The 72,089-nt window shown below is 38.9% G+C and overlaps 1 protein-coding gene across 8 annotated transcripts; it reads left to right on the forward strand.

Annotated features, from left to right (window-relative positions):
• The first annotated feature begins 14,872 nt into the window (after nt 1–14,872).
• LOC147623347 (MADS-box transcription factor 23-like) lies at nt 14,873–59,350 on the forward strand. 8 transcript variants are annotated; one of them, XM_086821489.1, is made up of 8 exons: nt 14,873–15,225; nt 33,220–33,301; nt 56,941–57,002; nt 57,190–57,289; nt 57,554–57,574; nt 57,670–57,711; nt 57,865–58,059; nt 58,187–59,348. In XM_086821489.1, the coding sequence occupies exons 1-7, from the start codon at nt 14,873–14,875 to the stop codon at nt 58,048–58,050; spliced, it is 846 nt and encodes a 281-aa protein (XP_086677615.1). In that variant the 3' UTR covers nt 58,051–58,059; nt 58,187–59,348. The 8 variants fall into 8 exon arrangements, with proteins under 8 accessions (XP_086677615.1, XP_086677614.1, XP_086677618.1 ...); XM_086821488.1 differs by having other exon boundaries at nt 57,533–57,574; nt 58,187–59,347; XM_086821492.1 differs by lacking the exon at nt 58,187–59,348 and having other exon boundaries at nt 57,533–57,574; nt 57,899–58,033.
• Nucleotides 59,351–72,089: the final 12,739 nt, after the last annotated feature.

A 72,089-nucleotide genomic window follows, 5' to 3' on the forward strand; every position in this document is an offset into this window, starting at 1 on the left:
AAGATGGTAAGGTGGACAGCATCGACATTGTGGATGTCTCTAGTAGTAGTTTAACAAGGTTGTGAACCGGTCCTCTAGGAAGGATGATTGCTAAGAATAATTATCACTCCATCCCCTAGGAGAAATCCAAGCTAAGTAACTCCTTGATTTATAAAGAAGGATAAGGTGATCAAGGATTTTCTAGAAGAACTTAATTGGTTTGGCTTACAAGGCTGGCTGACAAAATTGTCCATAAAACCAAGAATAAGGTGATGAGTCTAAAATTGGATCCTAGCTTGAGCCCTTGGTTTACTTGAAATTATATGGGAATTTTGTCAAGAAATTGTGAATTTAAATATTTATGAATTGGTTAAGGATACTCGCTAAGTGACTCCTTAAGTTAAAAGAAGGAAAAGGTGATCAAGGATTTTCTAGAAGAACCTAATCGGTTTAGCTTACAAGGCTAACTGAAAAAATTGTCCATAAAACTAAGAATAAGGTGATGAGTCTAAAATTGGATCTTACCTCTTGAGCCCTTGGTACTTGAAATTCTATGGGAATCGCAAACACATTATGATCTGGTTAAGGATACTAATGCATCAATGGAATGTCTTCCATTTTTTGAAAAGGGAATGAATGATACAATTGCTTGGGAACGTCTATGGACCATCTATGTGATGCATTGTAGGGAATCACAACATATATTGGACTAATGCACTTGTGTGGCAAAATCCATGTGGGAATCACGACATATAATTGACCAGTGCACTCGTGTGGAAAAATCCACATAAATTAACGTCATATGGGTTCATCGTGTCGATGGGGAATATGTGGGAGGACCAACTTTTGAGGTTGTGACCCTCCTCTTGGTAAGGGCATAAGAGTGTGCTCCTAGCACAACTCAGTGAGTGGAATCATAGTGGCCTCATGGGTGTACTATGCTCCCTATGTTAGGCATGGTTGGTGGAAGCAACCCTGAGGTGGAAGGGCTCACGTGGAATCTAATAATCTAAGGAATGTTATGTAGGATATTGATGTTGTGAACTGCACCTAACAATGATCGATAGATTGAGCCACTCTTTGAATGATTCGATGGTGTGAACTACACCTAAAAATAGTCGCTCTATAACTCTATGAAACTAGTATTTATTTTTTCGTTGATCTACTTGTTTTTAGTCTGAAATTACACACATCAATCCTTAAAAGGCCAACAACATCAACTATGAATTTAGAGTCTAAAAAGTAATTGATTTGGACGTTGGACCCATTAAGGAAAATCAGAGCTCATTTTGGGGCCTTTTGGCTAGAATGAAAAATCCCTCTCCTCTAATGAGAAAGGCCAATGTAACGTTAGAAAACTTTTAAATCAAATTATAATTTACAAAAAATGAAAGACAAACTATTCTTTATTCTCAATGTGAATGTCATGCATTCAATATAGGTGTATTTTTTATTTTTGATCAGATTTAGGGTTATTAAAGTAGTTAACGCACTTGGGAGGAAAGAAAAAGCTTCCTTGGTTGAGCTCTTCTATTTTCCATTGTTATTCTTTTGCCACTCTCTTTGAAAAGTATTTCTCCATTGTTTATACTCTCTATCATTTATTTCTCTTTGAAAAGTATTTCTCCATTGTTTATACTCTCTATCATTTATTTCTCCTTTGTTCATAAAACATTTTGACATAAAAATATCGGTGTGCATGCACAAAATATAGTTTGGAACAAAACATGGAGGAACAAACAATATGTAAAGAGGGAACTTCTAAAAAAAGGGAACAAACAATATGTAAAGAGGGAACTTCTAAAAAAACACAAAGTTGATTCTTCCATTTTTTCAGTAGTAGTGTAAAGTACAATTTCTTCAATGAGAGTAAATGGGAGAAACTTGTCGTGTCAAAAGGAAATTGGGTGCTTATGCAACCAAATGGGATAAGGAGAGCAAGATCTAATAACGTGTTCTTAGCAACATGGAAAGGCAGAGTGAAGGACTTCAGGTTTGTTGATGGAAAGAATAATGTAAAGGAAATATTGATCCAACATGTTTATATGCACAAAGAGAGACTTTCCAGACTATCTTCTACAGCATAGACCAAACTGTAAGTGCCCAAAAATGATAGATAACCATGTTATCTTTACTTTTTTAATTTTGAAAATTATCTAACTACAAATTTGTTTTTGTTTCTATTAACATAGATGTTTATCCATCATCTTATGAAGAATGAAAGCCTGTACAATAGATATTGGGGTTATTTGATGCTTTGCATGGGACAATAGGAGAAGTGCATTGCAGAGGTTGATTTGCAACACAAATCTGATAATTTCTTTTATGACCATTTTTATAAGTTGATGGATAACCAACACACATATGGTATTTTGGAAAGACAACAATTACCATCATGGAATATTATAGACCGACCAATTCAAATACTTCTATTAGTGAATCCTATAGAGCCAAACTCTTTATGGAAGTACAATGTTCATTATGGCCAAGTATTGCGACAAGAATTATTAAAGTGAACATACATACCTATTACAGTTTTTGTAGACTTTTTCAGTAAGTACCCAATAAAGGTTAGCAAGACAATGCTCACATAGAGAGTTAATGTTGTAGAAAAAGGTCTTAATTTTCTTGATTATGGTTAGGATAAGAAAATTTCCCAATATGGTGTACTATGAAGTTGTGCAAAAACAGTTCTAGTGAAGTACATGATTGGGTCTCAAAATTTTATAATGTCCTTCTATTATCAAAGCAGTGGGTTCACTGGTGAAAAAATTGCCCCAATGGATCAGGATTTTAATACATCTGGTGAAGGGAATCAATTTACTGACATAGAGGTATATGAAGGGAGAATATTATTGGCTATGTCTCTTAGGTAATGATGTACACTTGCTCAATTGTGCCATGATATTCTTACCCAAAATGAAGCCAATTTGCCAAAGAGATTTACATTCATTATTAAAAACAGAAAGGTAATTTCAATGTAATGTTTTATTGTTGAATCAATATTTTTAATTCATATCAATAACATCACATGAAAACAAGTATTACAAAGAAGAGAAAGACTATACACTGCAGAGATATACCAAATTCTTAATATCTTCCATGATTAACTAAATACAGGGAAGGTGTTATTCGGTATTTTTATGTACAAAAGTAATAAGGCTGGCATTTTATCATCATCAAAATATACCATTTCATTCCACTACTAAGTAGGTTTGACTTCAACATACTCTTCAATTTTGTCCATGGGCTTTTCTTCTGTGGTTTTAGCTTCACCAAAAGTATCTATGGTTGGAACTTTAATTTTTATATCCTCCTTTGTACCGGTGGATTTGGAGGCCTCCCCTGTATCTTTTACTTTAGATGGCAATTCTTATGTGGGTTTGACTTTAGAAAATGGGGATTCTTCTATAGATTTACTTTAACATGCTCTTCTATTTTGTCCATGGGCTTATTTTCTGTGGTTTTGGCTTCACCAGAAGTATATATAGTTGGAACTTCAATTTTGATATCCTTCTTTATAGTGGCAGATTTGGAGGCCTTCCTTGTATCTTTTTTTGGTTGAGGCATTTCTTGTATAGCAAGGGGGTCTCTTCTGGCATGGTCAAGTAATATACTTGTCATAGTAGCTCTAAATATGTCCACATATATATCATTGTAACTCTTTGAGCTCATGTGTAGTCTAAAAATAAATAATGATTACATTTTGTTATATCTTTCACTTTTGTATCACATTATTGATTTTTGAGGATTTTGTGTTTACCAGTTCTGGTCTATCTATTTTGAAATACACATCAAACATGTACTTTGGATGAATTAGAGTCTTGCAAAAGCAAAATTAATTTGAGAGTGCCTCCAAAAATAGCCTATAACATGGAACTACAAAATGAGATAATAAGAAAATTACAAAGCACCTCGGCTATATTCTTGAAAATGTGCATTGGGTCAAGAAGATGGTTCACTAAAAGGTCATTCCAGTATGGAAGTTGATGAAAAATGGATAGACGCTTTGTTCGTGGAGGTGTAAAGGTTAGATCCAGCTCCCGTAAGGTCCTCCAATCACTGCTCTTCCATATGCGAGGAGACCTCCCTAGAAATCCCTCACGCAAAGGATGGTCCACTGGGAGATACTTCTTGTGGCCCCTCGTATACTATCTTCTTCATAGAGTTTGAGTATCCAGCCTCAAGTTGCGGCCCACATAATGGACATCCATTATACCCTGACACTGAAAGCCCTGTAGAACATCAAAAAAGATTGTAGCAAGTAAGTTTGGATGACAATCATGACTTAACATAGTATGTTAACAAGCTATAGTATTACCTGAGTACTCTCCATAGCCATATTCTTTTCTCAACTTTTTATTTTATTTTATAGGTCTTCTAATCCTCTCTTTCAACTTCACCAAAAAGAGGTAAATTATTTTCTCTCTTTCCTCTCTTTTAGATTTTGTATGTATGCATTAGGTTCTTAGGGCGTTTGTATGTATGCATTACTAAACCTTTCCTCACCCTTTTGTTGGTTTTGTAGGTCTTCTAATCTTCTCTTTCAAAATCATCAAAAAGAGGTAATTGCTTTCCTCTCTTTCCTATCTTTTTATCCTCTCTTTCCTCTATTTTTATCTACCAAAAAGATGTGTTTTATTTTGTAGGTCCTCTATGCATAGAGCTTAATCTATGAATAGAGCTTTAATCATAGAGCTTAATCTATGCATTAAGCTCTATTCGTAGAGCTTAATGCATAGATTAAGCTCTATGCATGCATTCATAATGCATAGAGATATATGCATAGATTAAGCTCTATGCATGCATTCAGCTCTATTCATAGAGCTTAATGCATGCATAGAGCTTAATGCTCATTCATGCTTTATGTATAATGCTCATTCATGCTTTATGCATAATGCTCATTCATGCTTTATGCATAAGCCTCATGCATAGCTTTATGCATGAGGCCTCATGCTGCATAGCTTTATGAATAGGCTTTATGCATAAGATCTCAATGCATGCTTTATGCATAAGGCCTCATGCATAGTTTTATGCTTAAGGCCTCATGCTTAAGGCCTTATGCATAGCAAGGCCTCATGCATAGCTTTATGCATAGGCTTTATGCATAAGGCCTCATGCATAAATGAATGAATGTTAAGGAATAATTCATGTGTATGCTCTTAATAAAGTGTCCATGTGGGCTTTGTTATGTGTGTGTAGAAATATGTCTCGCACTCTAGATGAGACACCGGCTTACTCTCCATCCTTCTGTCTATATGCCATGTCGCTTGACCAGTTTATGGGTTTTTTAGCACAAGCCACGCCTGAGCAAAGAGCGATGGCACAACAATATTTTGGGAGAGGGGCAGGCACTTCGGCCGCACCATCAGTGGGCACCACCACCACTAACCCTAGTTCACCTGTAGAAACCCCACAAAGAGTCACCACCAGAACCCCTCCCCCAGGTCGCTCGTCCACTCGCAAAGGAAAATGCTCGAGTAGTGGAGGTGGAGGTGGTTGTTGTCCAAGTGAGGGCATAGATGGGTCTATGCCCCCACGTGAGCATTCTTCCCCATCTAGTGCCAGAAGCACTCCACTCGTCGCGATCATCTCGCGATGTTTTGACACATAGCCCACACCCGTCGCGATGGGAAAAAATATTACACAATTGTCAATGGCAATGTAGTTTTGAATAATGTCAGGTAGTAAGAGATGAAGAGCCGTATCCGTAAGCTTTGCCACATTGTCTTTGCAAATGACTTTATGACTTTATGGCCAAAGTTGGATAAAGATAAGAAAGATAGAGTCATAAATCAAATCAAGGATGAGTACAAGCTGGCTATCAGTAGTGATGTCATGAAACATTGGTGGTGGCGAGATGTGACTAGGAGAGTGAAGGCAGGGGGTGAGAAGCCTTGGTACATGAGCACCCAAGATTGGAATGAGGAGAAGAAAAAGCATGCAAGAAATCCCCAATTCTTACAAGCAACAAGAGGATGCGGCCAAAGCCCGAATGGAGAGCATTGTAAGCTCTCACCTTGGAAGCAGCGGTGGGGACGCATTCCATGTCTACTTTGTAAGTATCAATGCTTATCTTGTTGTTTTGGTACTTTTAGAATCAAGTGGTTGGTCGGCTGGGAGAAAAGAGGACATTGCTCGCTACAGCCATAACATGTACTTTCTTTTGGAGAAGCTTGAGCGAGAAGGCACCAACCTCAATCGGGGGCTCATTGCACATATGGTAAGTGCGGCAAGCCTTAACCTTATGATTTGTATACTTGCTTTGCCATCATGTCATGTTAGATCGTTATTTTGTATACCAAAAAAAGCATCTTGTATGGTTTTCACAGGGACCAATGCCTGACCCTGAGTGAGGGCTCCACATAGAGTGGCCTTGCCCAGGTCTTTCCTCTTGTACATACATATTTTGGTCAGCTCACATCTTTGTTTAAGCTTGTATAGCTTGTATACAACTACTTTATGCAATTTTAGTCATCGAGTATAGCTTGTGAAGCTTGTATGCAATTTTATGCAACTACTTTATGCAATTTTGGCTTATCATGAGAGCATAATATGTAAATTTCACATCTTGCAATATAATTTGGCCATTGTTTGCACTTGTGTGAATTGTGTACCTACTTTTTGTAATGTCGAAAACGTTATGGCACTCTAACTTTTTCAACACATTCGATTCGTTATTCACATCAAAGTAGTAACCTTTGGTACTCTATAAGTTTGGCATAATGGTGTATCCAGCTACAAGACTGCAGCTGAATACACCATTATGCCAAAAAAATAATAATACCTACACGCGTCAAAATAACCGTCAAAAAAAGCATCAAAAGTTTCCTGCATCTGACGAAAAAAGAATCAAAACTTTCCTGCATCCGTTGAAATAGGAGTTAAAATGTCAGACGAAATTAGAGTCAAAATGTGAGTCTAAATCAGAGTCAAATTGCTAGTCGAAAAATCAAAGTCGAAATGTCAGTTGAAATGAGAGTCAAAATATCAATCAAAAATTACGTCAAAAAGCATGGAAAACATAATTATTTTGACCCTTATTTCGACACATATATCGGCACTTATTTTGATGTTTCCATTTTGGCACTTTTTTGACGTTTAGGGGATTTTAAGCTTAGTTCTAAAGCATCAAAAAAAGCGTGGATAATGGTCCCACCTCTTGTAGTGATGTAACACAGTGTCTTGAAAGAATTCTATGAGGAAATCCTTTGTTGCTTTCTGAAAGGGTGTAGATTGCACTTCTTGGCGGTCACCTCAATCCAAGTGACCACCATTAATCACAAACCTCTCTTAGAAGTTTCTGAAATGGTTCCTTAGGGATTGTAAACCCTATGGTCTTTTGAGCTTGTCTAATCTTCCTTAGAACACTAAAGTTTTGAGTCAATCTTTTTTCCTTTTCTTGGTTCAATATGTGCATTGAATTTCCCTTCCGTAGATGTGAAGCTGATCACTAGAAGGTACCAATTATTTTATCTGTTTGATTGGAAGGTTAGGATTCACGTTTTCTTTGTTTGGTTCCAATATATTCCTAAAGAATAAAATCTATTCTCAATAATTGAAAAAACAATATCTTACTAATCTATTACTCATTTAAAATTACATTTAATAACAACTGAACATTATTAGTAATAATTCTTACCTTCCCTATCGCACTCTATGCTTGCATCCTCCTCCACTGTTTGCTTTTAATTTTGCATGATTGTTGCGAACTTTCTTCTTTCTTTGTCTTTCAACTAATAGAGTCTCTTTGCTTCTTGCTTTTTTAAGTTTCTCTTTTGTCTTTTGCAATTCTTCATTCTCACTTGCAAGTAGTTCCTTCAACTTTGAACACTTCGCAATCTTTTCTGATTTGTTTGTTGCTTCTTTTTTATATAAGTTTTTGTGCACATATGAAATTATAGAGTGACCTAATATCTATCCAAGCAGACCTTTGTAACCATCCCCTACAAATCTTAACAGTATTGAAAAAAGAGGGAGTGGATTTTGTGATTGGACATTTGGGATAAATTGAGCTAGCACACCATAGATTAATATGGTGCAATCCTAATGACCTTATGTTCTCTCTATCTCTCTCTATAGCACCAATGTGTGGACCTTTTCTCCTTTTTTGAACTAGATCATAATCTGCTTCAAGATCTATATGAAGATGATAAAGCCTCTTCTGGTTTGAAAGTTTACCTCCTTCCATTTTTTCGGTTATCTGTTGATACAAACGAGACCTTTTGTAAGATTCCTCCCCAGTCCCTCAGGATGTCCAGTTTCTCCCCCGGTAATCAATTCCCTTTTCTAAATAATAAATGATCTTGTTTCTATCTATTTTGGCCCAGAGGAGAGAGCAAATGTCTAGAGAGAGGTAATTCAAAATTGAGATATTTTTAGATATAAAAATCCTCCTAGTGTCTAAAATGATTTCCCTTGAAACAAAAACTCAAAAAAAAATTTCCAATGTTCAATTGGAATTAATTAAAGATAGGTATAAAGGACCTTAGCCTAAGAGTCCAGATTTTCAGAAATTTTTGAATTATGCTCTAATTAAGGTTCCTATGGACTAATAAGATTAATCCAAATGTAGGGAGGAGATAAATTGAAAAATAAAAGTAAATCTCCCAAAAATGAGTAAATGCTCACATAAGATGAAAGGACAAGATTTATTAGTTAAAAAAGAAGAGATATTTAGAGGAAATGATGCATTTTTGACACCTTAGTGTGGGGATCTCCCCTCATGAAGGAGGCGCCTATTTCACATATATGGAGGAGTTTTAAACTAAAAAATAATGAGATATTTTCATCTCTCCTCTCTCCTGTTTCAACTAGATCCAAAAAGTAAGCTAAACTGACCCAAAATGGTGAAAAATTGACAAAACTGATATGGAAAATTCTAGCATCAGTTTGCTTGGTTAGAGGCTCACTTTTTTTTATAGATAGAAGCCTCCACCTTTGTAAAAGGTTAATAGTGTTTATGCACTGTTACTTTACTCCTACCCAGAGCCAATTACATTGAATTCACTTGATAATTCAATTGTTTTTGACTAAATCCTCTCCAAAGAAATTGGTGGCCACTCTTGATCTAAACAAGAGTAGAACCCTCAATCCCTAAAGCCAAAGGAAAGCTTACAAAACTCCACGTAAGCAAAAATTTCTACTTTTTAATTTCAAATCTATGGTTTTCTGATTTTCTTGTTTTTTTTATAATTGATTAAAGTGAATCCTGATGTTATGCCTTGTTTTTTTTATATTTGATTAAAGTGAATCGTGATGTTATGCCTTGTTTTTTTTATAGTTGATTAAAGTGAATCTTGATGTTATGCCTTGATGAAAAGACTATCCTCTTCTCTTCCTTAAGAATTCAGCCTTTCATTATCCTAAAATGAGTAACAAATAAATTGATTAAACTTTTCTTATTGTTTACTCACTCAAAAGTAAAATTGAGTAGATTAGAGTACTTTACTTCAAATTGGGGTTAATTTTAAATTGAAAGTAGAATGTTAAAAATTCAAAAATGGTCAGCTATACAAAGAAGGTTATGGTAAAATTTTCTTGAATTTTATGGAAAATAAACTTTATTTTTATGTTATTCTAAAAGAGTAATTCCCATCGTTTGTGCATTCTAAAAGAAATATTTTTATTTACTCCATGTACATATTCACCTATGAATATGCATGGATATCATTGATATTATTTATTAAAATTAAATTCTATGCATAGAAAGATGCATATTGAAAATCTTTTTTTTATAAAAGTGTTTTTTTCATTGAAATTAAATTCTATGCATAGAAAGATGCATATTGAATTTTTTTTTATTATAAAAGTGTTATTTTCATTGAATTTAATTTATATGCATAAAAAGATGCATAATGAAAATTGTTTTATTATAAAAGTGTTGTTTTCATTGAAATTAAATTCTATGTATAGAAAGATGCATATTGGAAAAAAAAATTATTATAAAAGTGTTATTCTCATTGAATTTAATTTATATGCATGGAAAGATGCATATTAAAAATTTTGTTATTATAAAAGTGTTATTTTAATTGAATTTAATTTATATGCATGGAAAGATGCATAATAATTTTTTTTTGTAAACGTGTTATTTTCATTGAAATTAAACTCTATGCATAGAAAGATGCATATTAGAAATTATTTTATTATAAAAATATTATTTTCATTAAATTTTAATTTATATGCATGGAAAGATGCATAATGTAAATTTTTTAATTATAAAAGTGTTATTTTTGTTGAATTTAATTTCTATGCATAGAAAGATGCATAATGGAAATTTTTATTATAAAATTATTATTTTCATTGAAATTAAATTCTATGCATAGAAAGATGCATTTTGTAAATTTTCTTATTATAAAAGTGTTATTTTCATTGAATTTAATTTATATGCATGGAAAGATGCATATTAGAAATTTTTTAATTATAAAAGTGTTATTTTCATTAAATTTAATTTCTATGCATGGAAAGATGCATAATGAAATTTTTATTATAAAAGTAGTATTTTCATTAAAATTGATTTGATGCATAGAAAGATGTATTAAAGGATTTATTTTTCTTTCAAAAGTGTTATTCTCATTAAAATTGATTTTATGTATAGAAAGATGCATAAAGGATTTATTTTTCTTCAAAAGTTTTATTTTCATTAAAATTGATTTTATGCATAGAAAGATGCATAAAAGATTTATTTTTATTTCAAAAGTGTTATTTTCATTAAAATTGATTTTATGCCTAGAAAGATACATAAAAGATTTTTTTTTAAATTTCAAAAGTGTTATTCTCATTAAAATTGATTTTATGCATAGAAAGATACATAAAGGATTTATTTTTCTTTCAAAAGTGTTATTCTCATTAAAATCGATTTTATGCATAGAAAGATGCATAAAGGATTTATTTTTATTTCAAAAGTGTTATTCTCATTAAAATCGATTTTATGCCTAGAAAGATGCATAAAGGATTTAATTTTATTTCAAAAGTGTTATTTTCCTTAAAATTGAATCTATGCATAAATAGATGCATAAAAGGACTTTTATAAAAGTGTTATTCCCACTAAAGTTGATTTTTATGTATAAATAGGTGCGTAAAGAATCTTTATTTTAAAAATTACAATTCTCTTAAATTCGATGTTTAAATTGTATGAATAGATGTGAATGAAGGGATGGATAGATGTGATGTAAATCAAATAGATGTGAATGGATGGAGGTGATGTGAATAGAGGTGATGAGATGTGAGGTGAATAGATGTGATGAGATGTGATGTGAATGGATGGATGTGATGTGAATAGAGGTGAATAGATGTGATGTGAATGAATGGATGAGATATATGAGAATGGGAATACACATGAAATAAATGAGAATTGATGTGGAACAATGTGGAAAGACGAGAGTTCATTATAGAAACTGTATTTATAACCTGTTTTGAAATGGTTGTTTTATGTCAAGAATGCTGGGGAAGCATTTTGACCGTCTTGTGAATGAGGTTGTGGAGACCTAGCCTAATAAAGTTGCAACAGCTGACAGAGAGTCAATGGAGGACGTCTTGCGTATAGCAAGGTCGGCCGAGGTCTTGACCAGCCTCGGTTCAATTAAAATGGTAAGCTTCCGGTACGGTGGATGAGGGACCAAGGAAGCGACCTATGAGTGAAGCGCTAGGTCACCTGCGAGACGAGAAGGATGCTAGAGGGTGCTGACCATACGATGCTCGGGCTCTGGGTTACCGATGATACCCACAAATACGTCGAGGAAGATATTGGAACAAGAAGTAAGAGTTGTTTTCTGAATTCGAGCATGGATCTGGTTGATTAACCTTGCTGGTCCTCAACGGATGAGTCCATGGCTCTTTTATATGGATCCGTTGGTTGACCTTGTTGATCTTCAATGGAGATTCCATTTTGAGATGTGAATATATTGACAGTTACTATGAGCTAGAAACTATCGAAAAGGCTCCCTAAGTGGACAGGTGGTAAGCGTTTTGGTTGCCAATGATGCCATAGGTACACCGATGTGGTGAAGGAATGATTGAAATTAAGGATTCAACCGGAGAATTTGAGGATTATGATCAGTGACTCTATGATTTTATTAAATTAAAGACATATGATTCAGTGAAAAAGGTAATTTCATATTGGGTGTGTAAGTGGTGTGACTAATTTTAAGTTTGCATGAATACTCGGCTAGGGGGCCTGGGAACTCTTTTTCCTTATACCCGGGATAAAACCTAACCAAATTCTTAATTGGATCCCATCACTATAGTGGTTGGGCGGTTGGCTTACTCACAGGACTGACTGGACTGATGGATCGCTAATTTGAGACTTAATTGTGTTATGGTATGATAGATGAAGTAAATCGCGGACAAAAATTATTCTATGCAAAAGAATCAACGGCTGCGCCTCTCAATGAGGAAAAAAGAATTGGTCTCTATGATCCAAGTGCAATCTTTTCCTTGATCTAACTATGGGACTTACGGGTCCGATAAGATTAGCTCAGTTAATTAAGGCTTTTGACTACGTTAGAGAAAAATTATCCTGGAGGAACCGCCTTCCGGGCAAGGAAAGTTTTTTTGGGTTTGGAAGAACCGATAGATTAGTCTCTTGTTCGGATATCCATGAGCAAGGCCTCAAGTGAGGGACCCTACCCCATGCAAGAAGTGCTACTTCTGCTACTAGCACCCCTGAATTCGTTGCGCGGCGGGGACAGGGATCTCACACCTTTACCATACCAAATAAGGACTAATGGTTGATAACTTGTTTTTTACACTCCAAAATTTTAAAATCTAATAAATTTAATGTTTGATATGAAATAGAAAATACCTTCAGTATGGTGTGTATAGTAGTTAGTGTTTGATAATATGATGTGTAATGTTGTTAGGATGATATATTTCGTCTTAAATGTACGAGGATCTCAATTGATTCACCTTTTTAGTAGTAAGTGGGGATATCATAATGTTTCTTTTGGATCATGTTTTATTTTCTTACACATTCTTGACATCAAATAGATAGGATAATGAAGAATTTCTTAGAGGGCCCCAAAAAAAGTTTTGATTTTTCGTAATGCATAGTAATTGGTCCAAGACCTAAAGGAATTAGCCTGATGCATAATGGGAACTAAAGAAATCGGTCCAAAGCATACTCTATTGGTGTATGGAATCGAAGAGAATTTTTGGTGAACTTGACGAGGTTACGAATTGGAAATAATTAAATGTTTAGCCGGTTTGTGTGTTTTCAATATATACATGTGACTATATAAATTGTGTTAGCTAGGGGGCATTGGAGCGATTTTGCTTGTACCCAAGCACAAAACCGCCTAAAACTAAAACAAAAAAGACATTCAAAATTTCTCTGATTGAGTGGTCGAGAAACAAAAAAAGACACGATAAATTTCTCTGAATAAGTGATTGGGCAGATTAGCTAATCGGACTGGACAGGGCAGGCTCAGATGTTGGATTTGGTAAACCCGAGAGAGAATATCTTAACAAGAATTAGATCATGAAAATCATCCTAGAGGACATCCCTACATTCCTTAATGTTGGGTCTTTCTTAGAAAAATCCTAGAAGGAAACTTCTTCTAGATAGCCCACCCTTAAGATAGTGTTGGTAAGGCCCCAAGTAAGTCACCCTACCCTCATAAGTTTAGTCTTTCGCTAATAGCTTTGTCTACTTTACCCAAGTGATGGGAGGGTGGGTGTCTACAATGACAGATAACTCCATGCTCCTTATTTTTTAATATCTTTGAGTGGTAACTTTCTAGTTTTGTGCACTTTTTTCAAGTTTGGTCGAGGACAAGGCTTGTAGAAACAATGATAACATAACGAAAAAGTATTCTACAATGATTGATCAAAAATATAACTTGGATTCGTAACCCCTGAATTCAAAGGGTTTTCACGAATTTCCATTTGAAAGGCCCACATTAAACCTCCACTTTTACATAAATTTATAGGAAGTGCATGCTAGTTCATTTCCAAAAGTGGTTTTCCTATTGAAGGGTCTATTTTTCCCTTCATTTCTTGCAAAGAATAAAACCTCTTTAGAAGGGTATCCCACCCTTCAAATTATAGGCCTACTTCAAATTCTAGTTCTACATGGTATTGTTTAATTCTAGTTCTACATGGTATTGTTTTTTAGGCATAGACCATTGATATTCCAAACGGGAAAAAAATAAGACTAGCAAATGAGTAATGGATGTTCTTGCTAATTTCTTTACAAACTAGCTAAAATAGTATTTTGACAATGCACTTTTTTTTTTCCCACAAATAGAGCTGTGCCACAAATAAACTATCTTTATTTTATGGTAAAGTTTGTGACTATGCTCCAACAGATGATTTTTTCTAAAAAATTGTGCATGATGTTCACTTCATCAAAACTATCCAGCAAGTTGTTCACACGAGGCAAGACTGCAGACATTTCCAACGATCAGGAAATCTATGCATGCATGGCTCGATTTCATGTGTCTGTTAAGTTATTGGGTCGTGCATTCGGGCAATGAAAATAATTCCGTGTACGGGAGCTAGGCGCGTGAACGGCAAAAAAGGAAAACCGGAGGCGCAAGAAGCGGGAACCTAAGCGGTTTTCGGACACCGAAAGAGGACCTGTCACGACGCAATCACGTGGGTCCATGTATTTCCCCTTACATAAATATTAACTTCCTCTGCAAGCTAGCGACAACAATCTCACGAGACGATATGCATTTCCCCCTCTCTCTCTCTCTCTCTCTCTCTCTCCTACCCTACGAATTCCTAACCCTAGTCGCAGTGGCAGTTTCCTAGCTCTATGCTGCCCTAAAAAACCCTAGCCCTCGCAGGGTGCCTCTGTCTAAAGAAAGAGCTGCGCGTGTGCACGCAGGGTGCCTCTGTCTAAAGAAAGAGCTGCGCGTGTGCATCTTTCCTCTCCTACGCTTGCAAAAGAATGGCAGATTTTGGTGAGGAGATCACGAGAGACTCTGAGATAATGGTTGAGGAGACTGTTAATGGAGAGGCTCCGCGTGGGGACGTGGACTTTTCCCTGGTGGACGTTGAAGAGGAGGGTGATGGATGCCTGCTGCAGGAACATCACTTCATCAAGAAGGCTGGACCCCCTCTTGGCCGCGGCAAGATCCAGATCAGAAGAATCGAGAACACCACCAGCCGGCAGGTCACCTTCTCCAAGCGCAGAAACGGCCTCTTGAAAAAAGCCTACGAGCTCTCAGTCCTTTGCGACGCCGAAATCGCCCTCATCATCTTCTCCTCTACCGGCAGGCTCTTCGAGTTTGCAAGCTCCAGGTACCCTTGAGACTTCCCTTCATTATAATTAGTTTCTGCCTGGGCTCGTCGTTGTCGTTCTCAGCGACCAATTCGTTGAGATAAAAGTTGAATAAAACCATTGCTTAGCGTGTTCTCATTTGCAAGGCATCGTTGGAAATGATAACGTGCGGTGCAAATGATAATGTTTTAAATTCTCCATATCTTCAACGATTCCTGTGTATGTTGTGTACATTTTTCTGCATTTTTGTGTGTGAGAGAGAGAGAGGCCTCAGCCCGAAGAGAGTGTGTGTGTGTGAGAGAGAGAGAGAGCCCTCAGCCCGGACAGAGCTGTCTTGCACACGTCCTCCACGGAATACCACTTCCATCGCCTTGCACATCCTGATCCCACCTAAGATTGACGTGTTGTGCTCTTTCTATTTCCTACACAGGACACCGAAGGCAAAGCTTTACTTGAAGAAAATTATGTCTTATAAACTTGTGTGTTTCTTGTCTTTTCAAAGTACAATCTTCTTCTTGTGATTTACAATTGGGGCTTGGTCTTAGAATATTATGTGAATTATTATCGTAGATGGGTACGAGAAAGAGCTGCTAGAGGGATCCAACTCAAGGTAGTTGTCGGCCAAGAGACCACAGCTTAAAACTAAGCTTTACCAACACACCATCGTATTCATGCAACGACCTGTCGATGGAGGGTTTTTGCGCATGCGGTGGTCATGTTGGTCAAAGAGGAGCCGTGAGAGCAAGGCATCGACTTCCTAGCAATGCAGGGTGTGGTGAGAGGGAGGAAACCGTGAGAGGTGCCAAGAGTGTGCTCTATGTGGTGCAGTCGTGGGTAGGCGTGAGAGGCATAGCCCTCTATGAGACACAATTGTATTTGAAGAGGATAGTCATGAAAGGTGTAAAAAATGTTTGTGGTAGCATTTGCATTATTTCCTTATCGCTCAAGCCTCAGATTATTTAGTACAATAATTTCTTACAATAATAATGTAGTTTTTTTTTTTGTCTACCGGGAATCTAGTAAGTTCTACATAATCAATTCTTTATTTCTCAATAGGTAAAGATGCTAAATTATGATTATTTGGTCGCAGACAATTCCTAGTCTTGTTGCTTTTTGACACATTTCACATTTCTTACATCATTCATGTGGATCATGAAAAAGAGAGGGCCACCAATAACCGACTCTTAAAAACTTTTGAGTGTTACCAACTTTTCGATAAAATATCTCTGCTCAGCTAAGCAATCCATTAATTAGAGCCCTTATGCAAATGCATAAAGCTTAATGCATTTACATCTCATGCATGTGAGAAACAAAAGTATTGACTATCATAACACCACTTGCCGAGGCGGGGTTTACAATAAGAAAAGAGAACAAAATCTTGCACAAGTGAAGACCTTGTCAAAGTTGACAATGCGGAAGCAGTATTGTGTTAGTGAGAAAACGCTAAGAGAGAGAGGATGAGAGAAAACGCTGGCAGAGAAAGGGAGAGAGAGGGTGCACAAACGCTAGAGCGAGGTAGAGAGAGAGAGAGAGAGAGAGAGTATTCGAACCAACACAACAGTAATGAATTAGATGAATTTTTACGATGGAGCTAGGGTACTTATATATCCACAAATGGACTTGGCCGACCTCACTTGAGATGCATGCAAAAAAAAAGAAATTAACACCATCTCTGTAGCTCATAGTGGACATAAATAGGAATACCAAGTCGACGAAGAAGCTACCATGGGCACCCCAGCAATGGCCAACCACTAGGTACACCTCGGATTTGCAACCACCAGCTTGTCACCACCAAAAATGCCATCCTGAGCACAAACTGCCTCAAAGAACATTGAACTGTAGACCACAACTATGTCCAAGAATCCCCATTCATGAATTGTGAACACATCACGTCCAAAAAAAACTCCACAAGATAATGAACTTTGGTACACACCCTATCCATAATCCTGAAAACAACAATGAATGACTCAGCACATCCATAGTGTTTTACACGCCATGTTGGTTCCTTGCCAGATGCCTAGTGCTTTGAATTTCGACACACCGATCCAAACACCCAGAAATTGAACTCCGACACACGGGTCCAAGTCGTCTCAAAACAGGAGCACAGACTACCCCTCTCTGCCACTCACATGCCTCTCTCTAGCTGAAGGCGTGGTAGCATCCATCCACCAAGCTAGAATGCTGGAGCATGTGCCAGTGTAGACCTCGCCACACCGACAGAAGCCGTATCATCCCTAGTAGTATCACTGTCACTGTCATGCTCATCAGTTTTGCCTTTGCCTTTGTCATTCGTCAAGCCTTGAGCTTTAGCTTTGGATTTGCAATCCCGAGCCAAATGCCCTCGCTCTCCGCACTTATAACAATGGCTCCTAGACTTCTTATTGGATTCCGATGCAGCATGTGTCGATTCTACATCCTTCGGAACTCAAATCTTGCCTTGGAAAATGAGCACTGCTTTCTCCTCAATGAGAAAAGAGCTGAGATCATCAAATTCTAGCTTTTCCTTTGTGACTTGTAAGCGTAATGCCCTTGAGACCATCTCGTACTCCTCAGGCAACTTCGTAAGAACAGTTAACGTACTATTCATAGCCGACAACTGATCATGGATAACCTTTGCCTTCATTAGAAATGACTGCATAGAGGTCTCGGCTTCAAACTTGATGGAAAACAATTGGCCGAGAAGGGTTACTGCTCGCATTGTTGAGTCTCGATCAAGCATTCCTGCAAGCTTTGACCACATTTCCTTGGGAGACTTCAAAGTCTGTATGGTAGGGGAAATTTCCTTGGTGAGAGATTCTGCAATCGTCGACATCCTTCGCATTGTGAGCATCCCAATCCACAAGAGATTTGAGAAACTCTTCCTCCTGAAGACGTGTGAACCGATTGCTATCCCTTCGGGGACGTTCCTCCGAGCCATCAACAATGTCCCATAAGCCTTTTTTGCTAAACCATAGCCTCATGATCAAGTTCCAATGCGCATGTCACCATTTAGTTTGTCATCCTTGCTCGAACACGGGAGACCCATCTCCTTCGTCAATCCAATCCACTTCTCCAAAAAATGCAACCCAAATCTCGTCCAACTTCACGCTGAAAATCAACAGCACTCCTCCGACTAAAAAAACGTAGATTTGAAGGGGTTATCCACGATGAAAACGCTGCTAGATTCGATCAGCCTCCTCTTATAGCAAAAATGCTGGTCCAAGGGTGCTTCTCGCGATGAAAACGCAGCAAATCAATCGCTCTCTGCTGGCTAAAAAACGCAACGGAGATTTGCCTTCTCCTTGGACTCCGGTCCCCTAGGCATTGACGTGCCTCAGCTTTGATACCATGTCAAAGTTGACAATGCGGAAGAGTATTGCATTAGTGAGAAAACGCTAAGGGAGAGAGGATGAGAGAAAACGCTAGCAGAGAAAGGGAGAGGGTGCACAAATGCTAGAGAGAGGTAGAGAGAGAGAGTATTCAAACCAACACAACAACAATGAATTAGATGAATTTTTACTATGAAGCTAGGATGCTTATATATCCACAAATGGACTTGGTCGACCTCACTGGAGATGCATGCAAAAAAAAATAAAAAAAACAACAAACCTAGCATTGAATCACATTGAAGATCTACAAGAAGAAAAGATAATGGAAAATTGGCAAGTGAAGACCTAATACTTAACCAGAGTGATGACCTACAAGAACAAAAGATAATGGAAAGTTGGCAAGCGCATAGTGATTACCTAATATTTTCTCTCTTCAAAGTGTTATATGCATAAGGTAGAGCCCTTAAATAAATGTAGAGTTCTGTCGATGCATAGAGTACGCATGCTTAGACCTCATAGATACACCTTTGCATGTATAGAGCTCTATGCATGCACAGAGAGAGCAAGACCCTCTATACATACATGGAGAACATAAAGAGCCCTATGCATGCATAGAGCTCATAGATATTCCTATGCACGCAAAGAAATCCCTATACAAGCATAGAGCACTCTATACATGCATAGAGCTCATAGATATTCCTATGCATGCAAAGAAATCCTTATACAATCATAGAGAGAACTCTATATACTCATAGAGTGCACGGGGCTCTACCTTATGGTTAGAGTCCTTTATGGATAGAGTCCTCTATGTATGAATAGAGCTCATAGAGAGCCTTATGTAAGCATAGAGAGCCATGCATAGAGAGCTATATCCATGCATAAAACACTATATGCATGTATAGAATAGAGAGATCTATGCATACATAGAGAGCTCTTTGTATGGATTTGAGTGCATAAAGAGCCCTATATATAAGATAGAGTCTTCTGTGCGTGGATCATAGTAACAAAAAAACCCATTTTGTCCTCTCAAAACGGCACGAAACGTTTTGAAACAAAACGAAACCTGCCCATCGAAACAATGTTTCGCCTCGAAATGTAAAGTGAGGTTTAAAAAAAGGACGGAAGTTTTTTTTTTTGCAAATGCGATTTTTGTCGACGTTTTCGTCCTTGTTTGCTGCCCATTTGCCACTTCACGCATCCGACGTTTCTTCTCGGCCGTAACATGTTTCTTCGTCTCTTCTCCTCGTCCACTTCTTTTAACTCCGTCACTTCTTCTCCTGCATGCCTCCTCTTCCTCTTCCCTTTTTCTCTTTCTCTCTTCTTCTCTACGGTCCACCCCTACTCTTCCTTGCTTTTCTTTCCTCCTCCTCTTTCTCTCCTTTTCTCGTCTTCCAATTTTCTCTTCTTTTCTTCTCACCTCCTTTCCTTTTCTTTCCTCCTCTCTCTCTTGCCTTTTCTTGCCCAAATTTTGAAAATACCAAAAAACCTATTCCCAAAATCATGAATTTCATACCCACTAGTCCCAAAAAAATTTCTTCACCTTTATGTTGGCTATGTTATAAATTTGGTATGTGTATATAAGAAGTGTAATTTCGAAACCTTTGCGTTTCGTCCAAAACGGACGAAACGACGTAGCAATATTTATGCATGCATAGAGAGACATATCCATGCATATGACACTCTATTCTTGCCTAGAGCTTATATAGATCCATATGCATGAATAGAGCTCAATGAATTTGCATAAGGGCTCTACCTTATGAATAGATATCAAAGCGAGATCTATGCATAATGTAAGATGTCTTATGCAAATGCATAGATCCCAATGTGTTTGTATGAGAGCTCTCATTCATGTGAAAAATAAGTACTCTCATAGCACTCGGGGTTGCAACATTAAAATAAAGAGTGTGGGTTAAGAGATTATCTTAAGAGAGAGCATGGAGGGAAAGAATAGAGGTCGTTGAAGACAGATGGAAGACCTACGAATTAAAGAACTAGGAGTTATTTAAAAACAATTATTCACAAGAGACCTTATAAGAGTTTATGAAAATTCATGAAAGGCTTTGCACATAGAGAGCTCTCTTTATGCATAGCACTCTACGATTATTCCTTTATTCTCTTGTAGTGAAGTATTTTCTCATGAGAATCTCTTTGGAGTGTGGTCAATGGAAAGGAGAAAATTAAATGTTTCTACTAGAGATGTTGAGCTTACATGGATCACTAAGGATAATAAAGAATTGGCTTTGGCACTTAGTGTGCTAATTATATTCATTACGTCTTTTACCTTGAGTCTTCTCTGGAAGCATGGAAAGCACTTGACAAATTGTTTGGAAAAAAAGGAAGCAATTTAAAGATTATATTGAAGATTGAGTTCTTTGAGTCAAAGCTTATTTGCTCATATTAATTATATGTAGAGTCTAATAATGATAACTTTCGGTCAAAAGGTTCTAGGTCAAAATTTTAATTATTCTAGAAAATTAATGAGAGAAAAAAATTGTAACTATTGTTAAAAGCCTAATCATGAAAAAAATAATTATTTTGTCAAAAACAAATCTCATGCAAAAATCACGAAAAATGAAGAAGAATTTCAAAGAAAATGCCACTAACCTTGTCCAAAGTTATGGCCTTCTGAAAGGCTTCCTTAAATCAAAGACACCCATAAAATATTCCTACTATTTTGTAAAAATCTCAATAGACTAATTTTGTGAAACCAAAAGTCAAAAAAGAACTTGTTAAATCCAAACATGTCTAGACTAAGGTGGTGAAACTAAAGCTCTAGTAGAGCTTAATAAATCCACACATGTTTTAAGTGATTGATAATTAGTTGAGGTGTTAGAAATAATAATATCATTTATCAACATTAGTGTGTGTAGCCAATGAAGTGATTGCTAAGGTGTAGAACAAGAAGGTCTTGGGATGAAAATTCCACAAGGTACTTTCTTGCGGTATAGGCAGATAAGAGAAGCACCTATAAGCAATGAAAAATAATAATTACAAAATATTAGATTGTGCAAAGGTTCAAAAGTTAAATTAGGAGTTGAATTTATCCTAGTAAAGTCAAATAGATTTACTATTTTGGTGCTCACTTTTATATAGTTTTTAGTATCTATATAGGGTTCATCAACTAATGAAGAATGAAGCTCTTACTTTATGTTAGTTACTTTGTTTATCTAATTTGTAAGGTTCCCTTTATGTGAGAAGTAGCCTTTGTGGTGAGAACACGGGCACTCGATAGTTCCTAGGTGGCATGACAGATGTGCACTATTTTGTAAGGTTTCCTAAATATAAGGAGTAGTTGTTGTGGCAAACACTCGAACACCTAGCAATTCCTACGTTGCATGCGAATGGTAGCCAAATCTGACTAGATAGTTACGAAATGGCTTATGTAGATTTGGCACTCTGCTAAGTAGGATGCATGTTATGTAGGCTATGTGACCACATTAGTGAGTACTGGACTATAAACTAGTGACACACTATTCACGGGTTTTTATGGACCCATTCGAGAGTTTAGAGGGTCTCAAATAAATGTGGAGGTTGTCCTAAGGTCCTATAGAACATAGTTGTAGTATAATATGGTCCCAATTAGATGATGTGGTTGGTTAGCTATTTTGGACCAAGTCGCAGGTTGGTGGACGTGGTCAACCTATATCTATGTTGACCTTGGGTACTATAAATAGACTAGTTTGGTAGTCTTCGTTCATCATCGAGTTCATTATGTTTAAGCATAATTAACTTCACAGTAAGATGTTCTCTATTTAGAGGATGTCATGCTTTTAATTATTTAAGCACACTTATATGCAAGGCATCCTTTATCCACAATTTTTCTAGATCACTATCAAAGCTCCTTACTTGGAGTATATAGATGGACAGATAATCAAGCTCTTCCAAGTAGTAATATTATTTACTCTCCACTTCTTTCTTTAATTGATTACTTTGTATTATGTTGATGTAGCTTCAACTATTGTTTATCTATATATGGTATCAGAGTATAGGCTTTGATTTTAGCAATTTTCTATTGAAAGGTAGATTTGGAGAGATGGCCCAACCAAAATAATGTAGCCGCTTGTGCCCACCTTGCACCTTTTGGTGATAGGAAGTTGGATGGGAAACATTACTCTCTAGAATTTTAATATTAATATTTATTATTGATTTATATGAGTTGTGGGAAACTGTAATAGAGATTCATATAAAGATGTGTCTTACTTTAGATTTTGTAGATCCACTATCGACCATACTGTGAGATCCTAGTCACATTAGCACGGAGGAGAAGTAATATAGATACGATATGTGCCATCATCAATGATTTGGTCATGAACATTATTCAACATACTATCATAACTTCTGCGGCATGGCAAGTTCTAAGAACAAGTATAAGGCGAGGAATCAAACAAGGATTCAAAACCTTGAGAATCGATGCAAGCAGAAAGGAATTCTCATAAAGATGTAGTAGAGTATTTTAGATCGTGGATAAAGAATCTACAAGATCAAATTGCAATGGTGGGGATGACTAAGACCAGTGAAGAACTAGGGTTGGGGCTAGAATTTAGGTGGAGAATTGTTCACTATCAAAATCAAAGCTCTCGCTAGGATTATCTCCATGAAAAGAGTGCCCATCAGAGCACTCGTAGAAGTCACCCTCGCTAAGGATGTTGCCCTCATCATTAAACTCGGGCTCTCTAAGCTCTTATGACAAGGCAATTGGAGTGTGCTCATTTGCAGGAGTGGAGAAAGAACTACCGAGACCTCGTTGTGTGTAGGTTTGCACTATGCCACTCAAGCCGAGACGAAAGGTGCATCCGCCTGCGAGATCCTACTCACACTCCTCTACCACTAGGTCGAGTTGTTGCATGTCCATGATGAGTATTAGAAACTTGTCCATCAATCTCCTCAAGCTCTGCATAGAGCTTCGCATACAGTTTCTCCTCCTCCTCATCTACCTCCTTGCGGACACTTTTGAGAGTCGCTTGTGAGCTTGAACTCATCCACATTGACCTACAAGTGATAATGCGAATTGACACATAGTTATTATCAAATAAACCTGAAAAAGAAAAAAGCTAGAAGTTTACAACTTAAGTTTTAACTTTTAATTGGTCATAAGTTGTAAGTTGTAACTTAAAAGCTATACTTGTATAGTCGAGTCCATCTTCTCCGCAAAGATACCAAGGTACCGACCAAGGCACGAGGCAATCTTCTTTAGCCAAAGGTATCGGGGTTCCATGGAGCATTGCTCGGATCTGGAAATGTACCACTTGGAAACTTGCATCTTTTTCACATACCTAGAGGAGAAACAATAACAATACAAAACAAGAGCTTTATCCTTAACACAGGAGATCACCAGAAAAGTACATAGTCTTGCTTCTGCAGAGGAATGCCTATTGATATGAATAATAGAGGAGGGGGATGTCAACATTAGTTCACTCTTGAGGGCATGCAGCCCAAAAATCATTGTTAACAGCATTTGCTTGTGCTATTATGCTAATGCTTCACCAAAGGATTTTGTTGCCCGGCCTACTCACAAAGAATGTCAAAAAAGATGTATGTAAAACATGTAGATTGTTGCTCACTATGCAATGCCATATAGAGATCTTTCTTTAGTCATCACACATAAATTTAAGCTGCTTTTTACCATTGCCATAGAAAAGTGACGTGCCACATAGAAGAGGTTGATCTTTCTAATACTAGCTCTCACTTAGACTCAGATCCACTAACTTCAAGTCATTTTTAACTGAAGTGAGCTCACCGTAAGCTTTAGTTGGTTGAGAACCATAAGAGATGATGCTTTAAATCAATAAGAAGCTCATGCAGTGAGTTATTAATTAGTAACTCTTCACCAAGGTAATACACTCTCACACATATTTGGATAGAACCTTATAGAAAGCTTCCTTGTTGCTTAGTCACAATGGGGGTCACAATGTGCTCTCTTTGTTGAAATTCGTGGTGCTTATGCTAGATCAAGATGAGTGGAGAGAGATACCCACAAAATACAAGAACAAATCTTGTTTATTAAGTTGCTTATGCATACAACTTGGCCTTTGCACACTACATAATGCCTTCTAGCTTCACCTTTAAATAGGTGAGCTAGTGGACCTTAAGTCCATTCACACACACACACCCTTCTTCTACCCTTTTACATGACCTTAATCTTTTAATACCTTCTCTCAATACCAACTATGAAAGAATTTGAATAGGAGGTATTGGACATAGGTTGCCTTTATAACATAAGGCGTACAAGGTTAGGAATATAGGTGTTGTTACATTGAGATTTAAAACAAGTGCTCAGAGGAGTTAGAGGTTGATACATAGTTAGCCTCTGACTCTTTGTTAGGACATTTAGAAGTGACATGTCCCATTTGTTTACACTTGTTACATTTCATTTTATTGGGATATTTGATCCAACAATTATTTGCAAAATGACCTACTTTTTGCAATGGGTACACCTTACTTTGCTCACTTGATGTGACAAAGCTTGTTCGATATTCAATGGAGTGGATGCACTTGAAGATTTAGCTCCTCCCTTGGCCTCTTTTCTTCATCAAGAGAAGATTGAATGACTCCTTCAAGGGTGGGATTAGGTATGTTCTTCAAGGTGGTGACTAAGGTGGGATACACCTTCTTGACTACTTTTAGCAAAATAGCCACTGCATCATCTTCTTCCATTCTCGCATTCACTGATGCAAGTTGAGCCATAAGGCCCTTCAAATGAGAGATAAAGGCTCCAATGTCATCTCCCTCTTTGAGCTCCAAGATGAAAAATTTAATTTTTAGTGAGATCTTGGAATTCTTACCACGAGCTCCATAGAGCTTGTCAAGCTCATCCCATTTCTCCTTTGCAGTTGGCCACATGGTGAATAACAGCCTCATCAAGTTGGAGTATGATGATGTCTTGTGCTTTCTCATCATCTTCAATATCTTCAACCTTAGCTCGATCAATAACCTTAGTGGTGCCGAAGATGAATGGCCAAAAACCTTTGGACATCATCTTATACTTGACAAGATCTTGAAAGTCCTCTCTTGAGAACTTCTTAATTTGGTTGTTTTCCTTTGACATTGGGTATTGAAGGGACATTACAAGAGTGTAATGGGCTGATTTATGAAGAAGAAAACCAAAGAATTTGTGATGTTTTGGCTTGAGTAGAAAGAGAATGGCTTATGGTGCAACAACCCTTAATCAAGCCAAGGATGTTGCATAAAAGAGATCAAGTTGATGAAGATTATGGTTTAGCACTTAGAGTTTATGCCTAACCACTAATTGTTATAGAGATGAGCTTCATTAGTGTCAAAGAATACTTGCTTTGGTTATTAAGATCACCATTAGTGTTTAGCAATACTATTAGTGCTTAAGAGCATATTTTTAGTATATCTAATGACACTTGTATTGGTGATTAGATACACCATTAGTATTTAAGAACACTCTTAGTGCTTAGAAACACTCCGTAATGTCAAGAGGCTCCCCTTTGCTGATGGCTACACCCACCAATAGTGTTTAGCAACACTTTTAGTGCTAATAAGCACACTTGGGAATGTTGAACACTTGTTGAAGCTTGATGAATGAGACTTATGAACACCTCATGGTGTATGTCAACAACTTCAGAGGATTTGGAGCAAAAGAAATTTCAAGAAGCACTTGAATGATTATGGTTAACTAAGCCAAGATTAGAATAAAAAACACTATTTTGAAGCTTTTATTGAAGCTTTCATGGCTTCCTCACAGGGTTGCTTTGGTTTTCAACTTCTGCACGTGCATCCAGTAGCCATCGAGGCTCATCTCTTGAATGTAGAGCCTTGAGGCTACGGGCTACAAAAGCCCTAAGCTTATGTGGCTTAATCTTACCCACACAAGGCGCACAGTTGTACGAAAGCCAGCGCTACAGAAATCGTGCGCCGACTTGCTCAGAACGCAATGGCGCGGTTCAGAGAGATGTAATCCAGCAATTGGTTGTAGGAAACTGAGCACCCGGAGGTAATCTTCATCTTCCTAGTTGAAATCACGCCAAGATATGGCCTCGACAAGCAGTTGGAGGCCTCCACTCACTGGGGTAGATGAGGTGCACTCAAAGAACACTTTGTTGACCTAGTGTACACCTTGCAAGTTGCCTAGCATGTTGAAATTCATGGTGCTTATGCTAGATCAAGATGAGTGGAGGAGAGAGACCCACAAAATACAAGAACAAATCTTGTTTATTAAGTTGCCTATGCATACAACTTGGCCTTTGCACACTATATAATGCCTTCTAGCTTCACCTTTAAATAGGTGAGCTAGTGCACCATAAGTCCATTCATACACACACCCTTCTCCTACCCTTTTACATGACCTTAATCTTTTAATACTCTCTCTCTCTCTCTCTCTCTCTCTCTCTCTCTACTTAAACTACACTCACAAAGAGTTTCAATGCTCTTAAAGTCCCTCCCTCACACTCATGTTATGCCACTTACATGCATAAACAAGAATGCAATGTTACGAAGCAATGCTCTTAAAGTCCCTCCCTCACACTCATGTTATGCCACTTAAATGCATAAACAAGAACGCAATGTTACGAAGCAATGCTCACTAAGAAGTTAAAGTTGTTGGCCTTTTTAATGCTTCAAAGTGTCAATCTAAGAAGTAAGAATTAGCCCTCAAATACAACAAATGCAAAGAATGAATATCTCACCAAAAAATACAACAAATGCAGAGATTACTTGTGACCAAATCACACATACATCCACGCACTCATCACATAGAGAAATCTCCCAGTACCATGTTAAAAGACATGGTGTGAGGTTAAGCTTGGCGATGATTAAGTGAAACACACAATGGAGATGATTATCACATAAGCAAACTCACATCAATGAAGCAACAAATGCAACCACTTAGATTAAGATGAGATATGACCAATGAGCAATGGAATGTACTCAAGAGTCACGACTTAATCATAACCATAAACACATGCTAATGAAATGCTAATATAGAGAGTATTTTTTCAAAGTACCACTTAGTATATTAAGCACTAAGTAAGTATACAAAGTTAGGATTCTAGTCTCTCCACATATCTCTCTAGTGAATGAGTAAAATGCCTTGTTTATATAGGCTCTTAAGAGGAGGCACCTAGAGGCCTAGAATCACTCCACCTCTTCTAAGATCTCTCACCTAACTCACCTAAAAGGTGACAACTATAATCAAGGAGTCACCTATTTGACCTACACATAGTAACCAAGTACAACAAGGGTTTTCTAACCTTAGACAACTTATTCTAAGGTACCACTAAGGGTTTTTCACTAACGATGGATGCTAGATAACATATTTTTAGATAAATTATTATATAATTCTTTCTAGGTTAAGACAATTAACATTGTAGTGCATATTCGTAAGAGGAGTTACACAAATATAGTGAAGTACATGACACCTCAAGAAGCTTATTTAAGTACAAAACCCTTAGCTGCACATTTTAGAAAATTTTGTTGTGATAGTTTTATACATGTTCCACACTCATATAGAACTAAGTGAGATTATAAGAGAAAAAAGTGACTTCTTGGGGTACAGTATGGAGTAAAGCATAGTAACAGGGAACCGGGGGGGGGGGAGGGGCAAGGATCCGGAATGGTGAAATGCCAAACTGAGTCACGTCTCTTGCATGGATGGGTTTCCAAAATAAGGGGACATCTTCTTGGTCATCCCTCACAAGGGGACGCGTCTCCCTATTAGGAGACACGTGTCTCCTTATGAGGGACAGCCAAGGGGATGTTAAAAAAAACTCCAAATGTGTACGCTTTTTGTACTTTCTGTGCCATGACATAGATGTGATTCGTCGATTTGTAGTTTCTTTGCTCTCTGTCTCGTGCATCTTCTCACGACACAAAGAGTCAGAGACACGATCGTTGATCAGCCTTCAGGGCCAGCAAGAATGCAGGTGCCAAGGGGCCAATGCCAAGCCTCCAAGGGTCCAATCATAGAGTCCAGACTCCAGTGTGCCACGGTGCCACCTGTGACCTATTGCCCCAACCTTGCGTCTGCACACATGCTGCCTTGTTGCCCTCCCGTTATGCATCAAAGTTTCAAACATGCACGCCAACATTCATAACTTTATACTACATATTGCTTCTTGTCAGGCTTCAGGCTTTAGTCCCACTCCCTGAGATTGTGCATGTATAAGTAGTAATTATGGAACTTGTGGTCTTTTTCAGTGAGTTGTCATTGTTCAGTGTTTGGGGCTTCAATTTTCAGTTGGGGTTACTCATGGCTTTGTTGTCCAGAGATCCCCTAAGGGGAGGCCCCGAGCCGGAGGTAGGGAGAGAGGGTTGGTTACATGGTCATGGTGGATGGAAGTGGATGCAGAGAGACCCGGAGAAGGGGGAGGATCGTGATATTGGAAATGTAGGCTATGTGGCTATGAACGATCAGGGGGCACACAAAGTGAGAGCTCACGTTTTGGGTGAGCAAGGGCATCAAGTGCATTTTTGCAGTAACTTGAGTGAGGAAAAGAGTACAGAGCTTCAAGAGCTAGTTGCAAACCAAGATACATTGAGTGCTCAAAGGAGAGCAACACACCGAGTGGCAATTTATCCCGCAGCATACGCAGTAGGCAGATGAAGCATGAGAAGCATTGTCCACACCTCGTGCTACATCTTGTGGTGTGGGAGCTCTTAGCATGCCATCTCGGTCTTCAATATTGACATATGGCTGACAGAGCATGCTTGATGCTCATTGGGATGCAAAAAGAAAAGAGGATGTGGATATGGCAGTGGGTAGGTTTTTCTTTCATGATCATATCATTTTTCATGCTGCTAGGTCTGAGTATTTCAAGATCATGTGTAAGACGATTGGGAAGTATAGTCCACCATACACTTCCCCATCCTAAGGTATTGTGTACCACTCTCTTAGATAAGGAAATACATAGTGTAGAGCAGGATGCAAAGACATTAGGGGACATTTGAACATATTTTGGGCTTTTTTCTAATGAAAGTAATTAGCAACGAACCAATAGGAATAGAGGATGGTGCACATTTGGTCTCCTTTGAATATAGGGAGAGAGACTAGGCTGTAGGGACGGGGACTAGGCTTTTAATACTAATAATTAAACTTCTTCCTTTCAAAAAGTAGGGGGGTTAGAGTAGGTTGAAAAGATGCAGGGGGAGGAGAGCTTGAGCTCTTGCAAGCACACATACACACACACAAAATCTTAATAGAGAACACACAAGGTGAGAGGCTGAAAATCTTCTTCTTCTTCACTCAACACTCAACACACCATATACACAATAAGAGTACTCATAATATGAAAGGTACTCAACCAAATATATACACAGGTTCTCTATAGTGTGAACCCGACTAAATGAGCTGGTGCTATAACTATGCCAGTCTCTAGAATGGCTATCACACAGCCTGTCATCCCACTCGCCGCATATCACCCAAGATCTCATCAACCATGCCAGTGGTGTAAGTGTGGGGCCTATCCCCTAGGCGGGTCATCAATGTCCACCACCTCACTAGACGAGCTCGATATCTCAACACTCCCCCTCGAGCTCAACTCCATCTCATGTACACCAAGTGAAGCCCTGAATCTGAGGAGCTTCTCTGTACCCAATGCTTTGGTGAAGATGTCAGCTACCTGATCCTCTGTGCTGACATAAACAAGGTCGAGGTCTCCTGCCAAGACCTTCTCTCTGACGAAATGATAGTGGACCTCTATATGCTTCGTGCGAGCATGAAAGACTGGGTTCCTGGCCAACTGTATACTGCTAATGTTGTCACAGAAAATGACAACTTGTCTATCCACTGATAGACCCAAATCTGCAAGTAGCTTTCTCAACGAAGCTACCTCACATGCTGCCATAGCAGCTCCTCTCTGTACTCGGCCTCTGTACTCGATAGAGCATCCGCCGTAGGCTGCTTCTTGCTGCTCCAAGTCCCAGCAGCACTCCCCAAAGAAAACATGAAGCCACTGGTAGATCTTCTGTCTGAGATACTACCAACCCAATCAACATCTGTGTACCCATGTATACATATCTGTATCCCAGTCTCATAGAATAGTCCACAATGCAAAGTAGACCTCACATACCTCAGTATGCGTCTCACTGCATCCAAATGTGATTTTCGTGGAACCTGCATAAACTGACTCACCAACCCAACAGCATAGCTCAAATCTGGTCTGGTGATCGTCATGTAGATCAAACTTTCTACTATGCGCCTGTACATAGTAGGATCCTCCAAGATCTCTCCTGAATCTGCACTCAACTTGCCATTCTGATCCAATGGCAGGGAAATAGGCTTACAGCCTATCATACCATACTTGGAAAACATGTCCAAGCCATACTGTCTCTGTAGTAATCTACTCGTCGAGCTCTTTCCATAGATATGTCACATGATATAGTTTTGCTCGCTCGATTTCAAATTCAATTTTGGCGGGAAACTTTGAAATTCAAACTTTTAGCCGTTTGAAGAACAAGAAGGTATCTAAAGTCAAAGGAACTTAACGTTTTACAAAAAGTCATTAAAATCATAATATGGCAGCTTAAAGGGCCCCTATAGACCTCAACCTTCCCCTAATGCTTGCAGCTCAGCCCTTAGCACGAACCAGGCTCTGATACCATGAAAAGATGCAGGGGGGAGGAGAGCTTGAGCTCTTGCAAGCACACACACACACACACACACAAAACCCTAATAGAGAACACACAAGGTGAGAGGCTGAAAATCTTCTTCTTCTTCACTCAACACTCAACACACCATATACACAATAAGAGTACTCATAAAATGAAAGGTACTCAACCAAATACATACACAGGTTCTCTATAATGTGAACTCAACTAAATGAGCTGGCGCTATAACTATGCCATTCTCTAGAATGGCTGTCACATAGCCTGTCATCCCACTGGCCGCATATCACCCAAGATCTCACCAACCATGCCAGTGGTGTAAGTGTGGGGTCTATCCCCCAGGCGGGTCATCAGTGTCCACTGCCTCACTAGACGAGCTGGATATCTCAACATAGGTATGGTCTCACCATTTTTGTGGCTCAAAAAATCCTTAAAATTTTGAAATTTTTGAGATTCTTCCAAAAGTCACTTTTTCTTCCAAAAACCCATCTCAAATTTCATTGTAGTCAAAAATTTCATTTTCAAGTCTGCTTTTCCTCTTGAACGTTCAAATTCAACTCTCGTTGGGCTAGAGACTGGAGAATCGGATAGGTTGTGACTCCATTGAATTCTTTGAGAAGCACCTCTATTAGAGAATTGACCTAATACAGATTCTCCTTGATTGTAGCTATTGAAGATGAAGCTATGAAGAGTTCTTGTTGAGGTCTACCTATGGAGGACCCTTGAGAGTTTTTGTATTTTCTTCTCTCTTGAAGCCCCATATCTTACGGATGTTGAGATGATGTTATGTTTTGTTTATCTAAAGTAGATAAAGGATTTGGGTGTTATCTTTTATTTTGATTTTTTTTGTTGTGGTGTATGTGAGATTTTGATTGAGATTGTGAAGGTTGAATCCTTGTGTGTGCTAATCTGATAACTAGGGAACTGATTTTGAGTCAGAATCAATTAAGAAGGCAAAGAGTTAGTTGATCATCAGTATCATCACCCCAAGGTATATGGACCTTGGGCCGACTTGACTGAGTAGGTGGGAAGCTCTTGAGAGTTTGGTCTGATAGTCTGCTATCAGCTCTATTAGCACTCAGATGAGTTTATGGTCTAAATGATGTTTTTGAGGTGCTGTGGATCGGTTGTGTCAACAGCAAGGAGCTCAAAGTGTGATATCTCTGTGAGTCTAGAGGTGCCTAAGGGCTTGAGGACATCTGACGACATTTGGAGAAGCTTTCTCTGTCAGACAAGGCTTCTGAGCCACTTAGTTCTGCATTAGATTGTTGAGGTAGATTTGAGCGCGTGAAGGTCAGAGAGAGGTCAAGTGAAGGTCAGCAAAGGATCCAAGAAGCCTGTGGGGTTGTGGCTATAGGGTGAGCTGACATTGGAGGACATTTTGGGACCTTGGAGGACACATTTTAGACCAGAGTGAGCTGTTAGCATTGAGAGGCAGAAGAAGGACAGAATCTGAGCATCCTTCATCAATAGAAGAGGCTTTTGGTCAGTTGGATATCTGTTGGAGTAAGGAAAGGATTTTGGGTGGATGGTGAGAGCTTTTGGAGGTGAGTGCTGATGTGGGAGGATAGCTGGAGGAGGAAGCTAGACAATACAGGGAGGTTGAGAGGATTTAGAAGTGTCCCATTAGGTCAGCTGGAGGGCTGGTGACAGTTGTAGAACTGGTTGGTGCCCTTTGAGCTGGGATTCTAGTGCCCCCTACTTTAGATCTCCCTATGTTTTCTTATTGTGTGCCTTTAGGTGGTGTAGTAGAGGCCATCACCCAACCACCAAACAACGTGGAGATATCCATGTGTATAGCCAACAAAAAATTGCTAATGCTATTATGTCCATGGCTTAGTCATAGGTTTCTCTACTAGTTTTAAAAATCATGTGGAAAATGATGTAAGTGTCTTAGCCATGGATTTCTCTACCTCAAAATTCAAGATAAATCTTGAATTTAGAAGCATTTTGTTTTTTGCTTTATTTTTATGTATTTTTATTTATTATGTGAAAACATGAAGCAAACAAATTGATAGGATAAAATTAAAAGTCTATATTCACTGCAAAATATTGGTGACAAGATTCATTCTAACTTGTGAGAGAGAGAGAAAGAGAGAGATTGATATTTCTTGAAATTTAAAGTATTATTCATGATAACAGCATGAGGAGGATAGTTGAAAGACATAAGAAGTGTTCAAGGTCAATACATAATGGTGGTTCTAATGTGGCGCATGATGTTGAGGTACAACTTATTCATTATTTTGGTACAGTATCGTGTTTTTTCATGTGATCATTTTTTATATTACTAGCATGAAAACTAAATGGATATAATTGTTTTAGATTGGTTGCATTAAAGAAATTTCAAAACTAGAATTTTTTAAATCCTTCTCTTCTTATTTATAAACACTTAATTTGCATTTTGATATTTATAGAAATTAGATTGTCTTGGAACAGAGAAAAGTTTTTTTTATCAACTTCATCAAAAGAAATTTATGTATACGAAAATGACTTGACTATGTAGATTTTATGTGAAAAAGTACAATCTATTGAAGTGTTGTAAGTCATTCTATAACTTATGGGTACTTATGTATTTACTCGTTAGATCACTACAATGAAATACTCAATTTATGTTATAATTATGTGTGTAGTGTTAGTTATGTGTAATGTGGAGTAATGAATAGTCTAGTATTCACTCGTTATATCACTAGAATGGAATACACAATTCATGTCTTGGTGATGTGTGTACTTCTAATTATGATTATGACATCAAGTAATGGTGGGTAGTCTAGTAAACTAAATAGAACTAGGTCTACGAATTGCAAAAGCCGAGTATCTTACCTTGTTGATGAGTAGGAAGGTGGAATATTGACCCCACAATTCATGTCTTGGTGATGTGTGTACTTCTAATTATGATTATGACATCAAGTAATGGTGGGTAGTCTAGTAAACTAAATAGAACTAGGTCTACGAATTGCAAAAGCCGAGTATCTTACCTTGTTGATGAGTAGGAAGGTGGAATATTGACCCCAGTTCAATTGGGTAAAAAGTAAGGCCTCTCTGTCACTCACTTAGGTCAACTTGAGAAACTTGAGTTGCAATCTACTCACTTAGGTCGACTTGAGAAACTTGAGTTGCAATTCGAAAGAACTCGTAGAGTTGATGTCAATTCTTATCCGTTCACATTCTTGGTGGAGGTGCACGTCTTGCATGGGTAGTGGGGATTGAAAGATGGAAAAATAGATGCCAACAAGTAATCCCACATACAAAGGTATTGTGGAAGATGAATGGGTATATATAGTCCAAAAGGATCCCTCCTATCTTACACTTTTCCAAGCTTATCTTTTATAGAAGATTAGAGGGTTAGTTAGGCAGAGTATGGACCTGTGTTGGGAATCAAGGTCTTACATGTGTCGGTGAACCACCTTGTAGAGGGGTCAATTATGTGTTTGCATGTATGAAAAACCTATCACATGGTTAACTGTAATATCTAGATATTTGTGCATGATGTGACATAAGCAATGATGTCAAGAGAAGAATCTTTAGGCCTGTAGAGGTCTTGTACTTTCATTAAAGTAAACACACAACTATCTCATTATTTGACTCGTGCAACTCTCTCTCTCTCTCTCTCTCTCTCTACAATATATTCTTATACTCTCTCTCTTTAATCTTTCATTATCTATGCTTTAGCTTCAACCATGTTTGTTTATCGATCCTTTAAAAACATGCAGTCTCACCATATCTAACATGGTATTAGATCATGGTTTTATTCTTCCAATGTTGTTGCTCGCTGTTTGCATTATGTTGCAACACTCCCGATTCGATGTGCACGTTGTTTCTCCCATAATTTATTCAGCATTGCTATCTACCACCAAGTTTCTATGCTCGTGAAGCTTTCCCCAATCGTACTTGTTGTGTTGCATCCTTACTTGCAGAGAGAAAGAGAAAAAGAATAGTCTATGCAAGTATTTGCAAACTCAACATTCTATAAAATCAGTACACATGCACAAATCAAGTATAAATATCATTGCTAAGGTACATTTAGGGCTTTTTTCAGTTCAACAACATAGAAATATTGGAAATCTCTCTTCTTTTGTAAAATCTTACTAAATTAGAGCATTAAACTCTTAATACTTCATCAATTTTCTAAATTGAGAATGCATTTCTTGCATTAATATGTTGCTATAGCCTTCTCTATAGCATCAGCATTCAAAAATCCTACGTCTAAGATTCTAATTTCTAAAAATCCTATTGTTTGGATATTCTTTATAAGGGGCTAGACATTGATATTGGATTCCATGCTTTGTTAAGAACTTCCTATCATTTTTGCCTAAAATGGCTTCACATTTTCTCATTGAGAAGTTTGATGGAGAAAACTTTCACATATGGAAGGTGAAATTGAAATTCAACATCATGAGAATAGGCTTTTGGTCTTTTATCAAGGGTGAAGATAAAATACATCAAGTTGAAATTTAGTCTCAATGTGAAAAGGACTTTGGCTTTTTATCAAGGGAGAAGATAGGATACTTCAAGATAAATATGCAACTAAAAAGACTTAAAAACTAAGGGATCAAAGAGCCTTTAGTCTAATAGCTCTTGGCCTCTCTTACAATTTTATCCATCATGTAGTAGATCTCCCGACATCCAAAGAGGCCTACGAAGCACTGCATAAACTCTTTGGAGATTAGGGTGAGAAATCTTACAGATATAGTTCTATGGACTCATCTCTTGTAACCACATGAGAGATTTGATGCTCATGTCTATAAAATGAAGTTTCTCTTGTACCACTTTGTTGCACTCAACGTGAAAGTGTAGGAAGATGTCGTTATAGAAGCTATGGTGATAAAGTGGATGTCATACGAGCTTTATTGAAATCTCATCACCTTGAAGAACCTACCTAGTCTTATCTTGGAATAGGTTATACTCTGCTTTATGAAAGAGGAGAATAAGATAAAGAAAAAAGTAGGGGAGACATATCCTTCTTCACTAGAAAGAACTACAAAGGTATCGAGTGTTTTGTTTATGGTAGGAATGACAATGCAAAGAAGCAATGTTACTCAAAGAATCCGTGCAAACATTGTGGGAAAATTAACCATAATGAAAAGTTCTCCTTTCATAAAAAGAAAGATGTCAAAATCATTGAGGAGATAGAGATTTCCACAGAGGAAACATTTATGTTGTTTTCAATTGTGTTGTATGTTATACGTGACCCGATCTTGTGTGTATTCTAACCTTGAGATCCTATAACTAACACGAGAGACACATCCATGATCCTAAGATTTATACTTAACATAGTATGAGATAATCTCGAGGGGGGATTGTTGGGAATCAAGGTTTGACCTATGCATGTGAACCAACAACTCTTAGAGGGATCACTTATGTGTTTTCATCTGTGAACCAGGTCACAATTCTATTTAGATATTTTTGTGTGATGTGACGTAAGTAATGATGTTGGGAGAAGAATATTTAGGCTTATAAATATCTTAGAGGGATTACAATTATATTTATATATTTGTGTCATTCGACATAAGAAATGATGTCACAATTATATATAGATATTTGTGTGTGATGTGATGTAAGCAATGATGTCACAATTATATTTAGATATTTGTGTGTGATGTGACATAAGCAATGATGTTGAAAGAAGAATATTTGGGCTTATATGAAAAGATGCAGGGGAGAAGATAGCTTGAGCTTTTGCAAGCACACCCACACACACACAAATCCTAGAAGAGAACATACAAGGTGAGGCTGAAAATTCTTCTTTTTCTTCACACAACAAAAGAGGTCTACAAAGAAGATAAAGTGACTAACACACATAATAGAGTATATACAAGCGGTCTATAATGTGAACACGCTAAGAGGAGTGGATAGATGTGGACTAGTCGGTGTAGTCTAGCTGTAGAATCTCTAGCGAAAATATGTCAGTGCCAGTTACTAAACCCGCCAGTGATATAGATGTCAAATGGTCATGGAGGCGCCTCGTGGGTGTCAGCCCATGTTAAGCTTAACATCTCAACACTCCTCCTCAAGATCAACTCCATCTCATGAACTCCAAGCATATCTCGGAATCAGCGGAGCTTCTCAGCTCCCAAGGCCTTCGTGAAGATGTCAGCAATTTGATCCTATGTGCTGACATAGGCCAAGTCGATGTCGCTTGCCAAGACTCTCTTTGATAAGTGGTAATGCATCTCAATTTGTTTCGTGCGTGCATGGAAAACTGGGTTAATGGCCAACTGTATACTGTTAAGATTGTCATAATATATGACAACCTTTCTCTCTACATGTAACCCCAAATCAACAAGTAGCTCAAGCTACCTCACATGCTGCCACCGCAACTCCTCTGTACTCTGCCTCTATGCTCAACAAGGCAACTGTGGGCTTCTTCTTGCTACTCCATGTCACAGTAGCACTCCCCAATAAAAATATAAATCCATTGGTAGATCTCCTGTCTGAGATGCTACGTGTCCAATCTTCATATGTGTATCCATATAGCTCCATTGGTACACCTGCTACATAAAACAATGCATAATCAACAGTGGTCCTCAAATATCAAAGTGTGCATTGCAAACTGTCAAGATGTGGTTTACGCAGAACCTGTATAAACTATCTCTCTAAGCCAATAGTGTATCTCGAATTTGGCCTGTTGATCGTGACATAGATCAGACTCCCCATAATTTTCATGTTACACATAGTGGGATCCTCTAACACATAACTTGCATCCGCACTAAGCTTGCCATTTTGATCTAATGGCACCAAGATTGGCTTACAATCAGCCATCCCATACTTATACAATATGTCCAATGCATACTGTCTCTGTGATAGCCAAATACTCTCAGGTGTGCGAATGACCTCAATTTCCAAAAAGTAGCGTTGATCTCCCAAATCCTTTATCTCAAACTTCCTTTTTTGAGAAGACTTTTCACATTTTGAATCTCTTCTAAGTGTCACTCCCAACAATAAGATCATCTGCATATATGGTGATGATCACAATACCCTTATGACTCTTGCGCACATACAAAGAGTGATCTGCATCTGTCATATGAAAACCAATAGTGACAAGATCATTAGGGGAAGGTTGAGGTCTATAGGGGCCATTTAAGCTGTCATATTATGATTTTAATGACTTTTTGTTAAAATGTTAAGTTTCTTTGACTTTAGATACCTTTTTATTCTTTAAATGGCTAGAAGTTTGAATTTCAAAGTTTTTCGCCAAAATTGAATTTAAAATTGAGTGGGAAAAATCATATCATGTGACATATCTATGGAAAGAGCTCAGCAAGTAGATTCTGGATCTCTAATAATCTCCGATAAATTTTGAGCTTATATGTAGAAGTTATGGATGTCCGAAATTTCAAAAACTTTTTTCCTACTTTTTGGGAATGAAAAGTACAAAAAAGGTATCTTCTAGAGAATCTTTTGACCACCTTTAATCACCTAACATTTTTGTATACCTGGCATCACATGATTGGCCCTTTTCCTTAATAACCTTTTAATCACATGGCATCTTAAAGGGCCCCTATAGACCTCAACCTTCCTCTAATGTACTCAGCAATCTTGTCATACCATGCTTGTGGAGCTTGCTTCAATCCATACAAGGCCTTACGAAGCTTACACACTACTCTCGGTGACCTATATCCTCAAAACCTGGTGGTTAATCCATATACACCTCTTCTTTCAAGTCACCATGTAAGAACACATTTTTGACATCCATTTGATGTAAAAAATAGCCTTTAGTTGCAGCCACCCCAATCACAACTCGCATAATTGCCATCTTTGTAACTGAGGAAAATGTCTTCTCATAATCCATTTGATGTAAAAAATAGCCTTTAGTTGCAGCCACCCCAATCGCAACTCGCACAATTGCCATCTTTGTAACTGAGGAAAATGTCTTCTCATAATCAATCCCATGTGTCTACGCATATTCTTTGGCTACCAATCTAGCCTTGTACTTGCTTATGTTACCATCAATGTTATGTTTCACCTTATACACCCACTTACAACCAATAGCTTTCTTGCCTTCAGGAAATGGCACCAAATCCCAAGTCTCATTTCCATACAATGCATCTATCTCCTCATCCATAGCTTTCTCCCAATACACATTTTCAATAGCCTCATCAAAACATGTGGATTTTACAACCTGCATAACTTTTGCCATATATGCATAGTGATGTGTCACATAACCATCATAAGTCAACCTCTGCACATGATTTTTGACTCTTCCAGATCTTTGTAACTTTGCATTCATGACTTTCATAGCCTTCTTTACACCAGGTGTCCTCATTGTTAGAATCCCAAGATCCTCATCAAGATTCATCTCCGAGCCACTAGAATCTCTATCAACAAGAGAATTTCCTGTAGAAATATCAGGCATACAAAGGGGCTCAGCCACTTCCTCTTTGCCTTTATGTGACGTACCAATTATATTTTTAGGACCGGTATTATAACGTACCCTGACACTCCATGGTCTATCAGTAGAACCACTGAGGACTCTCTTGGTTCACTCAATGATTGTAATTGCTGACCTGCATTCTATGCAACCACATTTCAACTTACATCAGTCTCAATAGTATTCTTTTCAGTAACATACCAACTACTCATCTCATTAAATACAATATCCCTGCTTACCCTCAATTCACGTGTAGTAGGATTATAACATCTATATCCCTTTTGCTGAAGGGAATACTTAATAAACACATATTTTTCTACTTTTGGATCTAGCTTGGTACATAACTCATTTGGCACATGCACATATGCAATACATCCAAAAACTTTCAAGTGAGACGAGTCAGGTTTCTTGCCAGTAAACTTCTCCTCTCTCATTACATCATGTATGGCTATAGTAGGAGTCTTGTTCATAATATAAACTGCTGTAGACACAGTCTCAGCCCAATAACTATGTGGTATATTCTTCATATTCTTCTGAGCCATCAATGCTCTTGCTATCTCTGGAATGTCTATTTTTTTGCTCAGCAACTCCATTTTGTTGCGGAGTGTATCATTACACATAAATTATCTCTGAATGTCATTCTTTTGCAAGAGTTCAGAGAACTCATTCAAGAAGTATTCTCCCTCTCTATCTGACCTTAGGCACTTCACATGCTTTCCTGTTTGTTTTCAGCCCATAACTCTAAAATTCTGAAAATGAGTGAACACTTCACTCTTCTCCTTCATTAAGTACACCCACACTTTCCTCGTCTGGTCATCAATGATTGTTACGTAGTACTTGCAGCCACCTATAGACAAAGTCTTTGTACAACCTAATACATCTGAATACATAACATCGAGTACATTCTTGCTCACATTTCTGTTATGTGGAAACACATGTTTTATTTGCTTTTCAAATTGACATGCTTCATAAAGTTTTTGCATATCTTTAACTTTAAACTTAGGTAGCTTGGTCACAATTTCTTTAGTTGCATAGACTTTAGTCTTTGCACATTGACATGGCCAGTTCTCTTATGTCAAAAGTTTGTATCTGTAATAACTCCTGAACCATTTGCAAACATTGCAACACTTACTTGAGGCATATTCACATTCAATGTAAATATTCTGTCCACTGTGTTGCCTTTTGCAACCGGCCTGTACTTATCTTAGAAATCTTTTACATAACACCCATTAGGGTTAAACCGAACCTGTAAATCTTACTCAATCATCTGGCCAATAGAAACCAGATTCTTTGTAATGTTCGGAACATGAAGTACATCTGCAAGATACTTCACTTTACTATCTTGCATAGACAATGGCACATCTTGCATAGACAATGGCACATCTCTAACATGGGCAATCGGATGAGCAATGTTATCTCCTATTTTAACAAAACCTAGTCTTTTAAGACTCTTCATTTCCTTGAACCACTCACCATGACTTTTCATGTGGTTTGAAGCACCTGAATCAACATTCCATACATCATCCTTACATGCTATTACATCATTTCCAGACATAGCATTAACCACATGTTGTATAACAAACAACCTCTCATTATCTTTATTATTTCTGCTAGAGGATGCATAGTTGTTTTGTTGCACTTTTCCATTTCGCATGTCACTTTGCTTCTTATAGCAATCTGCTTGCACATGCCCAGGCTTACCACAGTAAAAGCAGCCTCGTGTATCATTATGCTGCCTTTGCTCTAATTATCGTTGACTTCCCCTTCCTCTAAACTAGCCTCTTCCACTTGTATGTTGTTGTGGAGAATCTTGGGATTGTTGTTTCTCTTACCATAATTTTTATTACCTATTCGGTCACCACCTTGGCCACACCTACGACCTCTACCTCGTCCTCTACCTGAACTTGTGTAGAAGGCCTGCTGCTCTGAATTGTTTTTGTTTTGCGAAGATTGTTGATCTCCACCCAAGTTCTTCTCTTCAATGATCAACATTGACACCAAATCTACGAAGTTAGGATTGTTCTCCCGAGTTTGAATAGACGTCTTAAACAGCTTGTATCGTGGCGGCCTGAGACCATGCAGACACACTTCCACCTTATCATCATCTTCCACAGAAACACCAATTGATGCAAGGGATTCCATAATACCCTTGATCTTCAAAGCATAATCATTCACCGATATAGTCTTCTTCTTCACAATATGAAGCTCATTCCTTAATAGAATTTTTTGTGCCTTGGTGTTGGTTTCATACAGCTTCACCAAGGTGTCCCAAGCCTCCGTAGGTGACTTGGCATCCTGTTATATGCCCAATCATGACTTTCCTTACTTCTTAATTCCCATCCTTGAACTCTTTTATATCTGCAGTAGTTGTATTATTCTCCAGTATCTCCGGTGTCTCCTCATGTTCACCTTCAATGTAGTCCTAGTAACCTTTTCCCATCAGGAAATTGATCAGTCTAAACCTCCAAGCATGGAAGTTGTTCTTTTCAAGCTTCTCCGCAAAAATCTGGTTTATTCCATCATTCGACATCTTTTCTGCAACACAAATTTACCAACAACTTCCATCATTCGACATCTTTTCTGCAACACAAATTTACCAACAACAGTACTCTTGCTTGACTTGCACAAACTGCTTATTCACTACAATGACACTATGCTGCACCCAAACTGTCACAACCAGTGACCTTACTTTGTATACATACACCCGATCATAACTTTGAGACCTCTTTGCAGCACACACAGTGTCTGCACAACCAATTGCCCTTCTTGGAGTTCCAAAAATAGAGTTTGGCAGAGGAGTGAAACCTACTCGCAGTGCTTGTGAACGTTGCGAACGGAAAAATGGAGGTCCAGATGCACCCAAAACGTGTTTTTGGTCCGAAAAATGTTGTCGAATAGGATAACATAGTTGTCATGTAGCTTTTATCCCACAAAGAAAGCTCCTCAATCGGAGTTCATTTGCCAGTAGTGCCTCCTGAAGAGCTCCCGACAATGGTGTAGTAGCCAACACAAAGGGGAAGAGTAGATGAAGCTCTTACTCTCGTATCTTTTCCTGTGTTGCTACTCTTGCTTGCTGCTCAGTCCTTAGTATGAACCAGGCTTTGATACCATAAAAAGATACAGGGGAGAATAGAGCTTGAGCTCTTGCAAGCACACACACACTTACACAAACCCTAGAAGAGAACACACAAGGTGAGAGGTTGAAAATTCTTCTTCTTTACACAACAAAAGAGGTCTACATTTTTCAACCCGAAACGCATTTTTGACCCAAAAAATGGTGTCCAATAGAACAATATAGTTTCCTTATAGCTTTTCTCACGCGAAGAAAGCTCCTCAATCAGAGTTCGTTTGCCGGTGCCTCCCGAAGAGCTCCTGACAAGGGTGTAGTAGCCAACACAAAGGGAGAAGAGTAGATGAAGCTCTTATCCTCGTACCGCTTCCTATGCTTCTCTTACTTGCTGCTCAGCGCTTAGCATCAACCATGCTCTGATACCATGAAAAGATGGAGGGAGGAAGAAAGCTTGAGCTCTTTGCAAGCACACACGCTTACACAAAACCTAGAAGAGAATACACAAGGTGAGGCTGAAAATTCTTCTTCTTCTTCACTCAACAAAAGAGGTTAGAAAGAAGATAAAGTGACTATAACACACATAATAGAGTATATACAAGCGGTCCGTAATGTGAACATGCTAAGAGGAGTGGATAGATGTGGACTAGTTGGTATAGTCTAGCATTAGAATCCTTGATGAAGAAATGTCAATGCTAGTTACTAAATCTGCTAGTAATATAAATGTTAAACGGTCATACAGGCACCTCGTGAGTGTCATCTCATGTTGATCTTGACATCTCAATATTATAAAGATCTTATACTTTCATTGTAATAAACACAACTATCTCATTATTAACTTGTAGCAATCTTTCTCTCTTCAGTGTATTATTGTAACACTCTCTCAGGCATCCCATGCTCGATATACTTGAAAGAGTTGTATCCTGTACTGGAGGATAATGTTTTCCTAGTACTTCATATTCTTAGGCACTCCATGATAAGATTATTGTATACTAGTACTTATATATTCCATGTACTGCCACATGATGATGATTGTATCAGTCTCTACGTTCAAAGAGCTATCTTTGTTGTGCTTTTTTTTGTTTTCCTTTTCCACGATGAGATATACCATGAATAGTGTTGTATCACTTTTGGTGTCATATACCCATTGTGTTTTTAGAATATGTTTAGTATAAATTTATTTCTTTATTCTTCTCTTTAGTCTTTCATTATCTATGCTTTAGTCATGTTTTTTATCAAACTCCAACTCAAGCTCTACCATATCTAACGACCTGTCTTATCATGCTAGAGCCTCTACAAGTCCATGCGGATATGTGTGCCTCCAAGGGTGATAGAGACCCTCATGAAATTCGCATGTTGGACACATTTATTGGCCATTTTTCTATGTCATTAATGGTGTAGTATCATAACACTCTATGGAAAACATGAAAACTCTTAGTTTTAAGTTTCTATCAAAGCATAGTCACCTGAAAAACTTGTTTTGTTCATACAAAACATGAAACAAATGAAAATTTTTGAAATGATACCAAACACTAAACCAAAATAACATTTTGTTAAAATTTAAATAAAAAAATAGTCTTGTTCTCCTCTTATTCTTCTACTCCCTCACTTTCTTCTCCTTTATATCAAATTTCTTAAAACATCCATGAAGAAAAAATGATGAAATAGATGAAACACCTCTTGTGACTATATATAATAGTTCCCAAATTTGACTTATTGGTCATTTTCTCTTAATTTCGTATCCAATTGTTGAAATTTCTCCAATTTTTCTCACTCTATCATCAATTTCTCACTTTCTCCCAAGTCTCAATTTGAAAACCTAAATTTCATATTGTTAACCTTAATATTTAATACATCATTTTGTTCCAATTTGACCTCTTGATGAATTACATGTAATTTCACACCCAATTGTTAAGACTTTCTTTATATGCTCCACTAGCTCTTCAATTTCTTACTTTCTTCTAATTTATGAATCCCAATTTCATACTTCAACCTCAATTGAATTCTTTGAAATTTATTTATTTTTTCTAATTTATAAATCTCAATTTCATACTTGCAAGCTCTATCATATCAAATTACACAACCAATTTATTGATATTTCTTACATTTTCTTTGATTTCTCACTTTTTTCTTTTCAAATTAATTTGATTAGTGTCACTTTAAAATCTGTTTGATTCATTCATGGACATAAAATGAAACGAAACAAAATAAGGAAATAGATGAAACGAAACAAAACGTGTTAAAATAAGGAAATAGATGAAACGTTTCTTGTGACTATAAATCACAATCACAGTTCAAAGTCTTGGACCACTTCTTTCCGCTCAATGAGAGGGGAGTATTCTTGGGCCAATTTCCTCTGTACAATTAGAGGGGAGTATTATAGGTACAAATCTTGCATGGGTAGTTGTGGGGATTGCAAGGCGGGAAAAGGGATACCAAGCAATCCCACATGAAAAGGCAGTATGGAAAATGAAAAAGTATATAAAGTCCAAAGGGGTCTCTTTTGTCCTTAACTCCCTCAAGCTTGTCTTTTGTGGAAGACTAGAGGGCTATTTAGGTAGAGTAGGGACTTCTCTTAACATGCGAGAGTCTCCACAGGCTCATGTGGATGTTTGTGTGTCTCGAATAGTACTAGTGGCTCTCACAAATGGGGTATGTTGGGTAGATTTATTGGCCAGTCATCTATCTCATTTGTGGTGTGGTATTGTGACACAAAGTTGGGGTTTTGACTTCGGTCACTTCTTAGAATCAAAACACACTTGTATGAAACCTCACAGCCTCCTCACCTTCCTTTCTCTCCCTAGGTTAAGATAAAGATAAACACATCAAAGGTGATATCATAATTCATGGAAAAACAGATGAAAGGCTTAGGAAAAGCAAGAATTTCTGTCAGTCTGGCAGCTCCAAATAAGAGGGCAATTCTTTGTTAGAAGAAAATCTTCCGACTTAGGATTATGTGAACGGAAACATACGAGGAATGTTGATAAGGTTCATCCGTTCGAATTGAGCGATTTGGACGGAACATATTAGAGTAAAAGAATATAGAAATCACTTACAAGAGGATAAGACACATGGGATTTGTCTTTTGATAAGAGATTAGGAGAAATTAATCATTATTAAGAAGAAATAATGGCAAAAAAGTCTATAAAAATAAAAATACACAGAGAATTGCAGTTTTAAATCCATATAGATTGTACAAAAGAGGATTACATAGGTACGTAGATCTTGAAGAGAGCCTTGCGTCTATATAAAAACTTTCAAAAACAGGCAATCGAGCGAAAAGTTATGAGTATTTTACTACAAGACTATAAAACTGTCAAAATTCACTTGAAAGTTAGCAACTTTGGGAGAAATTCTCATCATCAATGAAGTAAAGGATGAAGAAATTGGTTACATGAGTGGCAAGAGTATATAAAGAGCTTCCTAGAAATATGATCAATTTTAAAAACCAATACTCGAGTGATGAGTAATTACCGGTTGAAATTTAGGTATTAGACCACAAAAACTGCACTTCTCTCTCTTTGTTTGAAACCTCAATTTTCACATAGTCTCTTGCCTTTCATCTCCTTCATTAGAGGGTAAGGGTTAACATTGCTTAGCGGACAATCGAAAAGATTTACCTATGGTTCCTAAAGTCTTTCCACATGCTCATTACCATAGTTGTCACGGTACGAAAATACGATACCGTACGGTACGATACCGTACGGGAATATTCGGTACGATATGAAATTTTGGGATACGGTACGATAAAATACGGTTTTTTAAATTAAAGAACACCTACAAACTCCACAATGGCCAACATACCATCGCGCTTCTCCTCGTCGATGGAAGGAGAAACGCGTAACTTTGCTATGGCCTCTCCCATGAAGTGAACAAGAAGGCCCATGGTGGCTCCCTCCATGTCGGTCATCCGCAATACCCTATAGAAGGGCGTGACCGCAATGACAATAGTGCGGACCGACTGCCAAAACGCCTCCTTTAGGCAAAGCCGTTGCATGGCTTTGGCCTCCGCCGATTCTCGCTCATCCCACTCATTCCACATTGTGGAGACCACTATTTGGCGAAGGGAGGATTTCACATCGTGGAGGCGCTCCAAGACGAGCCACATGTAGGCGAAGCGTGTAGATGAAGGCTTCTTCAATTCCAACTTGCTATGTTCGCGGAACATGGCAAGCACCTTCACCTTTGTGGTGAAGAAGGTAACAATAGAGATAGCTTCGGTCATTACTTCCTTCATCCACACTAACTTGCCCATATCCTCCATGAGCAAGTCAATGCAATGGGAGGCACAAGGCGTCCATACTATGGAGGGATAGTTCTTCTCGAGCAACTTCCCCATCCGACGGCAATTTGAAGCATTGTCGGTGATGACTTGCACCACGTTCTTCGATCCAACCTACATGTCACAATGCACATGAATGGATGCAATGAGCGTATGCTGTATGAGACTTGAGTCATGACTCATGATATAGACACATATGATCATATCACATATACCAAAGCCTAAACTTTAAAGACTTTAGTGCAATTTGAAAGTTGAAACTTACCTCCATGATGGCTTGCTTGATATGGCGATATATGAATGCACCCGATGTTTTCCTCCCCGCCTTTCCGGAATCCACGCCCCGCACAAAGTATGTGCCAAGAGGGCAAGAGACAAGTATATTGATGATGCCTCTCTTCTTCCGGTCACTCCATCCGTTGGAGAGGATGCTACACCCATACTTGGACCATGCCGCCCGCACCGGATTGAGAGATCTATCGATTCTTTCCCTCTCGTCCACAAGCCTCTTCGTGCGCATGTCATGATAGGAGATGTTGGTCCATCCTTCACATGGGCCCACATTTGCAATGGCTTTCACCATTGACTTCCATTGATCTACCTTGAGCACATGGAATGAGAGATTGCACTCAATAATGGTGCGTGCAATCTCTATATCCGCTAGCCGTTGCCGTTCTCGGAGATGTGATAGAGAAGAAGAGAACCCCCCGGTGGCTTGGGCTAGAGTGGCTTGCCTCATGGGAGACTCAAGCCTTTGTCTCTTTGAGGAGGCGGAGGCGGAGGTGGCACCGATGGAGGCGGCGGGGGAGGATGTATCACAAGGCGGGGAAATGACCTCATCATCCGCCCTTGAGCTTCTACCACTATCATAGTGAGCACCCAATCCACCCTTGATCTTGTTGAAGATCTCATCGGTATAGCAAGGGGGACTTCCTTGCATGGTGCAACTTGCCCCCCCCACCTTTCCAACATGTTGGAGAAGCCTAGTAACTCCACTTGTGTATTGTTTGCCACAATACTTACAAGTCCACCTATATGACTCGGACTTTCCATCGGCTTTCTCTACATGGATAGCATGCACATTGAAGGCTTCATTCTTCTCCCTTGTCATTGTAATAGAGAGAGAGAAGTTAGAAGATTCAAGAGATGGATAGGCTTGAGAGAGAGAGAGAGAGAGAGAGAGAGAGAGAGAGAGAGAGAGGCTTGAGAAAATGAGAGAGTGAGGCTTGAGTCTTGACTCTTGAGAGAGAGAGAGCCTAAAGGCTTGAGAGAGAGAGAGAGGCTTGAGAGAGGGCCTATGGGGGAGAGAGTGGCTTGAAAGTTGAGAGTTGAGAGAGAGAGAGAGAGAGAGAGGGGGAGGCTTGATGGTCACTTGAGCAAGACTCAAGAGAGGGGGGGGGCTTGATGGTTACAACTCACTAGAGTAATGAGCATTGAGAGGCTAGAGCTTTGAGAGAGGCTTAGGGGGTGGGCATTTTATAAGGCCATGTAGCATGGGCCATGGCCAATGGGCACATGGGCCACAAAGCATGCCCAAAACGGCCAGCAAACGGCTACAAAACGGCTACAACAACGGACAGAAACGGCTACAAAACTGCGCAGTCGGCGGAGGCACAACGGCTAAAAACGGACAGAACTAGCATATCGTACCGTACGATATCGTACGGTATCGTACCGTACGAATCGTACGTACGAATTGATTCGTATGCATACGAGAAACAACCCTGCTCATTACCGCTAAAACCATTGGTACCTCCAAAGGAGGGCGGCAATAAGGCAAGGGCTACCTTGAGAAGTCACAGGCCTACCAAGATAATAACTCCTTATCCCACTTATCATGAATCATCAAAGAGGTCCAAAATTGGGTTAAGCATGAGGAGCTAATACTAAATGAGATATTCACATGTAAAGAGAGTGTTTGAATAAGAGTTTGAAAGATAAGAGAATGGCAATGACACAAAATGCTCAATTGAGGAGTCTTCATTCATTGATTTGAAAGGGAGAGGAGGGCTCCTTTTATAGGTAGAGAATCACCCTCTTCCATTGTTACAAATAACAACATAAAAATCTTCAAATGATATAAGGGTAGATGTAATCATCAACTGTCCTCTTAGGCTAAGTCTTCTATTGATTATTAAATTGAAGACTTTTTGACTTTGAAAGTGTGATGAGATAATAGCCAAGTCTAAGTGGCATGTAGGTGGAGATCCCACTTACACATGGCGGAATTCACCTCTTTCATGTAGGCATTCTAGAAGAATCTTTCCCAATTATGCACCTACACACACTTCTCCACATACCTTCCACACTTTTCCAACTTGTAGCCTTATGGTGGTAAATACTATATTAATAATACAATTAAAATTCATGTGAGCATGAAGGCCCACTTTTATTTTCCACATCACTAGCCTATCTACCATGTGAGGAACGAGGAAGTGGGTCCACAAAATCTAATCTCCACCTTTCAAATGGACCATATGCTGGGATAGGGTTTAAGGGTTCGGGAACCAATTGCTTATGCCCATATGCCTGGCATACTTCACAGCTTCTGCACCACTCATAGACATCTTTGCTGAGTCGAGGCCAATAATACCTTGTGTTAAGGATCCTCCGAGTTGTGCTGGTGGAGGCAAAGTGACCTGAACATTCATGATATAATTCCATAATCCTTTTAGATTCTTCCAGGCTCACTACCCTCCTAAGAATCTTATCCTTACCTTGCTTGTGAAAAGAACATCGTATAAGGATGAGCTTTCCTTGTGAGCCTTTGCTTCTGTTGAGGATTTAATCCAGGAGAGAGGTAACCTGTATCTAAATGGTGTTGAACATCTTGGAGCTCAGGCCAACCTATATCCATTAATACAAGAATAGCTACTTTGAAAGAAGCCAAAGTTTTAGTAGCCAATTCATCAGCCTTTTGATTATCCTTCCTGTTAACATGTACAAATTTACAAAACTCAAAAGCTTCTTTCAACTCCATTGCCCTTTTATACAATTCTTGGAGATTAGAACTCCTTGTCTTATATTCTTCTTTCATTTGTCGATGACCAATTGCAAATCTTCTTTAACCTCTACCTCTTTAATTCCATCTTTTATGCAGTCTTCTAATCTCCAAATTAATGCATTATTCTCAGCCACATTATTTGATATAGTCTTTGGAAATTTCCTACCCTTGGCCCATATCTCTTTTCCTCCTGGATCAAATGAAATTATCCCCCCAGTCCCACATTGCCTGGAAGTGCTAAAGGCTCTATCAAAATGCATAGTGAAAGCAGTTGGTGGTGTCTCCAAATCTTCATATATTTCTTCCTTTGCTTCTATTCCTTCTTCCTCATCCTTCCTTGTAAGCAAATCTGCAAGAGAGGCCCTAGTGGTGTTTTCTGTAATAAAAGTGAAAGAGAATTCTTGAAGCTCACAAATCCACTTTGCAAACTTTCCTCCTGCAGGATTAGGTTTGCGGACCAAGAATTGTAAAGAAGGTTGAGATGTGAGAAAGAAAAAAGAGCGAGGTAACAAGTACGACCTGAACTTCTTTACTGCAAAAACAAGAGACAAACCACCTTTCTCCATTTCACCATACCTCTCCTCGACAGACAACAGTGAGTTGTCTGCTTGTATAATACACTGGTTGCATACACCCTTGCTCTCCCTTTTGCAAGAGTATAGCACCCATTGAATGTGATGAGACACTTGGGTTCACATAAAAGTCCTTCCCCCACTTAGGAGGCTGCACAATTGGATGTTGACTCATGCATTTCTTGAGCAAACAAAAAGATTGAATTTGATCAGGTCCCCATTGAAAAGAAACATCCTTCTTTGTCAACAAATTTATAGGATATATCTTCTCAGAGAACATGTCAACAAAGCATTGGTAATACTTTATTTTACCCAAAATCCTCCTCGCCTTTGAAATCACAACTATATGCAAGTTCCTCCTCCTCATCACTTATTGATTCACCATTGCATTTAGCTTGCAGTATGGTTTGTTGGATCCATTTATTAGAAGGAAAGTCTAGAAGAAGTGCAAGTTCTGTTGGATACGTTAGTGTGCGGGTTGTTCGACTCCTTCTAAAACTCAAACGAGCTTGGTCCCTTTCAGCCTTCACCAAGTTATATCTCTCGCTCCATTTCTCCATAGCATGTGAGTTTAAGATGCAAAATTTATTGATCTTCTCGCGCAATGCTACATCCGTTGTTCTCATAAGGCCTTTCCCTTGTGGCTCTTCCCCAACTAGTTGATCATCTTCTTCTTGTGTCCATAATCTTGGCATATCTGAATGAGATGTGCTGAGAAATTTAGTTATATATACAAGTGAGTAGAAAATAGATAAAAAGAGAACAACATTTGATTGTGGTGTGAAGGCTAATTTCATGCAAGAAAGTCGTTCAAGTGCAAGTGATGGCAATACTAAAGTAGGCATGCTGGATTATTGTGGAACAATCCAAGATATTACCAAGGTTGGATTCAGAAAGTTTGATATGTTCATTTTTTATGTTCAAGTTGGTAACTCAAGGGGCGCAAGTAACTGTATGCAAAGACAAGTGTGGATTTCTTCAAGTAGACTGCACAAAGATATGGACTGACCAAAGGGACACATTTGTTCTACTAGAGCACTGTGAGCAAGTCATCTTTGTGGAAGACCCAACAGATCATAAATGGTTGTTTATGATCCAAATAAATCCATGTGGTAAACAAATATTTGAAGAGGTGAAAATAGAAGTTGATGAATTACCAGATGCTGAGGAACTCCCCCCTTGATCATGTGATGGTTGAGCATACACCACTAGCACCTATTGAATAACAAGAAGAATAAGAAGAAGATGTAATAGATAAGGAAGTAGGTGAGGCTCACACTGGATTAGGATTGGATGAAGGTGTACTCATTGAAAAAATACATCTTGAATGAGAAACAGACACTATAGATAATCTAGAAGAAGAAAAGATTTAAGCTGAGTATGATCATAATGCATCGTCGCGACAGCTCTCATGCTAGAGGTAAAAGAGGATGATGACATGGATGAATTACCTTCTACTACTACAATAAATCAACTTGTTCCAACCGCCACAAGATCTCCTCTCTAGCAATTGGCCGACACCCTCGTGCTCCATCCAACAATCTTTCCCTGCCAAAACTAGCAGTAGTAGCTCCTGAATCTAGTTCTAAATCTAATCTTTATGTGTTGCCCCTTCAAAGGCTAGTCTTGGTGTTAGCCAGCACATTACTTGCACATGACATCACATGACATCCCTCTCTGGTAAACTTGATGACAGGATCCAAATCTCTATTCTTCGATGTCTATCATTATCCCATTATCTTTTCATAGAGTTCCAAATCTATCATCCTTCCCTTCCTGGCAACCTTTTCACTGAAAACCTTGCCCGCTCTCCAAATCCACTTTAACTTTGATGAAGATCTATGCATCTGTTCCATCCTGTCCCCTTCCCTTCATGCCGTGTCAAACACTTTCTCTAGTCTTCTTGTCCTGAGTATTGACTTTGGCACTCTTACTCCACCCCTTGGAGGATCATCCTCCCCTGGAACCATTGCCTGAAAGCCTTGACAACAATGACGAATTATTTCTAGAAATATATTTATTTAGAGACCTGGATCTCACTGAGGATGAGCAAGTTGATGATGAACTTTAATTTCATTGTAAAACAGAGCACTTTCTTAAATGCACCTTAGTGATGAGGAGGAGGAGCTTTGCATTTGTCCTCTTTCAAAGAGCGTGATGGAAGTTCTACCCTCCTCTCTCCCTCCGTTCCCTCTCTCTCTCTCTCTCTCTCTCTCTCTCTCTCTGATCTCTTTGATCTCATTCTCTAGATCTCTCTCTCTCTATCTCTCATAGACACATGCTTGCAAAAGAGGTAGAAAGAGAAGGCTAAAACACATCCCAGGGTGGGAACTAGCAAATAGTATATATAAATTCAAATTTTTAAAAAAAATCACTGTTATTTCGACGCTTATTTCCATGTATAATTTCACTAGTATTTCGACCCTCACTTCGACGATGTGACCAGGCGTGGAAACTAAGCATCGAAAAAGAGTGATTGTCTTATAGTGAACATTTAGAAAGAAGCATGCTAACAGTTGACCAAGAGCTAGAGGAAAGGATCCTAAAAGTGAAAGCTAGTGAGGTTAAAACGAATAATATATTATGATAGTGAAGGGTCAAGCTTTGAGGAAGACTTTTAAGATGATTAGATATTTAAGGAAAAAAGGGAGAAGAAAAAGAAGAATTAGCAAAAGCAAAGACATCTAAAAGTGAAGACCTAAACAAAGAGTGTAAGGAAGGAAATAAAAATAAGAGAAATAAGAAAGAGAAAGAAATAGAAAAATGGAAAGGAATTGTAAAATATCCTAAAAACTAGAAGAATTCACATATAAAAAGAAAAATCCAACATGAACAAGGGGGAAGGGAAGATGGTGCACCCAATCTAGGAAGAACACGTGTGTAAGAGAGGAATTTCTCCAATTTAAACTTAGCTAAAGAAATTACAAGCTTGAAAAATTTCTAGCTTGTAGACTTATAGGCTTGTAGGCTTTGTGGGATCACCCACAAATGGACTTGCTCACTTGTGGGCTTTTTGGCTTACCAGTTTATGGGATTGTTTTCTTCAAGACTTGTAGCTTGCGGGTTTGCAAACTTGTGTGATTAGACGCTTACATGATTCCTGACTTACTTTCTTGTCGCCTTAAAATCTTGCAGGATTAAGGTATTCAAGATTATCAGCTTTTGAAATTATAGGCATGTGGGTTTATTGGCTTATGGAATTGTAAGCTTACTTGCTTGTAGACTTGCGGACTTGTAGCTTTCAAAATTTGAGGCTTGTGTTGTAGAATTACAAGCGTATTAGCTTGTGGACTTACCAACTTGTATGCTTATTGGGTTATTGTCTCGATGGCTTGTCGACATACAAGGATTATGGGCTTGCACACTTGCCAATTTTTAAGCTCTGAGGAATGGTTGGTGGCTTTCACCTGCGCAAGCATAAATATTATGCATAAAATTGATGCATTATACTTATACTATATAGATCTATGCATAAGCATAAAGCTTATGCTTGTTTACACGTCAAAGTTTTATGCATTATACCTACAATATATAGATCTATGCATAAGCATAAAGCCTATGCTTATTTGCATGTCAAAGTTCTATGCATTATACCTACAATATATAGATCTATGCATAAGCATAAAGCTTATGTTTATTTATGCACTTAAGTTTTATGTGTAAGGAAAAGGCTCTTAATCTTTATGGGTTGAGGTGGTAGTAGTGGAGGTGGGTATGGTTACTATGGTGGTCTACACTACACATACCACTTAGTAAGAGGTTCTAGGCATGCATGGAACTTGTGTCAGTTGAGGAGGTAGCTCATGCGACTAGTATGGATAAGGCTTTAGCTTATATGGGGAGTACCTATTAGGGTGCCGAAGTTCATCATGCCAAGTTTATTTAATACCAATAATGAGCTCTATCATGGTTTGCATGTGGCACTGGCAATAGGCATAAAGCTATTATTATCATGGACTTAAAAATGGACATTTCGTACTTCAATGATTTTGTGAGGACAAATTACACAGAAAACCATCTCTCTTTATGTGAATAAGTGTGGGTGTCTGACTTGAGGAACTTGCTGGGGTTGGCCTTGAGATTAGTATTAGGGTTGGCCCTACCAATTAGTTAAGGTCTACCAACTCATCATACTCATGTCCTTCTAGGGATCTTATTCATGGTGGTTGGCTCCTTTATCTCTCAAGAGTTTGGATGATGAGTCCCCTATCTCTTGGTTCTAGTGGAAAACCTTTGCATACTTGTCTATGGATTATCTACTAGGTCCTTTGTCTCACGAGAACACTCATCAACGATATAGTGCCTATATATGTAAAGATTGTCATAAAGTCTTTTTCTTTTGAGACCAGTCATGAATTGGTCATTAAGTCATAAGATATCTAGTCTCTCTCTAGGCTGCATCTCCTATGGAGATATCATATGGACGCCGGTATATTTCTCTTGAGGCTGGTCATAAATTGTTCATTAAGTGATAAGTCATCTTGTCTTTCTTTGGGCCATATGTCATATGGAGATGTATGGATTCTTGGCTCTTGCAATGTAGTTCTGCATGGTCTCTTCTTCCTCATTCTTGTATAGATGAGCTATGTGACTACATTTGGATCCTATGGGTAAGAATCTCACATCTAAAGTGTGTCCAAGACCTCATACTTAGCCTTTTCAAGTGGATCTTCTACCTAAACCATTGATCTATTTTGCTGTCAAGTCATAATTCAAACTAGAAGATCTTGGTGGGATCATCAATCCTTCCCATGACTTCGCAAACTTCTCTAGGTATTGAATAGGATCTCCAATTCTACACATTATGTGATTGCCCTTTTAGAACAGCTCGGTTAGAAGTAGTTCATGTAATTGTTTCTATACCTTTCCTTGCATTCCATGTTCTTGTTTTGAATGGAGAGGAAATGGAACTTGGTTTTGACATGGTTAAGTAGTTTCTATAATGGGCTCCTTTATGAGGTGGCACTTTCACTTGTGTTTTGTGTGTTACTCTATGTGTTACTTGCTTATGGTAGTGTAAAAGGGAAATTTCATGATTGACACAATGGTGTTTGTGATTATAGTTGGCCATGGCCAGCTTTGGGGCAAACCCAACTAGGGATTAACACTAAAAGTGTGTCTCATTTGACATGGTTTCAACAATTCCGATTGGAGAGAACGTTGATGGTCTTGGTATTTCTCCAGTCTTTAATGGAGCTTTGCCCAAAAGGCCCAAAAGAGGGGATAATTCAGTGCTCTTTTTTGTAAAATTTGTGGCTCTATTTAATAAGCATGTTTGTAAATCTAGGGCTTGGAGGATTTTGACACCTATTGTCGCTAAGGGTTCTATGATTCCTATGATGTATCTATGTTTATTTGGCTCGTATATTTGAAAATCTTTTCACTTGAGGAGGCAAATTCAAGGAAGTCTTTGCCAAAGAAGCACACTGTTGAGTGCTAGTCATTCGATGGGACCAAAGGCTAGGTGGATTCGAAGAGGTATGGTTAGATGCACTTTAATCAATTGGATTATCTCCAATAATTATCTTAGACCGAATTCACATAAAAGTGTTTCTTCCTAGTAAATGTGCATGAGGCAGGTTTGAATGGATTCAGATACATGTGTTCTCTCCATTGCAAGAAATTATTTGTTTTTTAATTTTGAGTTTTTTTGGTTTTCTTTAAATGGTTTTTTTTTTGTTGGCTCATGTCATGTCTGGCATGTTCATTGTAGAAAATGTGATTCATAAGTGATATAAAGAGTGATTTGAAAGGACATAAGTTTTACATAAAAAGGTGGAACCTACATCTTCAACAATCATGTAATCGTGTGTTCTACGTAAACAATAATACAATCAATAAACATATTTGTCTTCTTCTTCTTTGTTTGCATGTGCATCACCATGTAAAAGAGAGAGACTTAGAGAGACATGGGGTTTAGTTTTGCCCCAATTTATTCAAAATGAATTCTCTTCAAATTCAGTAACTCATATTATCAAGGCTCATTGAATTAACTAAACATCCAAGACCCATTGTGGGCTCAGATTCATTATGGTTATGCCTTTCGTTATCCTCACATACATGGAGTAGAGCTGTGGTCTCCTTCCAAGCCTCTAGGTTTGATATATGTCTGTTGATGGGCCCAATGAAGGTGGAGGGCATCCAACAAGTCCTTGATGAGATCCAATGTATGGCTGGTCGCTAGCAAGTTCTCAGCATCCAAGGATGGGTTTTGAATCCATGGTCTACTTATTGAGAACCGTGGGCTTTAGCCTTTGGTATCATCATTTCCATAGAAAAAATGATTAGTGCATGATGATAAGACCAACTTAATGTTGGAGACGATGTTCTAGAGTGTTGCACTCGGGTGCATGTCAACTCAAAAATTATTGAGAAAGATCAATCTTTCTACTAAAGCAACTCAAAAAGAAGAAATCTAGTAGATATGAAAGTTTAATACAAAATACTTTACATGTTGATATTTTTCATGCTACACAATGCCCATTGAAATTAGCGCATTTATTTGTGGATACCCTGTAAAAAAGCAAGAAAAAAATTAAGAACTTGAAAGCTTGGGTGATCTTATTGTAGTATTGGAAAAACGAGGCTGCCCAAATGAAGGAGCAGCTAAGCTTCATGGAAGAAAAACATAGGTACAAAACATAGGGACACATGGATGGTATTTTTGCTTCATTTGCGTACATTACATGCATGTATGCATTTACTCTGTAGATTGAGGTGTTTTTACTATAAATGGGTGATTAAATCTATCTTTTTTTTTCTTTTTTTTTTTGGGGGGGGGGGGGGGGGCGGTTGGTGGGGTGTGTGTTTGTTTTGCAGAAATTTGTTTGGCGAAAATCTGAGCAACTTGCAAATGAAAGAACTACAAAAGTTGGAAAGCCAACTTCAAGTTGGGATACGTAGAGTGACGGCAAGGAAGGTGAGCAATTTATAGTCCTAGGAATGAAAAAGCAGATCCTTACTGCTATATAGTGATGCAGAGAATCAATCAATAATTGCATCGCATTCATCTATGCATGCTCTAATCACAATGCCATCATTCCTTTATTCTTCTTCATGTAGTATATATATTGTTTAGGTGTATATTTCTATGTTCATTTTGCCTGCAACGTATTAGAGACTAATTCAATATTGCGTTCACAACTCTTCATTCGTGACGAAGACACAATTGCTGATGGAGCAGGTTCAAGACCTCCGTAAGAAGGTGCAAATTTTTAGTAGGATCAATTGCATTATCCTTGCATTAAATTTTGGGTAATCTCTCAGCTTTAATTCACCATTTTTCTCGTTCTTCTGCAGGAGCAACTCCTCTTACAACAAAATGAGACCTTAAGATCCAAGGTAATGCAGTAATGTAATGTATGTAATTCCTAACGTATTTTGATTAATGCATAATGTGGGTGAGTATGAAAATTAACGCGTAATGTGGGTGATTAGCAATAGTGATTATGATCTGTGACACCTAAGTTGATGTGGGTTTTTGATAAGTAAAAGCTTGCTGAGGTGTCTGCCATGCTCCAAGCACCAGCTGACGTGACAACCACCACCATGAGGAGCTCGCAGGACGTGCAGGGCTCCTCAAGTGTGAGGGACTTCTCTCTTCCGCAAAACGAGTCCAGCGCCGCCATGACTGTTGCTGCTGAATTAACCACTCTTCAGCTTGGTTTTTTTCCTGCGTAGATCATCAGGGTACCGTTCACCTTCATTTAATATCTTGAAAACCATTATTTTTAATATCTTAAGCTTAAGAAATCTCACATTGGTTTGTTGGAGAAACAAAAAATCATCTGTTTTCTTCTGCACCCTTGACTTGCAGATCATCTCTCTGATCAGCTCCTGCATATGGATAGCCTGACAGGAAATGCCTTGATACTTGCCACAATCTACTAGAGATTGCTCGTCAAATTGGGCACAGTTACTGGAAAATCATGTAAATATATATAGCCTGCAGTAAGTATTACTAGAAAAATAACAACACTCCCGTCACCCGTGTCATGTGATATATATATATATATATATATATATGTAATCATAGATATAGATATGTATGTACACCGGTTTCTATACAACCGATCTCTCTTAACTTCAAATGCAGCACCCCACGAGGCTTCATTATTGCAAGCTAATCCACCAAGATCAAACTTTGCCAAATCCGGGAAGAAAAGGTAAGTTCCAAATCCGCGAAGAAAACCAAGCCTCGATCAAGGCTCCGCTCGTAATTTTCGCCCTCTTCAATGCTTCCTTTCACGCTTGCACCCTCATTATTAAATACTTCTTGTGGTCAATGAGGTGATAGCCAAGTGGTAAAGGTGTTTGACTAGTGTGAAGAGGCCTTTATGGTTTAAAACCCCATAAGGTACATTTCATCACCATCACCTACTACTAAAAAAGTGCCTATTGTCGATATTTGATAGTAGGTCATACACTTATACCATGGGAACTTGTCTTACTAGATTTTTTTTCATAGTCATCTAGGTGTAAATAAGCACCTTAAGGTTAGCTAGTATACAAATTTTTTTTATAAAGTTAATTATATACTAGCTAACCTGAAAGTGTCCATGTATAGCCATATATCTAACAAACATGTCTGTAGTACAAATATAAGGTTTACAAGGATTACAGATAAGTTTTGAAAGGAAAGAGGTCCAAAGCTTTGTAAGAAAGCTTCAAACTGTTTATGTGCGAAAACTTTAGTGAAAAGGTCTAGACCACATTGTCATGTGTACTACAATATATCATATCGATTTCTTCTACATGGAGTCTCTCTTTCACATAGTGATAACAAACTTCAATATGCTTGGTCGTGGCATGAAAGACATGATTCTTTGAGACTGTCACATTGCGCTTTGATTATCTATCAACATTATTATGTGCATTGTAATAGATTTTTTATTTTTCGAGCTGGGGTGGTCAGAGACTAGCACGCTCATCTCTGAGACTCGAGCAAAGAAACGCTTTTGTCATTAGCTTTGTCGTCTTGGTCATGAGAATGGTATCTCTTCTACATGGAGTCTGAGTCTCTCTTTGACATAGTGACAACAGACTTCAATGTGCTTTGTAAATGGCAAAAGGGCTTGAAGGGACACAAAGATCCTTCATCAAATCTTCTCAACCATATACATTCAATTATCACAATGAATGCTACTTTGTATTCACCTTCATAGGAAAATGTTGCCACAATTGTGGTTGGTTCTTGTTTAGCCAAGATACATACAAATTTCCAAGAAAGAACGAGTTTTCAGATATGCATTGTCATGTATCATAATCGCTTGCCCAATCGAAATCATTAAAGCTTGCAGTTCTAGATCACCCTCCCTGGCATAGAACAATCCAAGATCTTGAGTGTCTTGCAAGTATCTAAAGATACATTTAACTACCTGTCAATGAAATTTGAAGGTTGTGACACACCATATCGGATGTATAGCCACCATGAGTTACATAAATGGATTAGGCATCCAACATTTTGATTATAAGTGGTTATGTCGAATCATTCACTAACATCTTATAGAGTAGTCTTACACAGGGTCTCATTGGTGTAGAAATTGGTCTACCACTTTCCATATTGAACATCTTGAGAGGAGTAGTGCTTTGATATACTTTGATTGCTTATTGACTATACCATTATCTTGTTATATGAATTTCATATCCAAATAGTAGTAAAAAAGACCAAGATCTAACATCTCAAAATTTGAGGCAAGGTGAGTCTTGTAGGCTATAATGAAATCCTCATTGGTGCCTACCACTAGCATGTCATCTATATGGAGAATAATAACAAGCGAATCTTGCTTGTCCTTTTTTAAATATGAATTGTTTTTCGTAGGACTATTTTGAAATCTTTGTCTAAACACCATATTAGGGAATATGGGAATTTTCCACAAGTTTGGGACACGTGGTCAAAAGTTTGGATTAACCATAACTTGAACACCACTAATCCAAAATGAGCGCTTTATAGCTCTTTAGATTCCATTTCTCAAGCGGTTTCCAACGATAGGTCATATGATAGGGTTTTGAGAAACTTACAAACATGTTATCCATATCCTCCTTTTTTAAGTATTCAAAAATGGGAATTGGGAAATTTTCAAATTCACTAATATGGTGTTTCTAGTCAAATAAGCATGAATCTTTTGGTACCAAGCTCTAAGAACTTGTTTCAAACCATATAAAGATTTATTAAGCTTATATAACTTCTATTTACTTTCTATTCTTGACCAATTTTGGCAAATCCAATTGATTGACTTACATAAACTTCTTTCTACAAGTCACCATTCAAGAATGTTGTTTTGATATCCAATTGATACACTTTCCATCCATCATGGGCTGCCAAAGTAATAACAAATCTGTTGGAATTAGGGTTGCAGGAAAGCACACAAAGCTTGGAGAAGAAGAAGTAAGAATGCACACAACACACAATCACTACAAGACAATGCTGCCATACACGCGCTTCATACACGCGATAAATTACGAACGCGTGTATGGTCGCGCTTGTATTTGAATAGAACCGGGCGCGTGTATTTTAGCATTTAAGTTCGCGTGTATATTTGCATTTATAAACGCGTGTATAAATGCGTTTATATACACGCAGTAATACACGCATAAATACACGGTAATATTTACGGGGTGATACTCGGTATTATACACGGGTAAATACACGCTACTACACACGGATTAATACACGCATGGCAGAGAAAAACTGAAAAAAAACTGAATTCCTTAACAAAATTAAAAACTATTTTCCTTAAACCATCTCATAGTACATTACAGTATACATCATTACACAATCCCACTACATGCATTTACAACAATGAAATATATTCAAAAATAAATCATGCATATGAGATGATAGAAATGTCATCAATTTAGAACATACAGTGACGGATTGGTTAGGGTTCGATCTCATCTTCAATAAGATCCATCCTTGTCAAACGATCAACATCAATATCCATTTGATCAATTGGTAAGGCTACGATTAAATTTATTCCACTATCGATATTCTGTACTCCATTGATAATGGTATCGATGTCCTGATCATCCTCATCAACATCACCATCATCCTCAATGGTAGGGTCATTCTCATGATCATGAGAAATGGCATGCTCATCCTCATTATCACGATCATCTCTTATTTCTTGATCATCGATCACAACATCTTCAATGGCATGTTCGACGTCATCTTCATTGCGGCTTGTTACATCCTCCATATGCTCCATATCAGTGAATGTATTATACATCACTTTGGAACGTGGTGCAATAGGGATGACGTACCACCATTTGATGTCATGCACCATTGGTAGATAGATAACCTACTCAAATACACACAGTACAGTAATTAATTAGCATATCAAAAGTCAAGGGGTACGCGAGCTTAGATATATATGTACATGAAACACATTAGTAAAAAAAATGCATACCTGCTCACATTGTTGTGGCAATACGAGCCTATCTTTCTTTGTTTGCCAGAACTTTGTAGAGTCAATAGTTACATATCCACTTGCATGGCGTTTTATCGTTGCATCAGGCCCTTTTTCCACCACGTTCATTTGCCATTTGACATCCAAAACATACACAAGGAAGCGACGAAAGTCAAGCCTAAATATGTCTTGGATTATGCCACAATAATCATCCATTTTTCCATTAGCTCCCTCAAAGCTACTAATGACACCGCAATCTTGTGTATTTCTCTTTTCATCAATTCTTTGTGTTCGAAAATGCTTGCCTTCACACCATATAGCATTGAACATAGTGCACTGGACCAAAATAGAAGCAATATTTGTGTAAGCAATGTGAATAAATATTAAAAGCAAATCACTTACAACTAATGCAAAACATTAGTTCTATGTACCTTTGACATGCATCCTCGTGCATACTCCCATTCTTCCGCCGTGATATGCAGCCCCTCGTCGCTCTCTGCTCTCTCCATTTCCTCATGCAACCAATCAACATGGATATCATTCGGAAGTGTTGCTAGATGCTTAGGGTACGCCTTCCGAGAGCCATGTTGCCTCCGAAAGAGAGCTCTTTCTGCTTGCCTTTTTGTCTTTGCATCCTCATATCTTGTAACCCATCTGCTCATCACATCACTATTAAGGATACAAGTGAAATTGAGATCATCAATCAATGTTCTGTCAATTACTTTACTCTGTCCTTTTCCTTGAGGCACAATAGAGGTCATCCTCAAGTCCTCTTCATTGCTCCATAGTCGTGGCAAAGAGCTGTCCACCTGACCAAGAAATTCTGAAATATATACAAGAGACTCTTGTATCAACCAACCCTCGGCCATGCTTCCTTCAGGCCTTGCACTTTGCCTCACAAAGTCTTTTAAGGTCTTCATGAAGCGCTCTAGGAAGAACATCCAACGTGCATGCACCGTACCACATAAAGCAATTTCGTCCACTAAATGCACAATGAGATGTAGTTGACTTGTGAGAATGGTTCGCGGAAAAGTCTCCTCTACCAAACAAACCACCTCCACTGCCATAACACGCACATCATCCAACGTGGCTGGATCAATTGCTTTGGAACTAACATATCTGAAAAATAAATAAATAGTACGTTATACCTCATGCACGTTCATTTTGCAAGGTATAATGAAGGGTGATCTGAGCATGGGTTTTACATACCTCACAAGCTCGCCCATCTTATAAATACATTTTTTCAAACTCTTATTCGCACAATGGTCGATGCTAGTAGGTAGTATGAACTGCGCACATAAGAGCACATTTATGGTTTATGGCATTACAAAATTTAATTTCAACGTACGTACAAGACTTGGAAAACACTTACTTGAAGCATCTTGTGCCAATCGTGGGACTTCAACCCATATAGTTGCTCAACGCCTCTTTTCTTAGTGGTTGTAAAGGCTCCCTTCAATGATCTCATGCATCCAGTGGGAGTACGCAAAGTGGTGATGGCCTGCTTTACCTGCTTCTCCTCTTTCTTTGATATAATCCATGGTGCAGGCGGAAGACGAACGTGCCCACCCACCTCTCGTGGCCAAGCTTGACGCATACGTCCTGCGATCCGCAAGTCCTCACGTACGCTAACATTGTCTCGTTTACCAGTAATATGTTCCCAAATACCAGATCCCACATTCTTGAAGATGTGCATGGGATCAAGAAGATGGTTGATCTTAAGATGGGTCCAATATGGCAGCCGGAAAAAAATGGAGTACCTGCACAAGGGATTGCTCTATGTGACCTTTAATCCAATTAGAGACTACACAAAACAAGATTGAAAAAACATCACTATACCTGTTCATGCCATCTGGAGGAAGAATAGTTGTAGACTCCCAAATACGCTTCCAATCTTTTGCACGAAGTGTTTGTGGAGGAATGTTACTCTTACTAGCAACATATTTAGGATGATCTGAGGGAAGAAATCGATGATGATTATCGAATATAGTCTTACACAAACCATCAGCATACTCATGTACTAACGAGGGGCCACAAACAGGACATGCATGTTTACCCGATGTTTTCAAACCTGTTAAAATATAAATAAAAGCTAGAATAATAAAGTCAAACCGTCTAATTAATATATATAGCCAATAGTAATAGAGTAGGGAGGTAATTAGAATTCTTACCAGAACAATCGCTGTATCCTGGAAAGTCATGCATTGTCCACATCAACACTGCTTTTAAGTCGAAGTGTCGAGAGGAGGGAGGCCTACTAATGTCCACCACCGCAACACCTCTCCATAGTTCCTCCAACTCATCAATCAGTGGTTCAAGATAAACATCCATATGCTTGACTTTATGTTTCCCTGGAATTAGAAGGGATAACATAAGATGTCCCTTCTTGATCGCCATTGATGGTGGAAGGTTGTAATTCACCAGCACAACTGGCCACACGCTGTATGCGGTGCTTTTGAAACCAAATGGATTCACTCCATCCATACCCAGGCCAAGTCTCAAGTTTCTGGGCTCTGTTTTAAAGCTGGGCCACTCATCTTCAATATGCTTCCAAGCAGGAGTGTCTGCGGGAATTCTCCACATGCCATCATCCGATCGATGTGAGGAATGCCATGACATGAGCTCTGCTATGGATTTGCACTTGAACATGTGTTTGATGCGAGGAATTATAGGAAAGTGTCGCAAGACTTTACGAGGTACATCAAAACTCTTCATATCTGTTCTGTACCTTGCTTCACCACAAGTGGGACATGTCAGAGCCTCCTTATGCGTCCCACGAAAGAGAATGCAATCATTGACGCATGCATGTATTTTATCATAATCCAGTCCTCCAAGAGATGTCACATATCGCCTCGCTATGTCTCTTGAGGTGGGTAGTCTATTTTCCTTTGGAAGCATGTTTGACAATAGCCTGCATCCAATATCATCAATTATAATTAGTCTTAAATCCTAAATCTTAAACCACTAATTCAAATTTATAAGTTAGAATGCTTACTTCAACAATGCGTCAAGACTTGCATTGCTCCATCCATAAACTGTTTGTATATTAAGTAGTTCAAGTGAAGCACGTAAAACTGAGAATGTGCACCCTTCAAACACCGGTGTCGATGAAGCTTTATAAAGATGCTCTTGTTCCATATCATCGTCGTCCATACCTTTGGGATCATCCTTAAAAAGATTCCGCACCATATCATCAAGCACCTCCTCTTCCACAACTTCGTGGGGTGCAGGGCTATTGTCGTCCCTTTCCCACTCATCTCTGACAATAGATCCCGAAGCTCCAGCATCATCTCATCGACGCTTTACGTGCTCTCGTCGCGCGTAGGGTACCATGTTAGGGTGTGGTACTGCATCCTGCTTCAATTTATCAAATTATATGTTACAACTCTATTAATTTAATTTGGATACCATGAGTCATTTGAATACCATCCATGTTACATCTACTCACCTCTAAACCTGTTTGATTCCATTCTCCATACATGGAGATGTGATTCAAGGTAATTCGACGTGCTCGTACAATGCATCCTTGACATCGATTACACATACATTTGATCCGTTGTCCCAACCACACATCGCGATTACGATGACGCATTGTCTCATCTTCCCCAGAACTGCTTGAAGAGGTTGATGACATCCTGTGTACAAATCAGAAAACACAAACTCACTATATGTTTTTAATGAAAGCACAAAATCGCGTCTATTCACGCGGCTACCTCCTAAAATTCGCGTGTATTAACGCGGCTACTTCCTAAAAAACGCGTGTATTCACGCAGTTATTTTCTGCAAAACGCGTGTATCAACGCAGTTAAAAGCATATACACGCGAAAATACCCGCCTTCATAAACGCGAACATAAACGCGGCGGCATATTTAAACTAAAAATAGCCCGCCTTCCCCAAATATAGATTTTGAACTTAGAAATCAACAGTGCATGCGTTTTCGCCTGTTTTCGCCTCTTCCAACAGCAAGGAGGGAGCAGAGAAAGGAGCACACACACGGGAGAAGGAGGGAGCAGAGAAGGAGCAGAGAGGACTCACTTTTCCAGAGGTGAGTCACTTTGTCCTGTGCCTTGTCTCTTTTTGTCAGATTTGTTTACTTTGCTCTTTGCTCTTTGGGTTTGTCTTCTTGCACACGATTGGGTTGCTGCATCCTGACAAGGGCGACAATGGCTGGTCCTTTTATCAGGACATTCTGTCTTTGTCGGGGGGTCGGGCTTTTCGAGAAAATTTTTTCGCAGGTCGCGTGTAGGAACGCGTGTAGAAGCGCGTGTAACCTGTCTGCAGAGTTTCTTCACGCGCATATACACGCGTTTTTGGCCGGGTGTATACACGCGTTTTTAGACGGGTGTATACACGCGTTTCTGCAGACAGAAAACTGCGGCGTTTAGGGTTTAGAGTTTGCAGGCAATTGACTTGTGTAATGACAACCTGGTGTACATGATGTACATGATGATGTTTGTTGCAGGTTCTTTATGGATATTCCAGGTTCTTCATCCGATCCATTTGCGTACAGCAATTGGTTGATGGAGATGATGAATCACTTTGGGCGCCAACTTGGTCCGGTTGAGCTTACAGAGTATATGTATGTCCATCCCCCTCCTTCCCTGCCTGGTGTCTATACCCCTATCGCGAGTATCCAGGGTACTCCAGTGCCGTCTATTCCTCCGAGTCCGACGAGACGGCATGCAGCTTCTCCTCTTCCACGTCCACCGAGGAGACATACCTCGTCCCAGACACACTCACGTACACCCTCACAGCCACCATCACGTGCTCCCTCAGAGCCACCGTCACGTCAGGGCTCACAGCCACCGTCACGTAGACAATCCCCCAGTCGTGACTCCACCCGCAGCAGTAGGAAGAGTGGGAGTGGGGGAGGATGCGGCGGGTGCTTTGGTGGGGGAGGTGGGGGAGGTGGGGGAGGTAGTAGGGCACGGGGTGAGAGAGGAGATAGAGGGAGAAGAGTTAGAGGAGACAGTTCGGAAGAGGAGGAGATGAGAGAGATGGAGAGAGTGGTTTGCTATGATGTGACGGATAGGGGCGGGATAGTGATGGATGCGAGGGGGAGGGAGGTAATGGAATACATGCGTGGGGTAGTATCAAACTCATATAGAAATTGTTTTATTAAATTTAAAGATCAAAATAGCAGATTAGTTGGGGAGGTGATAGAGGCTGTACATAGTCGGTACCCCAATCCCCCACATGCTACATTCTCGGATGTATGGGGAAGGACGCGAATAAGGGAGATCTTAAGTAATAAAAGATCTCACCTTAAAAAACTCGCGTACGATGACCGGCTAAATGTAGCTGCGGGTGGCTATCCTGCCGAGAAACCTGCCACTGCGCACAAACGCGAGTGGAAGGAGGCAAAGAAACGAGCAGAGGGTGGCGTGAAGAGCAGGCAGCATGTGGAGGCAAGACGGATCCAGATGGAGACCGTTGGATCTTCGCATTTCGGATCTGGCGGCGTCGAGTCATGGGAGGCAGAGTTCGTAAGTATCCTGCCACTTTATTTGATTGTTTACTTAATTCATTGATTCTATGAATTGTTTTAATCTTACAAATTGTGTTGATTATGATACAGCGACGGGTTACGGGGAGGAAGCCCACAACCCACGATACTGCGTATGCTCGCCGGCATAGCAGACGTGACACGTGGGCCATCTTCAGAGCCGAGGGACGTATTACGGACGCGCAGTTTGAGTTGGCCATGAGACCATACGGTCGACAGGTACTTGAAAATTCGTAACGAATGGTTTTGGTTTATTGAATTGCATATATATATACTTATATACTATATATTACTTGAACAGGCACAAGCTGCTGATGATCCACCGGCCGCCGCTGCAGAGGGTGGACGTGAGCACTACTCCTCGGACATTCCGACCGATGCGAGCTCATCTGAGCATGGGGGGAGCACCGAGTCATCATCTGGGTCTGAGTAGTACTCAGACTTGTAGTATCACATTCCATATTTAGGATGTGATTGTATATATTTTTTTGTAAACTCAAACCATGGGCTACTTCGAGATATGGACTCCCTTGTATACATGTATGAAATTTTGATAGTAATATTGAATTGATTGATCGATAGTATTACATTCATGGCTGTCTTGAATCGTGTAATGACAATGCAGTATGCATTCATGTCGTTCTTGTCTTAATCTCCCTCGTGCATATGTTCTTCGTGGATGGTCTAATGGGATGGTACAATGCACCAAAAACCCTAAACCAGAGAGTGCTATTGGGTGCTTGAATGCTGGAACAGTATTCAGGCACCAAATAGCACTCTCTGGATTTTTTTTTTGCTCTCTGTTCGCGTGTATAAACGCGTCAACACTGCTAAAACTCGCGTGTATCTTTGCGGATATCCTGGAAATTACGCGTGTAATAACGCGTATAAACTGGAAGTCACGCATCTAAATTAAAAAAACGCGTGTATGGACGCAAGTAAAAACGCGTCTGGAACATGAACTGAGCAGAACGCGGCTATACACCCGTGTATAAGCGCGTCTAATATAATAAGAAGCGTGTATAGGTGCGTGTATTAACGCGTCTGTGTACAATAACGCGGGTATATACCCGTGTAGACGCGCGTCTGAGAGGTACTGTACACGCGAGTTTACACGCATGTCTCTGGCCGCGGTTATACACGCGCTGATACACGGGCCCGCTACTTTTTTTCACAAGTCATTTTTAGCGGCTAAGAGCGCGGGTATGAGCCCAATCCCTTGTAGTGAATGTATTAGATTGTGTCAATGTACAAAAGATAAGTTAGCCCTAGAAAGATGGGCGTACATACAAGGTGAGGGAAAAAACCTCCTAAAGAGGTAAAAAGTGCCCCGGCGGTCCTAAGTGTGTTCACACACATCACTGCCTATATATATATACATTAAATCTTCCCTGGGAGTGATGGTGTGAACGAGAGCTGGCACTTATGTATAGGGGAGTGCCATGCCCGAAGTAGATCAGTCCACAAAGGGGAGCAAGCCCAAAGCTTTGCGGAAAGCTTCGAACTTCTCACGAGGAAGCACCTTTGTGAAAAGATCGGCGAGGTTGTCTTGTGTTGGCACATAGGTCAAGCTGATCTCTCCTGCTGAGAGTCTCTCCCTGACATAGTGATAATGCACCTCAATGTGCTTTGTCCGAGCATGAAAAACTGGGTTTCTCGCAATTGCCAATGCACTCTGACTGTCAGTGAAGATAGAGGTGGCAGACTCCTGTCCAACACCTAAGTCAGCCGCGTAAGCCGTCTGAGCCACACACACTCAACCGTAGCTGTGAAAGCTGCCCTGTACTCAGCTTCACAACTAGAAGTGGCCACAGTAGGTTGCCTCTTGCTCAACCAAGATATGCATGAGCTACCGAGCATGAAACAAAAACCACTTGTGGACACTCGTGTCATAGCAACCAGCCCAATCTTGTGTCATAGCAACCAGCAATATGACTTTCATTTGGTCCTGTGAGCAGCATGTCATCGACATAGAGAGCAATGATTAGATGTATATCATCCACACATTTAACATATAAAGTGCTTTCTGTTGGACTATTCTGAAAATCATGTGCAGTCAAATATGCATGTATCTTTTCATACCAAGCTCGTGGAGCTTGCTTTAAACCATATAAAGCCTTTTTCAATCTGCACACTTTGTTTTCTTGCCCTTTTTGAACAAAACCACGAGGCTGCGATACATACACTTCCTCATGCAAATCTCCATTCAAGAACGCAGTCTTTATGTCCAATTGATGTACATTCCAACCATTATGAGTTGCCAATGCACAAATGCTACGAGTGGTAGTCATACGACAAGTTGGAGCAAAGGTCTCATCAAAATCAATGCTCTTTTCTTGAGCTTTGCAACAAGTCTAGCCTTATAGCGATCAACACTGCCATCTGGCTTTCGTTTCAACTTAAAAACCCACTTACATCCAATGGCCTTTTTACCAATAGGCAAATCACATAAAGACCATGTACCATTCTTCATTATAGCATCATATTCATTTTGCATTATTGCAGCCAACCAATTTTTTGATTTTTGTGCCTCATCAAATGAAAGAGGTTCTTCCTCTTCACATATACTAGACATAGCCAAAGCATAACAATCTGATGCATAAGAGGCATGCTGAAAACTTGAACGAGTACGACTAGATATAGGTGCATCAATTTTACTCTCATGTAAGGTTTGCACCAGCCATTTAGGCATACCTCTAGCTTGCTCATTTTCAGCCCTATCCTCAGAAATTACATCCTGTAAATTTGCATCAGAAATAGACTGATCTATGATGTCATTTGATATCTGCATAGGCTGAATATTTGCCTCATTAGGACTTACATTTGAATTCGCACCTGTAAACAGAGGCAACAATGTATCAAATACATCCCGTGAGCTCACACCTGTCTCTTTGGTACATGATAACAAAGGCTGCATAGTATCTTCCACAAAAACAACATCTCGACTAATCAAGATACGCTTTGACTGCGGATGATACAATCTGTAACGCTTGCTCTCAGCACTGTAACCAACAAAAATGCATTTGACAGCCTTATCATCCAATTTTCTGCGTTGTTGCACAGGCACTAAAGCATAGGCCAAGCAACCAAAGACACGCAAGTGACCAATAGAAGGCTTCCTACCATGCCAAGCTTCGTATGGAGTAATAGACTGCAAGGTCTTAGTGAGACACCTATTGAGTACATATGCAGCACACATGATAGCCTCAAGCCAAAACGCATGTGGCAAAGCTTGGCTCTTGACCATACATCGTGCCATCTCCATAAGCGACCTGTTTTTCCTCTCAGCAATACCATTTTGCTGAGGGGTATATGGCACTGTACATTGGTGTTTTATTCCACGACTAGCCAGAAATGCATCAAACTCTTTAGACAAGTACTCCTCCCCTCGATCAGAACGGAGGGTGCCCACAGTACAATTGGATACATTTTCGACCATAAGAAAAAATTGTTTGAAGCACAAAAACACTTCGGACTTTGCCTTCAGCGGATATACCCATGCATGTCTTGAGTAATCATCAATGAAAGTCACGAAGTACAAGTGTTTACCAAATGACGGAGTTTGCATAGGCCCACATACATCACTATGTACAAGTTGCAATTTGCGAGTGGCCCGCATAGAACCATCCTTTGGAAACGCAGAACGCTGCATTTTGCCCAAAATACAGTCTTCAAACACATGTTTCAATGGTGTCTCAAGAGGGGGCAATGAAGCAACCATATTAAATTTCTGCAAACGCAGCAAACAAGCAAAGTTCAGATGACCAAAACGAGCATGCCATAGTTTTGCATCTGAAATTGCCTTTTCATCAGAAACTACATTTGCTGAATCTTCCACACACTTGTCATAAGAATTGAGCCTATACAGCCCACGAAACAAAGTGTCAGATGCAATAATCGTATCACCAGAAGTCAAATCATGAACAGTACATCTGTCATCCACAAATTTGACTACAAATCTAAGTCTAGCAAGTGCAGAGACAGACAATAGATTATTCTTTATCCCTAGCACATACAAAGCATCTGAAGTGTGAAAGCGCTGCCATTTGCAGCAGTAAGCATAATTTTACCAACGCCCTTTACTGGGTAAGAAGCATTATTGGCACATGTGACAGTATTCCCATTAGAAACAGCCTCAAGACAAGTGAATATATCACGATGTGAGGTAATGTGCTTTGTAGCACCACTGTCAAAATACCATACATTAGAGTTGACAGAAACTGCCAAACATGCATCATGTACAGATGGGTCATACTGGCAATACACGCCAAACACCCATTCTGTATCCTGCACAACATTTGCAGAATCTGCATTTGTAGAAGCATCCGCTATTGTGGTTGCATTTGACTCTTTCTTCTTTGCCTCTTTAGCCTTTAGCTTAAGATAATTCTTAATGACATGATCATTTGCCTTACAATAGTTGCACCTGGTCTTTTTCTTGCCTTTATCAAGAGCCTTCTCACATTTATTATTGCTACCTGTGGAAGAAGAAGAAATTGCAGACCTACTAATAGGAGAAGAAACAGTGAAAGGGGATGCCTTAACACTTCTTCTCTGCTGCTAGGCAGCAATAAATGCTTGATCAACTGCAAGCTGCCTGGCCCTGTTTTGCCTGGACTGCGCTTCTTGCAAGAGCTTGTTGACTAAAGTATCATACTTGACAGCATCAGGTCTGTCCTCAGTAAGAAGTCTCCACGTGGAAGCAAAAGTCTGATATGTCTCTCAGGTAAAGCATCAACTCTCACCTGCAGAAATCAACTGTTCTTTGACAGCATCAGGTCTGTCCTCAGTAAGAAGTCTCCAC

This window comes from Cibotium barometz, chromosome 27, assembly GCF_041138505.1.
Source record: "Cibotium barometz isolate CiBa-2024 chromosome 27, ASM4113850v1, whole genome shotgun sequence".
Lineage (NCBI taxonomy): Eukaryota > Viridiplantae > Streptophyta > Polypodiopsida > Cyatheales > Cibotiaceae > Cibotium > Cibotium barometz.

What these genes read in the sequence shown, in the direction of transcription:
- LOC147623347 (XM_086821488.1), top strand. Translation starts at nt 14,873, where the DNA reads ATGGCAGATTTTGGTGAGGAGATCACGAGAGACTCTGAGATAATGGTT. An exon ending in TTCATGGAAGAAAAACATAG is followed by an intron (nt 57,003 to 57,189) that starts GTACAAAACATA and finishes TTTGTTTTGCAG; the next exon opens with AAATTTGTTTGGCGAAAATC. An exon ending in GTAGAGTGACGGCAAGGAAG is followed by an intron (nt 57,290 to 57,532) that starts GTGAGCAATTTA and finishes TTCGTGACGAAG; the next exon opens with ACACAATTGCTGATGGAGCA.